Source organism: Taurulus bubalis, assembly GCF_910589615.1.
Source record: "Taurulus bubalis genome assembly, chromosome: 1".
Classification (NCBI taxonomy): Eukaryota; Metazoa; Chordata; class Actinopteri; order Perciformes; family Cottidae; genus Taurulus; species Taurulus bubalis.
In genome coordinates this window covers 14418646-14490734 of record NC_136589.1, presented here as the reverse complement: position 1 = coordinate 14490734, position 72089 = coordinate 14418646, and the positions used below count along the sequence as shown (strand labels likewise).

General features: G+C 42.7%; 3 protein-coding genes across 3 annotated transcripts in view; 1 reads left to right on the top strand and 2 right to left on the bottom strand.

Annotated features, from left to right (window-relative positions):
* Positions 1-31988: 31988 nt before the first annotated feature.
* On the bottom strand, positions 31989-45562 carry cdan1 (codanin 1; the record flags this gene model as incomplete). The annotated part of the gene is made up of 28 exons (XM_079225801.1): positions 31989-32971; positions 33097-33204; positions 33854-34065; positions 34543-34606; positions 34710-34817; positions 34993-35216; positions 37494-37572; positions 37705-37768; positions 37937-38086; positions 38181-38284; positions 38376-38512; positions 38738-38792; positions 38893-38982; positions 39125-39206; positions 40019-40185; positions 40473-40616; positions 40795-40927; positions 41159-41364; positions 41502-41577; positions 41680-41769; positions 41960-42069; positions 42619-42739; positions 42862-42940; positions 43054-43170; positions 43433-43623; positions 43954-44154; positions 44246-44970; positions 45485-45562. The coding sequence occupies 28 exons, from the start codon at positions 45560-45562 to the stop codon at positions 32849-32851; spliced, it is 4038 nt and encodes a 1345-aa protein (XP_079081927.1). The 3' UTR covers positions 31989-32848.
* A 5025-nt stretch (positions 45563-50587) lies between these two features.
* ttbk2a (tau tubulin kinase 2a) lies at positions 50588-61754 on the bottom strand (the record flags this gene model as incomplete). Its single annotated transcript, XM_079226999.1, has 15 exons — positions 50588-51035; positions 51451-52469; positions 53261-53602; positions 54417-54960; positions 55046-55263; positions 55374-55584; positions 55690-55847; positions 55977-56102; positions 56264-56356; positions 56526-56591; positions 57351-57455; positions 57780-57920; positions 59082-59155; positions 60395-60542; positions 61686-61754. The coding sequence occupies 15 exons, from the start codon at positions 61752-61754 to the stop codon at positions 50588-50590; spliced, it is 3762 nt and encodes a 1253-aa protein (XP_079083125.1).
* A 5699-nt stretch (positions 61755-67453) lies between these two features.
* tmem62 (transmembrane protein 62) overlaps positions 67454-72089 on the top strand; it is a gene marked incomplete at both ends in the record, with an annotated part of 7568 nt that continues 2932 nt past the window's right edge. Inside the window, 9 exons of the mRNA XM_079223232.1 lie at positions 67454-67654; positions 68011-68122; positions 68249-68386; positions 68825-68870; positions 69345-69486; positions 69868-69992; positions 70298-70420; positions 71092-71247; positions 71730-71889. Of these exons, the coding sequence (XP_079079358.1) occupies positions 67454-67654; positions 68011-68122; positions 68249-68386; positions 68825-68870; positions 69345-69486; positions 69868-69992; positions 70298-70420; positions 71092-71247; positions 71730-71889 (1203 nt within the window). The remainder of the gene's footprint in view (positions 67655-68010; positions 68123-68248; positions 68387-68824; positions 68871-69344; positions 69487-69867; positions 69993-70297; positions 70421-71091; positions 71248-71729; positions 71890-72089) is intronic.

Genomic DNA, 72089 nt, shown 5'->3' with positions numbered 1-72089 from the left:
CATATCTGCATCTGGACTTCTGACCTGTCTGACTTCTTGTTTGCCATTGCTTTGTGCGCCAAGCTTTACCCATTTCGATGAGAGGCGGCTGTGATGCACTCTGGTGGTTTTGTCATCCTCCTCACTCTCATCTGATGACTTAAGAGAGGACTCAGTGGAAGACATGGGATGAGTCTGGATCTTAGTCTTTCTCAATCTTTTTGATTTGGCCTTTTTAGATAGAAGAGCAGATCGATTCTGTTCGTCGCCAGATGTGTTAAGCTGAGCCTCTTTTGACATCACAGATCCTGAGCTTGTATGTTTGATGGCATTCCCCTGTGATAATGTGCGTTGTGGCTGAATGGAACCTGAAATACTTGCTTCATGTTTTGACTCTGCACAGATCTTCGGAGTCTCTTTGTCCTTTTTCACAATATAACCTTGTTGGCTGTCAGTTTGAGTATCCTTAACAAATTTGTGCATTGAATTTAATACGTGTTGGCATTTGTTGTGGTAATTCATATTTACCACACAAGTCTGAACCAAGTTATTTGAATAATTCTGTGAGCAACTGAACGCATCCTGTGCTGTGACACAAGGTTTACCTCCTCTTGTGTTGTCCGTTTCACCATTTCCATCTCGGCCACGAGAAACCGCCAACCCTTCCATAGAGGCACTATCATCAGTGGATGTGCTTTGGCTACTGTGGCGTCCGTGCGGTTTAAATTGAAGAGTTTCTCCATCAGATAATAGTTTTGTGGCACCATATGTGCAAGGACTATTTTGGAAATTCTGTTTGAGTGAACCATCTTTATCTTCAACATTGGATGTGGCTTCCACATCGACATCCTTTTCATGTTTCCAGCCACGGTTTTCTTTTGCGTCACACACGGTGGAAGGCGTTTCTCTGGGTATTTTGGGAAGTTCAGGATTCACAGCAGGGACATCCAAAGAGCTCTGTGTGTCCACTTCATTCAAGCGTGTATCGTTGATGACAGGATTAAGATGGGATTCTACTTTTTGTTTACATGAACCATTGGTTTCTTGACACAAAGCATCATTCTCCACAGCCTTTCCTTTAATGGAGGAACCAGTAGTCGGGGACAAACTAACTGGTTTCAAAGTGGGGTTGCCAGCGGAGTCCTCAGACTCTCTCTCGCCGTTGAGTGTTATATTTGATTGGACGTTGTTGTTTTTGGCAGAGGACATTTGGAAAGCACAATGATAGATTACTGATTCGTTTGATGTCACATCAGAGACGTTATGCACACCGTCCATATTCTGCGTTACTTCAGTAGATTTAAGCACGTTGCCCTCATGGCTAGTCCTTAATTCAGCTGACAGATCTAATGCCAGGTGTTCACTGTTGTCCACTGTGTTTTCAGGCATCATCCTTTCAAGTGCAAGGTGTCCTTCAAGGATTTTTCCTTTTTTCACCTGATCACTCGTTTTATCGTTCAGCTTTTTTTCTTTCCATCCCTTTTCATCACCCTTACAGCCAAAATGACATGAAGAGGATGACAAGGCAAACATGCGTTGACTCCTGTCATCCTTGCCGTCAATCAATGACAATGTCATGTGCTCTTTGACCACTTTTGAGATTCTCAGGTCAATGGCGCTACAAATAGCATCTGACTTGCATATGTGCTTTCTGGGTGTATCAATTGGTGATTCCCCCGCTTTTGTTTCTGCAGCTGCTTCCTTTATAGTTACATCTCTCTTTTCAACTACTTTCCTCTCTCCTGCAGAGGATCCACTCCGAGGACCATTGTCACCACATTCAGAGTCCTCAAAGATCTGTCCAAGTTGCCTTCTCATGGGATCAGAAACTGGCGCCACCTCTGAAGCCACTGTGTCTTGTCTAATGCTGCTATCAACACAAACAGAATCAAATCCGGAGCCGTCGGCTTCCACGGAAGATTGTTCCTCTTTTGAGTCACTGTTATTATTGTCATCAGGCCAAATATCTTCCTGATTGTCAACTGGTGCAGAGCAGAAAGTTACCAACTCACTGCTGTTGCTCCTTTTTGGAATTTTCAGGCTGCCCATGAAAGCATCCTGCTGGTCTTTGTTCCTCTTCCTGGTATTTTTAAAAGCTGATTTAACAAGCTCCTGCTGTAGTGCAATATACTGCTCAGTCAGAGCTCCTTTGGTTTCAGCCTCATCCAACATTTTGTCCCATGTAGAAGATAAACGTTTGGCGTTCCCAAGCTCATACTGATTAATATTTTTCAACTTTTCTGTTGCACCATCTAAACTGCTGACTACTTCCTCTTTGGTGGACAGTTTGAGGACACTGACAGGGTCAGATATCTGTTTTAATACTTCACCTGGGCTAGTAATAGATAGATGCATTACTGATTGACAACCTGACGTACATATTTCAGTGTCAGAGGACATTGTAGTGTCAACGGCCACCATGTCAGGTACATCTGTTAACACCTGAAGCAATTTTAGTTGTGACGCTTGTTGTTTAGTGCAGTGGATCTCAGTGGGTGACACACAAGCGGTTTGTGGGTCTATGGTCAGTATGAGCGCTGGACATTTGATGCTGCAGTCTAGAGTATACATAACTGTGTTCAATGTTTCTTCTGCTTGCTCCACACAACATCCTACTTGCTTCAGGTCTTCCTCTGGTGTTGTTAGAATCTGAGAATCTAATGTTTCGGATGTGCCCCTTAAACCGTGTTCCTGCACAGTTACATTTACACCCTCAGTGCTGGTGGATGTAGAGCTAAGTCCGCTCTGACAGTCTGAGAGATTCATACTGACTGGACTTGGACTGCTGCTGCTCTCTACACCTCTGAACATCATTTTTCTTTGGAAATGCAGAGAATCACTGGGAATCTTGGGACTGTCTGCTGCGTCAGTGGAGGACCAGGCATCGGTGAGTGCCAGCATGTTGTCTGGCTCCCTCACACTGCAGCTGCTCAGGGAGCGTGGGCTGATGGTCGAAGTGGTCTGCATTTTCCCAAAGTCCTCTATCAATTTGTCTCTTTGTTCGTCTCTGCCTCTGGAATCTGCTACTAAGGACTTGTGAGAAGGAGACGTCGTTGTGGCACCACCGTGTCTTGATTTTGGGGAACCTTGCTGACTCCTTGCTGGGACTACCTGAGGTTTCTGACTGCTGTCCCAGTCGAAACTGATCTCTGCTGTTCTATTGTGCCGCATGGATGAATGGGAGCATTCTGTCACCAATGAGTAAGTTGGCACCACGGTCTGGCTAAGTTTCTCCACTGTTGAGTATCTCCCACTGCTCTCAACAGCCAATGAATCTTTAGATATCTGACTGTCTTCGCTCTCTGCTTCACTCTGAGCTGCTTCCTCGTGTCTCAGCTGCTTTGCGAGGGCTGTCACATAAGCAGAGGACAGAGAGTCAACCGAGAAAAGGCTCTCACAGTCTGATGTTACTTCCTCTCCGTCCTCTTGCTCTTGCTCTTCCTCCCATCCCACCAATCCCGACTGTCTCTCGACCCATCTGCCGGTATTGCTCATCAGAGCCTCAATACTATGCCAGCGCTTCTGTTTAACGTCCTCAAACACAGTCCTTTGGTCAAGCTCCTCACATGAGACAGCCGCTTTAACAGCACATTTACGTCGGCTCATCTTGGTATCTTTAAGGCTCTGGTCTCTTCTTTGTCTCCAGTGAAATTTGTTTGTTATCCTCCCCAGAGGTTTGGGGTTTCGTCCTCCATTCACACTTGATGGTGGTTTCCTGAAAACTTTGGAAAGAGCTGTTTTTAACCTGGGCCCAACAGAACAAGAGAAAGTGTTCTTTATGGGTGCTAGTCCATTGTTACCTGCATGTGGTTGATTTATCTCAGTCATGCAAGGGACAATCTGAGAACTGGTTTTGCAAGTTGTGGGTCCTTGTATATTTTCTTTACAGACGGGCTGCAAAGTAGTTCCAAATGGTGACTTTAGAGTAACCGTTGAGTTCTGATCCGATCTGTTCTTAAAAGACAGTTCTCGGTTTGGCAGCAGAGGTTTTCTTTCTGGTCGTTCCCGGAAGGGCTGAGCTTGGGGCTGAGCTTGGGGCTCCTCTTTGGCAGTTGGTTTAAGGTTTTCAGAGGAGTATACTCTTTTCCGGCTGGATTGACTTTGTCCTGAGAAGAGCGAACCGGAACAACTCTGGGTTCTTTCCCGAGGAAGACACTCATCTGAAACCCACTTCCTGCTGCCAATGGAATCAGGAGTGAAGGAATTTGATGTCAGTTCTGTGGATCTGTTTCTCTTGAGGAAATGTCTACCGGAGAGAGAAAGAAAAAGACTTTAAGAAGAAAAAACAAATATATATATATATATATATATATATATATATATATATATATATATATATATATATATATAAATAAAATATAAATATATAAATATACAAATAAATAATATATAGGTGCAACCAAACACAAACCAGCCAGCTAAAAAAATAAAACAGTTGAAACTTATAGTACTATAGTAGTAGCCCCTGAAGTTTGCCTTCTGCGCTATTAACTCTACAGATGTAATGACTCCATGTGCTTACCTGAAAATAGGGGTGTTTTGTGGGTAGAGCCGGGAGAGAAGATCTGCCGAGAACGAGTGTCTGCGAAAAACAAGCGATCTTCCTCTGAGCTTTGTAGGGGAGCCCAGATCAGGAGACTCTGGGCTGTCTGGCCCTTGAGGCAGGGCCCTTTCCAGCTGCTGCAATTCTCTCTTAGCTTCCAAAAGATGCCGCTTGCGGGCGATTCTCTCCAGCTGGTAGTGCAACTTTTTCCGACTGATGCGGCTCTCGGAGCGGCATAGGGCGTGATGCTTTAGTAGCTCCTCCTGCACCGCCTTCTTCCTGGCCCGTATCACCTGGGATGGCTGATCCACTGTCCCACCTTCCTGATCCTCAGACGCGTGACTTGCCACTCGCTCCAGGAGGGTTGAGGGGAAAAGGTCTGTCTGAACTCCAGACTCTACAGCTGTTAGGCGCCGTTTCTCCTGCGTAATCCAATGCTGGACTGTTGGGTGAGGATTTACAGAAGGGAATCATTAGGTGTGGATATCTTACAAATGCACTACATTTTTCCATATGTCAACTCATTCTGGAGAGCTTATCCAATCTTATATAAAACCATCTAGAATTTTGGCTTGGATTATGAAAGTTGACAGTTCCGCAATAAAGTTTTTTGTGGAGGTGGAAAGACGACTTACTCTCAGTGTGCTGATGTCGGAGGTGGGACTGCTCCCTCTCCAGCTCTCTCTCAGCCCTCCTTTGTTCAGCCTGAATCTCCTGTCGCAAACTCTCCACGTAGCACTGCTGCTCCTCCATACGCTGCCTCGCAGTAGGCTGCTCACTGGGGGAGAGATAGGCACCCAGCTGGCCTTGGAGCTTCACATCTTCGACACTATAAAATAGACACATGGATACAGTGTAAAATACAAAAAGGGCAACTGTGATAGGGAAAAAAGCAAAGAGAAAACCAGAAAGTAAAATAAATCCTTTTATCTCACCTCGGTACAATTTAATTTCTAGAATTTAGCAGCTAGGTGGTGGCAGGTTTGAAGTAAATGCAACTGTTGTCGGTTTTCAATTCAGTGTATCAGCAGTAGCCGAGCAACGGCTGAGCCTGTCCTGTAAACAGCTAACTGGGGTTGTTCAGGAGGGTGGGAGCTACTAGAAACACATGTCATCTCCAAAAACTCAACAGAAAGACGTATGAAGCAGTGCCCTATTTCTGCAGCATGAATATGACAACACATGCACCTAATTATAAAATATGTATGCTGCATGTTGGCAGCATACAAAAGCTCTCTGTGCACAACACACGGTATACACAGAGGGATGAATATAGGGCAGGGCAATACATCTATAGAACGATATCAAATTCCTCAGAAAATCTGATTATTTTATACTAAAGTTCTTAATTAATTCAGAAAATACTTATTTAATTCATACAAAAGTACACAGAGCAAAGTAAACAAAACCAGGTGGCTATTTCATATAGACTGTGTATTTATTGAATTACCAGAAAACATGCTATATTGTGATGTATATATATATATAACGTTAGAGATTAATGACTGATATCGTGATAGAAGTTTTTGGCCTCATCGCTCAGCCCTGGGTGAATATTGTGTTGTTCTGTAAATTTATTTTTGGTGGCAGTTTACCTGTGGTTAGGGTTTGAGGGGCAAAGGTCGATGTAGGTGCAGGTCATGCCACCTTCACTGGCCTGAGAACATTTAAGAGAATAAACAACTTAAATATTTACCAGAAATAGTCAAATAAACAATCACAGCTATGCTCAGAACGAATAATCTGAAACAATAGTGTATCACTAGCTTCACAGTATGTCAATGACAGCATCTCATTTATCTGCTCATCATCAATATTATCAGCACTGCCATCATAACCAACAGCATCGTTTTCCTTTTCAGCTGCGCGGCACTCACCCGTCTGCGTTCCCGGAGGACGGCTGCCTCAGCTGGGTGGTTGAAGCGGAACTTGTGCACTCCTCCCAAGGTAATCACCGTCCCTGGAGACCGAGAGACATCTCCTTCATCACAAGCTGTCCTCATCCTGTGTGTTGTATGTGGTGCAGTGTAGGAGCAGGGCGGGTGTATACGAGTGTGTGTCTGTACGTTTACCCTTGGGAAAAATCTATCTTTGCATCTTTAAGTGTGTGTGCATATATGTAATTGTCAATAATAAAATATATTCTATTCTATTGTGGGTAATTAAATGTACATTAACCTATATATACATATATATGCATAGGGCAACAATCACATTAATTTTTTATTTTTTTTTCCCTGGCATTTATTCTACCATATCATAATTTTCTCTTTCTATTATTGTACCAAAACTAAACTTTTAAAAGCATGAAAGTGACAACAGTTGCCTCAGGATATAAGACAAAGAACTAACAGATACACGTTACCAGTCAAACAAAAGTTATATTCAAGTTGCATGCCTGCATATCTGCAACACTCAGATCAGATCTTTAAACCACACTAGAACTATAAAATGCAATGGGAACAAGATGGTGTGAACAAGCTGCTTGGTTGAGGACAGGAGCTGACCTTGAGCCAGTCTGCAGGGCTCAGTGACTTCTCGGTCGTTTAGCAGACAGACGCACCCCGGCAGCGGTCTGAGCGTTACCACACCTCCGTGGTTTTCAATCTCACAGCTGGCACTGCCCTGCAGAACTAGGAATAGAATGCAGAAGAAATACAATCCAACATACCGAGTTAGAAAGCTGTGCAGCTACTGTACGTCTAAATATATTCAGCAGGCAGCATTTAATTAAAAGCAAACAGTCCATTTTATGATATACAGTGTAATATTGTATTACGCATTGTCACACACACATACATATATTTCTATATATATATATACACATATATATATATATATATATATATATATATGTATATTTCTATATATATACACACACACACACACACACACACACACACACACACACACACACACACACACACACACACATACATATATATACTGGCTGTACGTATACATACATACATACATACATACATACATACATACATACATACATACATACATACATATATATATATACACACACACACACACACACACACATATACGTACAGCCAGTTTGCTGTACGTATGCTCTGGGATAAAGCATGGTTGTAAGAGGCTTTGAGAATTTCCACTCTTGTAATGTACAAACATTCAAGAAAAGATTTTATAATATTAAAAAGGAATATTTGCAGCTGGATGAGGAAACATGGAGAGCAATGAATAAATAATACCTATTTGTGGTTTTTCAAACTGCTCCTGAGGTCCTATGTGGGTAACTCCTTCCTGTAAAAGGAAAAAGAAAAAAAGGCATTGTGTAAACATGGCAGCTGTTTTTAAAATCTACATAAACATAAACATCAAAACAACTTTTGTGCATTCTGGATATTAGCTGGTTGTGCTCAAAAGCAATAGTGGCTATAATGACAATCATTTTACACAATGATCTTTAAAGAACTATTGTCCTTTCACTTCTAATCTCACTTAGCTGACAGAAAAAATATAATTTGTTTACTTTGAAGTCTTATCTAATGGGATTAAAGGCTTTCTTATATGGTGTCAGGACCACATGCGTTCCCAGGTGGCCTCGGTTCTTCACATGCAGGAAAGTGTAATTGTCAGGCCTAAGGGTATGCTTGTCATTGTCAGAATCAGGACAGCTTAAGCTCCCCTGAGTCCTAGCCTCAGAACTAAGAGCCTCTTATCCAACCCGAGCTTTATGCATTGCGGAAGACACATACACGCAGAGACGGGAGATCGACAGGACAGTTGGAGGGTAGAGAGAAAAGAAAAGACAGTAGAAACGCACCTTTCCTCAAGAGTTTTTCTAGCAGAACAAAGAGAAATAGGGGGAGGAGGAGGAGGAGGAAGAAGAATCTAGTAGAAAAACAGAGATTGGTTTAGTCAAGACAGCTGACAAATCAGTAACTTGAGAGTTGGAGAAAAGTAGAGCAAATGCAGAGAATATCAGTTTGTGGAAGTTTGCATCATGTTGTATAAATGAGTGATGTGTCGCTGGGGATGAAGAAATGTACAAAGAACGAGACAGAGTGAAAGCCTATACTAAACACCATCTAATACAACAAACATGAATAACACTATCATCATTATGATCGAGTGCGACACTTAATGGAAATGTCAATACTCAAGAAATGTGTATTCCAATATTTACTAAAAAAGCAGTGATAGACTAGAAAATGGACATTAAATGATACCAAAATACAACAAAACATTACGCTTTATGAACACAACACTTTCATCATCATCATCATCATACCCTGAGGTGATAGAAGACGACCCCGATGCTGAGAACATCTCCATCGAGAGTAACCAGGTGTGGTTGGAGGGAGTTGATGAGAAATCCGGCCCGGTCTCGGTTGATGTCCACACTGTACTGCTTCAGCAGCTCCTTCTTGTCTCTCCAGCTCTCCGACCAGTCCTTCGTCAGCTGCTCCACCTGAGGAGGAGACGTGGATGAAGACGATGAAGGAAAGTAATTAGGAGAGTGGGTCGACACCAGGGTGTTAAATATCTGTGGTCAGGGAGATAATTATTACTACTACTGCTGCTGCTGTTATTTCAACTACTACAACTTAAAAACAAGACAATTATTCACTACATGTACTTGTGTTACATGGTATGTTTGTACAGTGTGACAACTTTTCACAGATATGTACTTATTTCTACACACCGGTTTTATGATATCCTCTTCTGCCATCCCAATACAGCAGAGGTGAATGGAATCTTGTTTATGGAGCTCAACACATTGAAAAAAAGAATCCCCATTTTTAAATGGCAGGAAAGAGACCTTATGAGGGCGTATGTTCCTCAGCCTTCTGATTAATGTTGCCCTGTATTTCTTTACAGTGACATTAGTGTCAAACGTATGATCTGTGATGTGACATGTACCACTGTCTCTGTCAGGCAGATCTAACACCATGTGTGTGTGTGTGTGTGTGTGTGTGTGTGTGTGTGTGTGTGTATGTGTGTGTGTGTGTGTGTGTGTGTGTGTGTGTGTGTGTGTGTGTGTCCAGCCTGTGTTACCTTTAGTTCGTTCTGCAGCACGATGTCAGAAATATTTCCATCCCTCTCATCGCTCAGGGATGGACTGGGATTACGCTGCTGTCAATCAAGAGGGTGAAAATTGATCAGTCAACATACTGTGCAAAAGAAAAACGTGACATGCGTTACAATGCAATCATTCAATCTTTACCATCCAGGGGATTGCAAATGTCACAAATAACTGTATTAAGCCTTTGCTACAAAAACGTGTAATGTGGGGATCTCTTTAATTCAAAGCCTTACAGTACTAAGAGGGATTTTTCTTTGTTTGGGGGGGTACCCAGAGAGTTAGCTTTAATGATAAAAAGGTGCCCATACCATTTCAAAGCTGAGCAGCATGCTCTTCAGCCTGTCAATCTCCTCTCTCAGTTCCCGGATCAGCCGAACACTGGCATCCTGCACACAAATCAAGCTCACATCAACCTACTAAAATCATTTAGATCAAACATTAAGTCTTGACATCGGACTCCAAAAACAGCCACTGACCTCATTAACCCGAGGCTTGTTGACAATATTTTTGGCATGAGCGGCATAACGCAGGGTGCTAAGGGTCTCATTGTAACTGTTAGCGGAGGGCGAAACAGCTGCAACACAAACACACAATAAAAACAGAAACACACATCATCGAAAAGTTTCATGAGAGAGACATAAATGACCATTCCAGTGGTTTTACCAGTGTGGTCACATTACTGCAAATTATTTTTTCCAAAGAATAACCATCACTTTTTGATTACATTTACAACCTCCCTGCCAGCTATTAAATTACATTTCTTATTAAATAGAAAAATACCTTGCATTTATCACAGTTACATTATTTTGCTTCGACACTGCAGGAGCTACAAAAACTTTCATGCAAAACTTCAATATTAGTGAGTTCAAGTCCTTGCAAGAAACTCTGCAACAGAGAGATAGTTGACATTAAAAATAAAACGCCATTCTCATTTTTCTCTTTCAAATATATATTCCATGTTTGACTTTAGGGTTTGATATTGATTAAAACAGCTCATGATTGCAAACCATTCAACTTTAAACTTTCAGTTAAAGCCTAGATTAAAAAAAAAATTATAGTGCAATTTATAGTTAATGAAAACATGCAAAATCCCAGCCATTGTCTTTTCACAGTACTGCCATCTGTTCCACTGACTTGCAATCATGATGGTCTTGGAGTTGCCGCCCAGGCTGTCTTTCAGCAGCCAGGTCAGGACTGAGTCTCTGTAGGGGATGAAGCAGTGCCTCCTCCCTCCTCCTCCTCCTGCTCCTCCTCCTCCTCCTGCTCCTGCTCCTCCAGACAGGGAGCTGCTGTGGCTTCCCGCCATGCTGCCATCGCCCTCAGAGGCCATGCTGTTGATACTCTGACAGCTGCTGGACATCTGGGAGTTCTGGGCTGTGGAGGATGTGGGAAGAAGAAGTACAAAAGGTTGATGGATTTACAAACAGTGTTTCAGAAAAGAGGGGAATACTGCGAGGATCAGGGAAATGTGGAAGGTAAACAGGAATTGGTGATCATGCTAGATTTAATGCCTACTGTCTTCGTTTACCGAGAGCAGATATGACGATGCCCAATGTGACGAGCGACTTGTTAATGTTAGAGCCCTCTGTCAGTCTATCCCTGCAGTAGTGGGGGTCTGCTCGCTCACTGTCAGACACAACATAAAAACAACATGATGTCATTTGCAATGATTAAAAACACAGATTATCCAATTTAAAACAAAATTGTCCACTAGGGGGCAGTTTAGTCAATGACTTTGACTCAAAAGAAGTTGAGACAAAACACACACACAACAGAAGCAAATAACAGTTTCACCTCCCAGCCAAGTCCACCAGGTTAATCTTGCTGACAGTTTCTGAAGGAAGGTTATTTTCTAGGATTGCCTTTGAAGAAAAGACAAGAGTAATCAGGCAGGAATATGCACAAAATCATAAACATTGCACCTGCAAATATCCTCAATATTAACTATATAGGAGCAATAACTGGCAAAAGTAAGAAAGAGGATCATTAGCAGGTCGACTGATTAACAGATGAGTGTAGCTGTATATAAGCTGATTGGAGGGCTGAGAGAGATGATGACCTGTGTGTACTGGATGGTGAAGATGGCGTGGGATCTGCTGCTGGCATCGTGGTTGTGAGTTGCTGCGGTGATTCGGTTGACGATGCCTTCCTCCAAAAGGTCCATGGCCTGCTTGCAGTCTGAGACCACGTGCTGGGACAAGTCTGATTAGAGAGGAACAACATGTTGAGAAATCTAAAGCAAATAAAACAAGAGTAGTTCAGTTGTATATCAACCTCAAAATCTTTGTTAATTTACTGCCACATTGGGAAGTAATTTGTGTGAGACTTGGGTTGGAAAATAAGACCAGTACAGCTACTTTGTTATGCATCAAGATGCATAATATACAACAGTTGGGAATTATAAAAATATGTAATTTTACAGATTTTTTTTTAGTTAAGGTTATGCTTTTGTATCACTGCCAGAGGAACATGGTTCCTCAAAGCTATATCTCATATCATATCATTTATTTATTTGACTAATTCTACCAGTGTGGTAGAATTAGTCAAATAAATAAATGATTGACCATCTGACACTTTTTGTAAACATAGTGTAGAAAGATATAGCTCTGAGGAAAAAACAAAACAAATAAAATGACAATGGCCTGAGAATTATAAAAAATAAAAAAACTAGAAATGTGAGAAAATAAAACACAAACAGGAAATGGGTCTCATCAACGTTTGCTCATACTTGAACGTATGAATCATGTTCAAGAGGCTGTTAAACACATGCACACACAGATTACCACAGGAGGTGCATGGCGCTATAGCATGGGGTTACTTATTCTTGTTCTAATAGGAAAATGTAACATACATATTTATATTATTCCAGAAGAATAAGAGTAACAGTGAAACACTGTTTGATGGGCCAGAAATAAAAGCTGGAAGCCTTTAATGTGCTCTGTGTGAGTGGGGAAGTGTTCTCCTTGGAACCACAAGGAAATGACTTCACTTCCTTTGGTCAACTGGGATTTCTCCAGATACTGACAATGACTGGATGTTTAAACACAGAGACGCGGGCAGATGAGAGGGAGAGAAGGAACGAGGAGGGGGGGAGAGAAAGAGAGAGAGCGACACAAGCTAAAAGAGGAGTCGAGAGAGAAAGTAAGACAACCTAGTCCTAGCAAGTCCTCCCTGACCACATACCAGTGACTTATAAACTAAACTTACAAGACATTTGCATTACTTATTAAAATAATGCAGACCATGTACACGTCCAAGTCCCTAATTTGACAAAGGTACGCATTTGAGAGTGTAGAAAAAACAAGATTTAACCTTTGGTATCCACCCTCATCTTCACTCTCTTATTGTAAGACAGATTCTTCGAATAAATAATCCATTGCTGAGTTTTTGTAAACATTTTTAAAATGGCCATTGGACACATAACAATTGGTACATAGAAAACCCTTTAAACAATTAAGATCATGCAATTTAAATATCGTCACCTTCCTAAAATAATGGCCCAAGTCATTTTTCAGGTTTTTCAGAAAACACAAAAAACTTGACCAAATGTAATAGGGGTGCACAAGCTGCCTCTAGAGTCTAGACACTGCACAATAGGAATACTGTAATACCAGTCAAATTATGTTATGATTACTAATATTATGTTCGAGTGAGATTTTCATTGACAAAAATGCTAGCTTCAAAATGCCATCTTGAAAAGCTTGTAAAATTGCACAAAAGTCACATTGTCTTTTGAGTCACACTCTTGACATAGGCCGTTATACTATAGGGGTAGAATCGCATGATTTGTTCAACTGCGGATGTAGGCGATTTTACCAGAGGTGGTCAGTATCATGAGGAGATGATTTAGGCAAGAAAATCATTTTTGTCAAAAATTACTTATTTTAGGAAGGTGACGATATGCAAAGTCTCACTGTGTGTCTGAGACATACCGTCGCTGCAAGATCGTTTAAAAGAAAGTTCTTCCTCTGCACAGATGTTAACTTAAGCTCAGTCAAATTACATTAGCAGGATAATGAGAATGTGAAGCCTCTAGATCTCTACTTAATTATTTAAATTCAGCCAGACAGAAAGAAAAAGACAAAAATCAGAAATGATCTGTTGATTTATGAGCTCACCATTTTGTGCAATTATACCCGGGAATGCGGGGTCATGTTTGGATAATTCATTTAAATTATAATTCATTTAAATGTCTTTGTACATACCCTTAGCGCTCTACCTTTTGTACACAGGTGTGTTTTGTCTATGAGTATAGACTCATACGTAGGTATATGCATACATAGTAAACAAGTAAAGTTGATGAAAATAAAGAAAACATAACTTAGTTTTGGAGCCAAGAGTTGAGAATTGTCATCTTATGTATCCTATTCTCACTGAAATAGCAATGAAAGGATGCCTCTCGAGTTCAGCCCCGGGATGTACAGTATGTCTTTTCCCATCTTCCACTTTACAAAGAAAGTAGAAGGAAACTGAACAATAACCTTGTACATAGGGTCCTTTCTCAGGGTGTTCTCGAACTCTCAGAGAGGCTCTCTTCTTCTGCTCTCCTCCACTCAGCAGGTCTCGCACACGCTCATTATAGATCTCCAAGAAACTGCAGGGCCAGAGGGATGAGACAACAGACTGCTATTAGGACAAACACTTGATTGGCGGGGTGACATAACACAATGCAGCCTGGCTTTCTGTGAACCGGGTCATAGTCATGGTTACATGGTCTGGGTTTGTGCTGGTCCACCCAAACGACCCAGACACACAGTCTACTATGGTAATTATACAAAGCATAATATCTACGTTGTCAAATAAACATTGCCTTCAAGAAGTTGAGGATGGGTCCAACGGCGACAAGGACATTTTGTTTTTTGAGTTGTATTGTTTTGCCTGCAGCTTTGCAGCATAATTGTTCCGTAAGTACCCGTGTAGTTTGAATGTCAACATCAGAAACCCAATTAAAATTGCGGTGATTAAAAAAAGAACTGAAAGACAGTCGCACACAGTCAGGCATTTATAACAATACCTGATCTCCACTCTGCTTGAGTTTTGCTCATCAGGAAAAGTGTTTTCAGACCTAAAAAGACCCTGCAAGGAAAGGAAAATGCAAATTAATTCACACTTCAACAACCGATACTCAAGTACTTGAATCATCATTGTGCTCTCCACATTGAATTGTACAACCCAGGGACATACCTGACAGATCCGAGGGGTCAAGCCAATGGAGTCCTGATATCATACAGAAGAAAACAATGAATGTTGCTTATTGTACGTGCGGCATGATTAGGGTTTATACTTTGTGTAACAGTTGCATTGCCTAAAATCTGCCTGGTGAGTATGTATACAAGGCCATGCAGTGATTTCCTCCTCACCGGTGTCCCCATCATGGTGTACGTCTTTCCAGATCCTGTTTGTCCATATGCAAATAGACACACATTGTAGCCCTCTGAGGCCCCAGACAGCACGGACACACCCAGGTCCTGGAACACCTGAGGAACATTAACACACACACCCTGAATCACAAATACACAAAGAAAGACTGACTCACAGATGTCTATAAATAACTGGGTGGAGTGCCCAAAATGCCTAGATAATTAATAAGGATGCTGATTCAGGACTCCAAATATACATGTTAACGATAGAAGTATTTTCAGTAGGATTGTAAATGCCTGAAAACGCATACGGAGGCTTGTTTTACGAGAAAAGCTGATGGGGTGTATACAGTGTAAGCCGAAGACCTTGATCCTACTTGCATTGTGTTTTTACATGAGTGTAGATTTGAACCAAGGTTTCACGATAACAATGCTGTGGCAGCGGTCCAGTGCTGGGGAGGTAATGTTGCTTCCTGCTGAGGTGTTTGGGTAAGGAGCAGGGAGGTCAGCTAATACTCTGGCTAAACAACTTTGCAGAATGTGTATGTGAGAGAATTAAATGCGAGGGTAAAAAGACTTTGTGAAGTGACTGGGTCAGGAAAATAAACGTTGCCTAAAAGCACGGTGGTGAGATGAGGGATCAGGGAGAGTCCCACTAAAAACAATCAAGTAGGCCTCTTGTTTTCTCTCCGTCTGTATCCGAGAGCCGGAGTCTGGAGATTATAAGCACGAGGGCAGATCACAAACACTTATCTTTAACTAGGATGAAGCACAGCTGGATAGTGTATGAAATGCAACCAATAACAAACTATCATCAGCATCATCATAGCATAGCATACAGTAACTCATGATGCTCATCCCAGATTTACTGCTACTGCCACAGTCATGATGGCATATAAATCAAATTAGCTTTGTAGAAACCAAATGCTGAGAAGAGATTATGTTTTGAAACGGGTTGAATTATTAAAGTGCTGCATGTTGTACTGCCATATAGAGATAAAGATATTATTAAAGTCAGTTTTGTAGACAAGATAGTTTAATTATTTTGTTAAATTATGCATTCTTATAAATCAATATATACATTTACTGGAATATGTACTCAGTTGTCACCTTATTATTATTATTATTTGGTACTACTAATGTAGTCTAATACAACAGTCCTGCAGTATATGCCGACCTAAATGACAATTGTAATGTTCAGTTTTTGTTGAAACCGTCTCAGAAGAACATTGATTCAACTTTGGGATCATTTTGGAGGCTGCCGTTTGGGGTGCTGTTGACGGATGGTTTCAGCTCTATATTTGGCACCCGAGTCAAACAGTGTGCTACGTCTAGAAACCACTTACACGGGTGCCAGGTGAGAAATATGGACCTAATTCACTTTCAGAGTTTAACAAAACGCCAACCAGCATATTAAGTTCCCTGTGTAAAAGTGTCAGCAAACCTGTTTTTCCACAGTATCGTCACACAGGCACATATTTGCAGATACTTATCTTCATATGGGGGGCAGTCAAGTATCTTGTGATAAGAAACTGAATCGAGTATTAGATTCCTTGATTAATTGGTAGAATACTCTGATACAAAATACTTAAGGAGCAATAGTAAATATATAAGAGAGACAATTAGACAGAACTAATTGTTGTCTGCTTTAGAAAATAAATCTACATTGTATTACTTAAATTGCATGCAATAAAAATATCTGTCAAAACCAACCCAATGTAGTGCATTTAGGTGCCAAATTACATCCTGGTTTCCTGATAATTTATTTAAAATTAAGACTTTTTAAAGATAATTTGCTTCAATCATTTGTGTATTTACCAGGGGCCGTGCAAATTGATCAACATTCCAGTTTCCACCTCAATGTAAATGTGCCAGAGTTAACTAGAGAGCTGATCATCTGTAGTTTCTGTTATTCAGGTTATTCAAATTTAGTGGCCTTGTATTATAATATTTTAGTCATCGAGTTACTCGAGGAATCATGACAGACGTATGTGCATGTGTTGCTGGTTAGAAGTTGAGCGATGATCCATTGTTCAATACTGATAAACGACATGAAGCTTCATCAGAAGAGTTCCCGCGGACATGTGGCCCCACCGGCAGTCCAAAAAGCTCAGTCCAAAGGCAACACATGCAGCAACTTGATCTTGATCAGACTGAGACACAGCACATTCCCCCCAGAAGCATAACAAACCTTGGGGATCAGTGAGGGGTCCACTCCCCTGGCCCCCGGGCTCAGGCCTGGACCACAGATACCGGTGGGTAAGTACACAGCGAAGAGGGGAGGAATAATCTCAAAGCTACCACGACCACCACGGCTAAAACACAGGAATCATTTCAACAAACCTCCCATGTGTGTGACGACCAGCCACTGCTGGGAGAAGCAAGAACCTGGAGCTAAGCCTGTGTATACTATATATATTATACAGTATATGCTTACAAAATGGTGGGAATAGGTTTAGATGTGATGTGGCTGATAGCTCTTGTGAAAGGCCCTGGTCTTGTAAAAGCAATCTTAAAAAGGATTCAATGTTCATCTGGTCATTCTGAAGAGTGTGTGAATTTCTGTGTGTGTGCGTGTGCGTGTCCGTGAATATTCATCAGCCTTGAGATTTCTCTGAGTAAAGCAAAATATTAAACACTGACTCTGTGGAGTGAAGCTCACTCAGAGACCAATGTCCTATCTCACCACAGCTGATGAATCAAAAAGCAGAGAGAAAACCAACAGCCAAGGTTAGTACAGCGACTTGAAATCAGCGCTGTACAACCATTCAAGGGCTACTAACTATTATTATACTTATTAATTAAATCGGCAGATTATTTTTCTGATTAATCGATTTGTTTAGCCTATAAAACTTCCGGGAATGTCCATAACAATCCAACAGTCCAAGATGATGTCTTCAAATGTCTTGTTTTATCAAACGACAGTCCAAAAACTAAATATATTCAATCAATTTTCATAAAAGAATATCCAGCAAATGTACAAGCTGTAATTGTTGCTATTTCATTTTCTGTCAATCGCCTAATTTAATTATTATCTAATCATTTGTCTAATGCTTTTTATGCATTCAGATTATCATTTCACATTTCCCTAATTTCTTCACAAACATAATGTGAAATGTGTAAACATAGTGCTGAAAAGGAAAGCAGGTAATTAATTTGTAAGAAGCAAAAGCAAAAATGCTTTTTTCTGCGACTTCTCTCCATAATATATCATTGTAAATTGAGCGTCTTTGTCTTTTGGACTGCTGGGCAGAAAAAACAAGACATTTGAAGATGCAGTTATGGCTCTGGAAAAAAATGTCATCGCTCCCTGACAGTTTAAAGACTAAACTATTTACCAAAAGAGAACTATACAGATTAATCAATACAGAAAATAGCTGTTAGCTGCAGCCCAACAAACACATCTTTCATTTTAACGTATTGTTCTGTAGCCGAGCCAATCATGTGCAGACAACCGCCACGTATAACTAGTAAAAGTGCCGTCTCGCTCAATGACCTTATAAATCACCCAACAGGCGCTGTGGTAAAGACATCCAACACAACATTATTCCTCCGGATGGAATACCTTTTAAAACCTGTGAATTAAAGACTGTTTTTTTTTTTTTTTTTGTTTAGCCTAACTGGGACTGAAACTGAGTCTTGTCATTATTGATGAATCAGAAGAATGTTTTCTGGTTTAAATCGATTAATTGTTTTTTTTCTAAAAAGAAAATTCAGAAAATAGCGCAAACTGACCATTATAATTTCTCAGAGCCCAAACGGACTTCTTCAGATTGCTTACTTTATCAGAACAACAGTTTAAAAGCCCGAAGATAATACATTTACCATTATACATGAAGAAAAATATAAAATGCTCATATTTCAGGACTTGGACACAAAGATGGTTTGGTCTTTTTTTGCTGAAAGTGTGACTGAAGTGATAAAAACCAATGACAAATGTTGCTGAATGGTTTTCTATTAACTGACATAATAATAATTACTAACTAACTAACTGCTGTTACATTTATTTCCCCGGAGACCTTGCTGAGAAATAAGCTTTTTGTGACCAATATATTGTACATAAACCTGGACAGAGAAAAACCTGAATTGTAACCAACAAAGTTTAGCCAACAAACTGTGAGTTACTTATGGAACTTTTACCCAATAAATAGTAATGTGACAAAGTCCAGACCACCTAGATGCCCCCCTGCCTCTTGGCTGAATGGAGGCTTATATATGAAGACAAAAAGCAGCGCCAGTCCCATCTTGTGCTCATCCTACTATTCAAAAACAGACAGACAACCTCTCCTCCCTCAAAGAGAGAGAATCAATACAGCTCTTGTTAAAAGTGACCCTCTTAAATCCACTCTTTGGGTGCTACGTCAAGGCTGAGGGTCCCTCCAGGCTCAGCACAAAGACCAGGAACTTCCCTTCAACTGTGCGCTCCGTCTCTGTACTTGACTCCCTGTACACAAGCTCTTTTGTTTTCTCCGTTTCTACTTTGTTTTGGTTTTATCCACATAAAAATCTGCAAAATACTTAAAATAACCGCAGAAAAAAACCCCAAAATAATAAGCATAAACCTATTTCAACCTGTTGAGAAAATTCAAACTGTGTGTGCATGTTTGTCTAGACAGACCATGTCCGTCAACATAAAAACATTCCTGTTGTTTGTCATCACTGTCACACCAACGATAGCAGAAGTTTGTAATTTGTGCCATTGTGCGCCGAAGGCTTAAATGGACACGAAGGCCCTCTGCCACAACCTACTTTCACAGTTTCCCCTGCAGCATTGGGAGGTATTTTTGGACGAACAAAGCAGTTGAGTTAGGAGGCAGATTGCATTGTGGGAATGGAAATGTACTCCAGGATCAAATGAAGCAGGAGAAAAACAGCCTGGAGATAAAGAGACTGGGCCAGAGCCATAGTAAGCGTGCAGGCTGGTTGGTCGCCTGAAAACACCCAGGGGACAGACTAAACACCTCCATTAACAGGAAGGCAATTGTCATCAGCGCCGCTGCACATGCGTGTCTCTGTGTGAGTGTGTCTCTCTGCTCGGTTAGGCCACTTAGAGGAAACAGCATCCACAACAAGGACAAAAGCGTCAGAGTTTGCTTCCCTTTCTGAGGAAAAAAAAATTACAGAAAAATCTAACAATGAAAGCAGAATATAGATTTCATTCTTCTACAGGAAATGCAGGTCAGACTCATCCGGTCAAAACAGAGAGAAAGGAAAGAAGAATAAGAAACGCTTTAGGCTTAGAAGGGGCAGAACTAGGAGAAGTCAAACAAAATAAAGGTTGGCTTGATGTGTGTATATGAGGTGCAGGTTATAATTCAAACATGACCTTTTGCACAAGTCACCCACTTTCTCCCATCTTTGCCTCTTTCCAATACAAACCATATAATCAAGTAGAAAAGGTAGAAAAACAGCTTTCAGAGAAAAGAGAAGTTATTTTATAGCATGTCACAGTCACATGTCAAAATGTATTCTGCCACATTAAACATGGTGACAAACAAACAGATGCTGTTATCTTGTAAAATCCTACTTTGACAACAGATCTCAAAAGGAAAGTTAAAATGGCATGAACGTCAAACTAAGTTGGACCAGACCTCTCTGAGGAAAATGAGGTCTTCTAAAAACTGAGAAACCAGCTAGCCAGATGCAGAGATCGTAATAAATAAAAAAAAGTGATTTGAAACACTTTTTCCCCCAGAGTGGCCTAGTTGGTGGCCTGGTAAAACAGGAAAAAAAGGAGAGAAAAGCAGCGGCAATAGTGAAAGAGAAGGACGTAGGGCTGTGCAGTATACCGGTTTCAGATTACCGGTATATGAATTTTCCATATACCATCATACCGGTGATTACACGTAACAACTGTTGTTGCGCTACGGCGGTCAACTAGACGGCGGTCAACTAGACAGCGGTCAACTAGACAGCGGTGCCGTCAGCAACCAGCGCCGCTAACAAGCCGTGCATATCCATAAGAACACCAGGCGGCAACATTTATTTTTTAAAGTTTAATACCGGGAGCGCAGTGGAACTACTTAGCTGTCAGTGTAACTTGGTTCACTCATGGTTCAAAATTACACGGCCAAATTGAATGCTGGGAAGTTGGGCGGCGAACAGCTGTTTGTGTGGCGTGTCTTCCGGTCTGTCTCTTCCTGTTTTTTTTGTGCGCAAACTCTACCCACCATGCAATTCGGAGCTGTAATTTTATAACAAGTGGGAACCATGACTGAGTCCAGTTACACTGACAGGTAAGTAGCTCCACTGCGCTGCCAGTATTAAACTGTAAAAAGTCAATGTTGCTGCCTGCTGTTGTTGCAGCTATGGAGGCACGCTGACAGTACTGCTGTCTAGTTGACTGGTGCTGTTAATGGAATCAATGTGTTTACTTGTTTAATTAATATATACCGTGATATACCGTGAAACCGCCAGAATCTTACAAAATACCGTGATATGAATTTTTGCCCATACCGCACAGCCCTAAAGGGCAGCATGAAAAAGACAGGGTGACAAGAATAATGATGTAATGCCTCTGTAATGAGGCAAGTCCTGTAATCACTGGCTGTGGAAAATGCCAATTTCTGGTCTGGTTTTATGTGGCCACAGTATTTATGTGTAATGTGCATGTGTGCGTGCGTGAGAGAGAGAGAGAAAACGTGTGTAACATGACGTCAGGGGTTGATGGCAAAAGGCCAGACAAGCACAGTGAAGCACTTTGCCACATTTAAAAACTTTAGCGTCTCATTACTTTTGCCAGGTTTGATGCAACCTTGAGGACCAAGATTAATTTTCCCTCCACAACTGCTCTCACTGGGAGGACCTCTCTGAGCTCAATGCAAAAACAAAAGGAGATGCAACTTTCTCCCAAACACGGTATCCAACAAACTCCTCCATGTCAAGGACTGGACAGCTGCAGGCAAGAGTCGCTCGGTTCACGTCCCACGCTTTCCAACTGGGTTACACAAACAGCTGGGCAAAAGTTAAATGCTTTTGTTTAGACACAGGAAAAAAATATATATCACTGGAGATCCTTCTCACGACTTCCTGCTAAAAATCTGGGTTATGGAATCCGAGGTGAAAGAGGGAGAAATGTGTAGAGTGGACTACAGGGAGGGATACATAATCATGTGCAGAAGGAAGAGACTTAGAGGAAGTTGTTTGGCTGGAGTTCAACAATGCTCTCGCTTGTCACAGGACAGAATTTGTAGGTCAAATTAGTATGGGAGGGCAGAGAGGCTGCAAGAGAGGGAGGAGGGAGAGACAGAGATGAGCAGGCCAAACAGATAGGCTGGTCTTCATCATTCAGGCCTTCCTCCACACGGGAATGAAGGACAGAGGGGAAAAGAGAAACAGGGATCAGGAAAGTCTCCCTGGCAGAGCATTCCATTTATCAGTCTACACTCTTTTTGCGGCTGGGGCAAAGGCCAGATTTAAAACAAATACATAACACCGTATCTGGAGAGAGTTTGGGGATTTGCTGCTCCTCTCCCAATCCTGATTGAAAGGGGCCAAAGCTGTACAGTGGAGCTGCATGTCACGCTGGAAACGACTTCTTCAGCCTTCAGACTGATGGGAGCTGTGTGTGATATCCATAGGGTACAGTGGCACCATATAAGGGGGATATACACTGGAGCAGTGTTACTACAGATTAGCAAGAGCTCAACTACTATTCTCACAGTATTTGAGTGATAAGTGAGTGACTAATGGGTGTGGGCCACCCATTAGTCACTCCATAAATATCAAACCTATCAAAACATGTGATGTTTAATACACATTCCTTAGAAATCTGGTCAAGATAGTTTGAAGAAGAAGAAAAAAACAGGACATAAAACACAACCTCCTTCCTAAAAAAATATACACAAAAGCAAATTGGAGGTCATCGAAAGGTGGTTCCTTATCACTGATGGCAAAGACAAGGTGCAACCTGCTAAAATAAAGATCTGTCATCTCTGTCTTTATGAAACATGCAGTGGTCGGATAAAGCAAGTTATTTGAATGCAACAAAGTGGACTCTGGGACATTGAAATGGGCATATAATATTCATAATATTCATTCATGGGCATATACATTTCAAAATGAACGACACAGCGCTGCAACATGTGTCTTTCAGTTTAATTATGGGCATTCATTTTTGGGGATTTTGTTTGTATTGGTAATGAACAAAACACATATTTCAAAAGGTTTCGTGTGTTTCAAGCATGTTTGTGATCTCAGGAGACTAACAAAAGAAATCCCCAGTCCTGCCCTAATAATGTGCAGGCTGCACTCTTCTTTCTAAGAGGAGTTAACTGCACTTTTCTAATATACATCTATCTAACCACTTTCAGTCTCTTTTACAACTCCTCCTCTTGTCCCCTGTCTTCACTGATAGAAAGCAGTAAGTCCATGAATACATCACAGGTGCTTTTCCTGTATCCATATGGTGGAGCTCTCGTATTTCTTTCTTGACTGCATGTGTTATGTGGTGACCTGTTTGTGGTTAATTCAATCCAGGCCGAACTGTGTTGAGGGGGGAGCAAATGCACACGTGTGTCTGGAGAATCCTCCTCCTTCACAGAGAAGCTATTCTCTCCCCAGTCTGTCGCACCACTGACACACAGACCTAGAAACACTGTGAGCAGAATCAAATCTCACAAACACACACACAAGAGGAGGAAAAGAGAGAAAAACTCCAGCAAGCCGACTCCTTTTAGCAATAAAAAACAGCATTGTGCTCTGAGATTAATCCTCAGCAGTGACGTCTTTGCGCTGAGATTTAACTGTGAAAAATGACTTAGCGAGGCAGCTGTGAGTTTGGCAGGCGTGAGCTGGGGCCTGCAGAGGCTCCCCTGCCCATTTCCCCTCCTCCTGCTCCTCCTCTACCCGAGGAATTCACATTTGCACTCTCTCTCTCTCTCTCTTTGTGTCTCATCCGTTTCTCTTGCCATTCCCCGTCTCAATCCTTTGCTGCTTTTTCACTTTCCTCTGCCATGTTTCTTACTGTCAGAAACAATAAACAAGCTGAGGGGTTTGTGGTATTAAATAGTGGAACAAGTTATTTATTAGCTCGATATACAGCCCCAAAACAAAGGCAGCATTTAGTCCCAACAGCTGGCTCCCATTATGGATTATGTTTCTTTTCCAAAAATCATACTTCTTCTCACCTGACTGAGCCCTACTCCTTCCTCTCTGCTCAACTTTCTACGAGAAACATTTTTCAATCAAAAGATACAACTTAAAAACTGAGGATCCCATAAATTGTGTTCTTGTGGGGAGCCTCCAGCGACAAGAATGCAACCACGTCTGCACCCCAACATATAGTTAGATACCACATGTATGTGTATGTCGACAGGCAGGACTCAACACCGTGTACGAGGACGGAAAGCCTCACAAGTACCTGGTGTAAACTATCAGCGATACATGGACATGTACATGCATCACTGACGAAAGGGGCTGGGCGGCCGGTCTCTGAGGGGCGCTGGGTGTGTTGGGATAGCACTGGACTGGAAAAGCAAGAGTTAAGTTCCATGTTCCCCATGGCTCATTCCACCAATGGCTCAGATAGTCTCATGGGGACGACAATCGTCCCTGGTCTGAAAAAAGGAAAGCATGCCAAAAGATATTTTGAAAGTAGAAACCATGAGAAAATCCAGTGCTTGCACACAAAAAAAGCATCAACTCAAAATATATGTGTTTGGATCCCAGATAAGAGCAGAATAACTGAATCCCTCACTTGAGAACTACTGCCTAAACGTAATGCCATTGCATGGAATGAGGCGACTCAACAATTAACATCAAGTCCCAACATTGATGTACAATTTTGGTTATGGATAACAAATCTGCCTCCTCAACACGGCACTTAGACTTAGACAAATTGCTTTTTTAGAGTGGCTCTTGAATTATAGTATAAACCAGCCACTGTGATCCATTAATCTGACTCGTTGCCCTACAACACAAGCACAGTAGTTTCTGCTTTTTACATCAAGCACTGTGTCAAGTATGATGTGATCAGTTAACGGCTGACGTGGTCATCTACAATATTCTTTGTTAAAGAGGCAATTCTTTGCATTCTGGTGCAGGAAAGGAGGTCAGATTTAAATCCTCTGTCCTTCTGTTGTGTCCTTTCGCCCACCCTGGGACAACAAAGGAATGTCTTGTGGCAACCAGGCCACTGTGACTGGACACAATTCTGCTGAGGAAAGCGTCAGCCAAAGAGGAATAAAAAAGAAGAAAGTGCTGTGTTGTCTGTTGCTCTGAGCAGTGTGTAGGCCGTCCTCACAGCCGGGCCTTTCTCAAACACATACAAAGGCATCTCTGACAAGGATAACGACAGGCAGTGAGGGAGTGGCAGAGGAGAGGAAAAATGACTGTAAACACTCAGGGCGCAGATATTGTTGTTGAACAACGAAAACTCGATGGAAATACAAATTAATAACAAGAAGAACTCTATATGAATATGTTTTGGAGAGATTTCCTGTCCTGGACTTGGGGACCACTTCCTCTTGATCTGGAGCCTGTGTCAGGTTCCAGCAACACCCTCCAATCAAAGCAACACAAAGATATCTAATAGCTCAATCAAAGCCAGGACATGAAAAGCGAGCCAACTCAAGCCATGCCATGTCTGAGCCAAAGAGACTTCTGGGTAACAGATGGAGCTGATATCATATCCCACGAGTGGCCATTTGTGTAAAAACACGCACACACACACACACACACACACACACACACACACACACACACTCACACACACACACACACACACACACACACACACACTCACACACACACACACACACACACACACGTGTCAAACTAGTTGTTAGCAAATCACCAATCGCATGTATACTCATCCATTAGAAAGGACAAAGCGAAGAATAATCTCACTCACTATATTAATACTAACTGCAATATTCAAGAAAACAGTCAGTTTAAGAAAATGCAATGTAAACCCCAGGAGAACCCTATTGGTTCTGGTTCTCCTTTCACAATGCACTCATGTGTCTGTCTGGAAGAGAATCTGTCAAAGCACTATTTATTTTGCCATCTTTCCTCAAAGATAACCACAAGGAGGAACCACAGCAGCAACATCACAGAACAGTTGGGTTTGAGGCTGCATACTGAATGTAATCTCTGATGTTGTAATGTGCTGTGGAGGGGCCCCTTTGGTCATTATTAAGGCTATGCCCCATAGCGTGTAAATGTGAAAATGATGGGATTTTGTAATAGTTCATGGAGCAACCAATGTTAAAAATCTATCATTGTAACACTGTCATTTTAGAGTAAGGTCAAGTTTTAGGTCATTACCTCCTCCTGCGAGGCGTAGTGAGGCTCTGCTGGGTCTACCGACCAGTAGCAGTAGTCAAAACAAAACTCCAGAAGCTTCTCCCTCGAATCTACAGCACTATCGGTACGTCCATCCAGCTTCAGGGAGAAAAGCAGAAGAATAAAGCACACAGGGATTATTTGTTACACTTGTTCTTTCAAATGATCCAATAACATTGAGTCAACATTTTAGCATAACAAGGCAGGAAATGCAGCATAATTACCTAATTTGGCAAGTACAATAAATAAACAGGATACATTGCAGGCTGCAATTCCAAGTATAAAGACAGCACCTGATTTAGGGTTGTCCTCCAAAGACTAACACCTCTTCCTGACAGGTGTGGATGCAAACCTCAGATTGTTTCAGTTTTTCGATTTTTTTTTTCTTTTTTTTTTCTAGGAAATAAGTTATTAAGCATAAGCTTTTTTTTTAATGAATCATTGACGAGGTGGCAGCCCTAACCTGCTTACATTTAATAACAATAAATATGGCTTATTGAACTGCTCTGGGGTGGAATTGCAAGCAAGTTGTTTCCATTCATTAACAACGCAATCACTCCTCCTCCAGTTCTTTAGTCGCCTCACTGCATTAACAGTAAACACCTTTGTGCTTACTGCGTGTGAATCCTGAACTGAGGAAAGACATCACAGCAACATTTGGACAGCTGGAAAAACACAACTGCATCTAAACGTTTCTTCTAAATCACTGCAGTCGACCCGGAACCTGAAACATATTGTCCTTACTGAGCGCACCTGACTTTGAGGAAAACCATGAAGCCCTCTGATTGTTACGCTGTCACCTTCCATTTGTGACATTCAATGTATTTTGTTTTGTACACATAGTGTTATAAATCTCATCAGGTGTATCCACTTTATCTAAAACTTACCCCATCTATTTGCATATAGAGGAATTCATTCTAGGTAGACAACCAGTTTGTGAGCAGTGGGCCGTGCATGTGATCGTGACTTTACTGTAAACACAAGTGTATTGTAGCTGCAGTGAATCTTGGTCTATTGAGGTAAAACAGGTAAAAGGATGTCTTAGCTGAGCAATATACAAATGTATAATATCCGCATTATAAAAGGCAATATATCACCTTGGTTATATTCTAGTTGTCATCTTTTAATAAAACATAATTCCAGCACTAGAGTTTACAATATTATGTATCTATTTGGCTGGTGTAGTTTGGTTAAACAGCTTCCACTTAGTTAGGTTTTATGTGGATGCCATCACATTATCAAAGTCAAAGTATTCAATCACATAGCTCTTGTTTAACAGCACAAAGACTCTTTAGCCCCTTCTCCTTAATTCTGAGGACCTAACATTAACCATTCATTTTTAACATAAGAAATTATTGTGTTACTATCAGATTCCAGTGCAAATAAAAAGACATATTGAGATGCCATCAGGGTATCATGTTTACATATGCAGAGTGCACGTTCAGTTGCAAAAACAGCAATGTTGAAGCTAGGAAAGGTTAAACGTCTTGCTTAAGTACACTTCAGTGGCAGATTCATGCCAAGGAGAGGGCTGGGAAACGGGTTATTTAGTTATTGTAGTACTTCAAACAATGCAGTCAGTCAATTAACTAACTCATTATCCAAACGATGAATCCACCCAACCATCATGTAAATAGTCTTTTCTTTCTCTGACTGCGGTCATGAGGCAACACTAAACGCTGGGTATCAATTTTGTTCACAGCAATTGGTTTGCCTGAAAGCATGTGCTCAGTGTAAAGGATTAGCCAAGAGCAACATCGGCCACAGGCAACTCTCGTGGCTAACAGTGCTCCAACCACTGATAAGTACTTGTGTTTTATGACTAATCAAGTTAGAGGGGAGGGAACAAACTAAAGTCTATTTATTGTTTCACACTTTTTAATCAAGTTCAGTAGCTCTTTCTAGCTTGTATTACTTGCGGTTTGTTAGTTAGCTTTATGTTTATTGCCCTTTAAAATCCATCCTTTTTTATTTCTGTCTTAGATCTTCCAAAACTGTCCCACTCTCCATAAATAAGAATTCCCATGAGACTACGATGCGAGGGCCTTGATCCTTTTCCATGGCAGAGGGAGGCCATATGTGATTAGTCTTCTTCACATCATTTGTAACAGATTCTCTCCTCCCCCACCCAACTTCCCTCTATACATCTGAATGTAAAACAGAAGTAACTAATAATTTGATCAACAAAAGGTCTTTGTATATGTGTGACTAGGTTCTAACTAAATTCAAGTTTTCAGTAATGTGGTGTAACATCACCAGGTGTTCTGCAGGCAATGCAGCTCAACCAATCAGGCAAGCTGACTCATCAGCCATCTGACGCAGCAGGTTGGTAAGTTAGAGAAAGTATCATCTAACAAGAATGTGTAACTCACACAATAACTATTTCCAAATGTGTTCTTGACACTTAAACTAGTAACGAAAAGAAAAAGCAAACTAAAAACTAGCCTTTTCAGCCTAAATACATTAAAAAACAACTATTTTATAATATACTATCTTGCAAATAGAACTATTATTAATAAGGCCTGAGGCAAGAGTTCTGGTAAAAAAAAATATATAATAATAACATCAAAGCATTATACATTACATTTTATTTACTGTAGTTTATTCTTTGTGAGATTTAAATCTCCATCTAAAAATAATGAAAGATATTCAGTCCGCAGTATCTGAAGTCTGCTGTTGCTGTTTATTTTGGGGTGCAGCGTGTCAGAGTGCATGTGCTTGACAGAGAGGGTCTCTGAATCAGTGTGTATGTGTGAGCTCAACACATATAATAAACAATAGTAACATTAAGCAGGAAATGGCTGATTCCAGACTGTAAACATCCTGTTGCTGTGATAGATACCCTCTACTCTCAATTCACCCAGTCCTACTCACAAAAGATACACAAATAACATCAATATTGGAAATATAATGCAGCAGCTGGGACGTTTTCACACCCAAAATACTCACCTTTACATTTTTGACGCTTACAAGCTTGTCCTCCACCTGAACGGCTAGCCTTTCTTCATCCGCCCTCTCCCTGTGAGCAAGAAGAAGACAACAACCGCTTCAGTCAACTTTGTAAAAATCCAAATTTGGAAGCGTAAAGAAACGTGACAAATCTTTAGGAGAAGTGAGAGAGATCTGTTCGGAGAAAACATTAAGACTTCTAGGATCTAGGGGTACGCTATCAGTATTAATCAGTGTCTCCTGCTCCAAATGGGAGACTCCAAATGAACAGAGATTTAACAAAAGGTTTCACTCTGGATTCAACACCCTGCAGACAGATTCAAATAGGTTTAAAATATTTTTGCTGATGCAATTGAAAGGGTGTTCAGATACATTTAGACCACTTGACTTGAGGCTGTCACATGGCAGTTAACACAATGAATCTTTGTGCGAGTGTGAGCCATGAAATCGGTAACGACCAGTTTTCAGATTCAAATGAAAACCATCACATACTACGGAGAGTTGATGCTGATGACACGCTGGGCTGTTTCCACAAATTTGAGAGAATGCGCACACAGCTGTGTATATCTAATGTGCACACACTGGTCCCAATTATAATTGGGACCAGAGTGTGTGTGTGTGTGTGTGTGTGTGTGTGTGTGTGTTCTTGCATAATGTGTAAAACAAGGTCAAATCAGCTTTGCGTGCTTCAGCAGCTGGACCAAGCACATCTGATGCAACACACGCACAACTGGTGGCAATCACAACATGAGAGCTGAGAGAATTTTCGATCTCCAAGAGCGATAATGATGGCGATTGCTGCCTGTAGTGCAAACGCTCCTTCTCTGTGGTGGGTTAGGGGTAGACGAGGACACTGTCGTAATAGTGCTTCACCATGCGGGACTCATTTTGACAACCCCAGCAGTGGCCCAACCCAAAACCACCAACCTTCAATCGCAGGCCACGAGTAAGTAGCATGAAGGAGAGGAGGTCGGTGGTGGAAAATAGTAAACCTCATCAAAATGTGTGTTGATACAAACCCAGGACGAGCAATTTCCCAATCAGCCTGACTATTATTTTCAGCACATGCGAGTGGCAGTAAACCCAAAAACACACTTCTGTGCACGGCTGAATGAGAAACGTAGTTGACCAGTGGTGTTAATATGATCTGTCTCTCAGCAGGGCCCCATTCAAACATAAAAGTAAGGAAATGGATCCTTCAGAAAAGAGAAGAGGAAAGTGAGACTGACAGAATCAGGACGCAGAGATTTGCATGACAGCGAAGATTATTTATTAGAAATGCTTTTGTTATGTAAAATACCAGGAAGACTGGTTGAAAGGATCATTGTCCAACCCTTCATAGCCTGAATAATGCTTTGTTATGGTACTGTAGTAAGCGCCCCTACAGAACACCCTGGAGGAGTTCAATTAAATTCAATGTACTACTAAACTTTATATGTATTATATCCCCAGGTCCAGATGTAGCAATATACCAGTTAATGTTCAGGGGTGCTCGACTGGAGCCAAGTAACTTTACAACCCCCCTGTGTTACTCTGCTACTTAAACAGCAGATTTAACAGCACTGTAAAGTTTGTTTTCCATAATGCCTCTTACTTAACGAAGGGAATAGCTTAAAAGTATAATAAACAAATTAGAATGAAGTCTGTTTTGTATATCGAAGACGTGTGTAGAAGTATGACTACAGTACCTAATCAACAAAATACATTAGGAAGCACATAAGCCACATGGCTGAACAACATTAGTTGTTCAGCACCACACACGAGCTGCTTAGTCAGACAACAGTGCTGACAGTCACAGTTGTCATTTCGCTCCATGTGTTTTTAGCTAGTTAGCGGACGTTAACCAGCTAGTTTAATGTTTACCAGTTAACTGCATATACAAAAGGCGACACGAGAAGCTTATTATCATGTAAGTAACAGGCGTTAAGCGACAGCTAAAGTCTTATTACCGGCAACAACAACAGGTCTGCTATGAATTGAGATGCGGAGGCGACTAAAATACTTGAACGATGTCAATCCAAAATCAGTGTGTAGCGCTAATTGGCGAGAAGAAGCAATTCACGCCGGGCAACTTACCTTGCGTTGAGAGGGCGGACTCGAACGGCAACTTTAACGTTTGCCATGATTGCGACCACAACTTCTCAACAGTCGCCTAACTCGGAGCTGGCGCGAAACAGCAGCTACCGCGTGAACATTTTTTTTTTTAGTCTTCTTGCATATTAAATCCAATAAAAAAGCTTTAAAGAGCGGGAGGTAACCGTCCAGCCGTCCGCCGTTCACGTCATCTCTTAACGGCTGGTCGCGGGTTCAACCGCCCGCCGCGTCTCAACGGACGTTTAACTCTCAACCGGAGAAGTCCAACTTCCTGCTGGACAGAGAGGGCGGGGCGATGCCGCTAACCACGCCCCAACAAAGCCATATGCAAATCCATTAATTTTTTTTGCTTAATTATTTAATTCCACTATTTAAAATATTGCACTGGAGATTATACTTTGTTTTGGTGGTTGATAACGATTATAATCCGATTAGTGGATTGTTTCAGTGATACATTTCCACCAGCCATTATTAAATAATAAAATCAGTATGACACTTAACACTTCCACATTACACTCGTTTAAAGTACTGTCATCCGTTTGTCTGTGCACTTTATTAATTGTATATCCTATTGTAAATGTAATATGTACCCATTTCTTGCAGTGTGTTTATAGCCTAATGTTTTGCACCACCACTCATGACAAATTCTTTGTATGTGAAACATACCTGATAAATAAACGGTTCTGATTATGACAATGACAACAACACAAAGAGAAACATTTAAAGCAGAATAATTCTTTATTATAATTATTTTTGAGACAACATAAAAAAAATAGTTTTTAAAAAGCAGCAGGGAATACGGCGCTTGTTCAACATGAACTAAAAACAATCACAAACGCAGTCTCGCATTCATGGAACAAACATGCAATCACTAGTTGCGGCGGTCAAAGGCAGTGTGTGAAAGTGCTATATACTAAAATGAAGACTTTGTATTTTCTCCGGTAAGTCTAAAACCAGTCTAAAACCCCCCCACAAAAAAGATGTATTACTTTCTTTAAAATTCATGACTCGTCCTGTTGAATATTCTATGTAAAAATTGGTATTTGCATGTTTTGGTGATACACAGTCTTTAAGGTAACACTGCAGTTACTCAGTTTGAGTCCTTGGGAGTTTGATGCAGACCCGTCTTATGTCTTTGCCAACGGTCCCTACTGTTTGAAATGTTTCATCTACTGTACTAGTATTTCCCATCGGACACAATCATATTCCACGTTTGCTTGCAGGAAAGTTTAACAGATCTAAAAAATTAAAAAAAGGTGTGAAACTGTGTGGTCCCCGAGCTTCTTCTGACTGGCAGGGCTCTCTTGTTCTCACCGGCACCTTAGCAGAAGAGCAGAGGGATTCACGAAAGGCTGCTGACACTTCACATGTGGAGAATAAAAGTCTGGAGCTTGCAAAGCCTGAACAGAGGCTGACTAGTACAGCTTTGATGGGCTGTGCAGTGTCAATTCGACAAAAAAAAGGTCACCAACAAGAAGTCAACCAGATCTCTCTTTCTCTCCCGAATACCACACCGACAGATGTGACATAAAACAGTGTGGATAACAGAAAAGATGCTGAGTAGTATTGTTGTTGTCATGTAGCGCCCTCTACTGTCTGTTGTGAGACCTGCAGCAAATCCAAGTGGCCCTGCAACTCCACCAGAGGCAAGGGGGGTTTAATACTCCGTGACTGCAGCTGGAAATTCTCTATCAGCTCCTGAAATGACACGGAATTGAGAGAACAAAGTGAGCAAGGGGAAAGCGTTGAAAGGGGTCAAATCGCGAGCAGAAATAATAATTTTCCGAGGAATATAAGATGACAAGAATGCAGCGAACCCTCACCGCTGGCAAGGCCAAGTTTGTTAGCTTCTTCCAATGAGATATGACCTCTTCCTCGGTCAAGACTCGCCTGTCAACCAGCTTTCTCACCAGAAACAGGTAGTTCTTCCACTAAAAAGACAAAGAAATATGTTTCAAAAGGTTAACAGACAAAGAGAGTCAAACAACTTTCAAAGAAATTACCAGTCATGTTTTATAGGATTTAACCATTTTTTTAAAGTGGAGAAAAAAAGATGTGACATTTTGGAGCATGCTGGTGGCATAATAGTTATAATAAAGTCAGGTCAGGGAGCTTTTTTGCATGTCCTCTCTTTCGTCCCCTCTTTACTGTCTGTCTCTCTATCAGCTGTCCAAAAGTTTTTATTTTAAAGAAAGTAAAATACCCGCAATTGGAAATAATAACAATAACACAAATCAAAAACTGACCAAAAAGCTCATTTTGAGCTCAATATGTAAAGTACATCTAAGGCAAAACATGCCATAGCGATGATCACGTTTGTTAAAGATGCAAAAAAATATCTTTAAATCACTCAAGTTACATATATTATGCTTTGAACACAGACAATGGCATCAATGGCAAGTGTTGTGCACACCTGTTGCTTTAAATCCTTGCTGTGTAATGCTTACAGGTGTATAGATGGCCATGCACAAACGGTATGTAGTGAGGTATTTGAGAGTAATCTCCTATCAACATATAAAAAAAAAAAGGCAGAAGTGGTTGTAGTAGCATCATTAATACTTGTGCATCAGTCAGACAAACCTCGGTGTCGCTGGCCTTCAGCACAGCAGTGACAGTGAGTGGGGTGAAGAGCAGGTGGAGCGGGGCGGAGGAACAGCAGTCTCCTCGCCACAGCTCAGCAAGCTGCTCCAGCAGCGCTCTGACAGGAGGCTCTGATCCTGAACCAGGACCCACAACAACCCCTTCACCCCCGCTGTACCTTGACGGAGGCAGTACGGGCAGCTCTGCAGACACTGAACAGAAACACACAACAGGCACGCAGGTCTGTTACACAGCACATTAACTAGACTTTACACTAAGGACCACTTTATAGTTAAACAGTGAATTCATTGCATCGCTCTCCCTGGTATTAACCCTAGAACACTAACGTCGGGTGATTTTTACCCGTGTTGCTTTTGTCTGGAGTTGCGTGGGTCCTTGTGTAGCTTCATCTGTTCATTAACGTTCGGGTGAGTTTCACCTGACGTTGACAGTGGGTGAAAAAGTTTCGTATGGGTTTTACCCTGAAGGGAGACTTGTCCTTCACAGGACAAAGCTCACATGTCCCAGGAACGGGTGGACCAAAGAACAAGTTCATAGCTCCATTGTTTATATTTTTGATCATGTTTCATTGACGATTCCCTAATTTTTCACCCGATTTTGAGCCTTTTTCTAGGGTGCCCCTATGATACTTGTTTTTCGTTTTATGAGAAGTTCTAACATTCTCTTACCCAGTTTGCAGGCCAGCAGGACAGTAGAGTTCAGCAGCATCTGCTCTGACACCACAGTGGAGAACTACGTGAAGAGAAAAGAACAACAGTGTGACGACTACTGGCAAAAAAATAATAATCATTAAATCCAACACATTGCTTTGTTTGCACCTCTGTGCTTCGTGTACCTTTCTGCAGGCCAGTGTGTCTACAACTCTCTGCAGCAGCGTTTTCATCTGAGAGCTGGTAAGCAGTTCCTCATCAGTCCGGGGGCCGACTGCAATGCTCAGCAACTCCTATAGTAGACATAAACCACTTTTACTCCAGCTAATTCTCTGAAGATGCAAGCTATTCCTGTATTTCCTGAGTAAACATCAAGGAAAACTCAACCCCCAAAACAGAACATTTTTGCGAGTGAAGTTCAGTGCAACTCCCCAACATGCGTCTGTATTTCCTCTCATGCATGAATACCTTCATCTCAATGATGATGTCAGAGGGCAGTGAAGCGCTGTGGTTGCAACACGGAGGGCAGGATGTTGCTCTCTCGCTTCCTTGTTTCCTCTTGGGAGTCGTCGACTGCTCCTCCTTAGTGACCAGCTCGAGCCCAGCCACATCCCTCGAGTCTGGAGCCAGCGGGCCACCCACAGCCTTCAACACACGATCACACCTGCTCTTCCATTCCCGCCTTATCAGGGCTGAAAAGAAAAACAGAGAAAATCTTAGATGGGTGTCCTGAGAACCTCAAATCGCAGTACAGGTTTCGTTTTTCCCTTTCATCTACAATGGCATTGATGTTCTCCAACAAGATCTCAGCAACGCCCAGAGCTTTAAGGTTCTGGATCATTCCAGAGTTTTTTGCATGTTCACTTCATACAGTATCATGTATTCTTGCATAGTTTTAGTGAACAATCAACAAAACAAAACTCCTTTGAGGATTTATTCAGTCCAGTGCAATACGCTTGCGAAAATAAAAAAGGGAATATTTTGAGTTTTACATTGGAACCAAGGCACGCAACAGTGTTTTACTTTGAATAACTAAATGCTTTCTCCCATCTTTATGGAAGCCAGCAGCTATTATTCAGTGTGGCATGAAAATCAATTTGCAGCGACATCAAAATATGGATTCACTGACCCGATACGCAGATAATGTTTGCCCCCTACACGACCTTGTTAAGTAGATCGGGTATGAATACATTTTTGTCAATGTTGTGGTTTCAGCTCTCAGTTACATTTACTTGGTCACGGTGGGCCACCAACTCAGTTTCACAACGACCCCTGAACTCCTGCTGCCTTAAATATTAATGACTTCAAATTAAATTTGGGAAAAAAAATTGGATCAGCAAAAAGTGTCCTGGTGTCAGAATCCAGAGAAAAAAGTTGGATTGGTACCTCCCTACAGTCATTTTGCTGAACATGCAAATCAATTAATCATAATTAACCTTATTACATATACCTGGTTTCAAGTTGTAGACTACTTTTTTAAATATTTGGAATACAGAGAACAAGCAACAACTCCAATGTCTCATTGGTTGCAGATCGAGCTGCAACTAACGATTATTTTAATAATCGATTAATCAGTTGATTATTTTTTCGATTAATCGATGAATCGGATAAAAAAATGTTTTTATCAAAAAAGCGTTCATTTCCAACCCTTTATTCAAAAACAGAAGTGACAGTGCAAAACATCTTCAGAAAGTGCACAAACAGGTTGCTCCTTGAACATCCCTGAGCTGTTAATTAAAACAACAAAATGGACTAACACTAAAAACATACACATCTATGCTTTACATCTGCCAAATGTGAGCCATTTTTACTGTAATTGATCCCTCCAGAGGCTGCATTTACATACCCTGCGTTATCAATATGTATGAAATACTGGGACAGAGGGAAGCTGTACTGCTCCATATAGAGTCCTCTTCCTTAAACTCTTTCATTCTGGGTCTCTTATGACCACGACGTCACGCTGTTGGCTAAGCCCAACGACGTGATTTGCTTCATTCTACTTTGAGTAAAAATAAAAAAAAAACCTGCAGCCAGATCCGCCGGTGAGCCGGTTTAACGTTAACGAGTGACAGCGTGAACTGAACCAGACCGGGGGGTGACGGCATGTTTAATCACGTTACGTTTTTTTACAAGCAAGACTGAACTGTAACGGAACGTAACTTTAGCGACAATACAGGGCTCTCAAGTTTTTAAGACAGGTGGAGGCGCGGCCGGGATTACATTTCACCCAGATACAACAGATACGTTTTTCTGATTGGCTATTCGTGTAGCCCATTTCTTTTTATTGATTGGCAGGGGATTCGGGGAAGACGTGCTTGATTCCTCCATGGTGAGGGCAGCGCGACCAGGTCATGTTTGCGCGCTGCGGCACATTAAATAGCCTAGAGTTTTTTTTCAGCGTGAGAAATACAATGTGTGGCGGGAGGGCGTGACTTAAGACCGAAATGCGTGACAGTCACGCTCAATGCGTGACACTTGAGAGCCTTGACAATACACAACCCAAAACACGTTAGCTAACACGATAGCAAGCTGACTAGCAAGCTGACTAGCTTCCATTAAAAACAAGTTTGAGGAACATGAAGACGCTGATTGGCCAAGACTCGACTTGTCAAAGATCTTCTATTTTTGAGAACATCACAACCTCAGCTTTTCTCGTGTCTCACTCCAATCTCAGAAACGCTGGCCGGCCAGTTGCTTTGTTCCACTCTTTTTTTTCTTCTCCGCGACTTATTGCCCGGCCTAATAATCGCGCGACACAACGAATCGATAATGAAATTCGTTGCCAACACTTTTGATAATCGATTTTTATCGATTCGTTGTTGCAGCCCTAGTTGCAGATCTCAAGCAACAAAAACATAAATAAATCTAAAAGATCGACTCCTGCATTGGAAAATGTAAAAGAAATCTATTTAGAGTGTATATGTCTTGTATTTAACGCAGTGAAAACATGTACAAACACAAGCAGCTACCTGTGATGTTGGCTGAGAGCCAGCTGCAGGCCTTTTCTGTTGCAAGACGCTTGGTGATGTTTTCAGATGTGGTCAGGACCTGCAGAGCGAGTCAAAAACATGGAAACACAAGTTTATTTTGTGTTTTTTCTTAAATGTTAAAAAAAACGAAAAACATTGTTGGATGCGTGTGTGTGAATTATTTTTGCATGATGATTTAAACAGGACATACAGCAGAGGACGTCTCATCGGGGAGCAGAATCCTTATGGCCTCGGGACTCTTCTCACAGCAAAATCTGCAAAACCGCATTGAGATATATATATATATATATATATATATAGAGAGAGAGATATATAGATATATATATGCTGTTAAAACTGGGACCAGGTGCTAAAATCCTATTAAATCTATGGACCTGAAAGAAGACGGTTTTGCTGGTGGCTTTTAAAAGAAGCCCTCCTACCTGGTGGCTTTTGCCAGGGCCTCCAATCCTGCGACACACAGCTGAGCACAGATGGAGTCATTCAGCTTCGAATGATTTGAGTTTGGCGACTTCAAACCATCTCGTAGCATCTTCTCCCCTTGCGCCACCAACTCACTCACTAATGTGGACCTGAAGAAAAATAAAAGGAAAGTTAGACATTCATTTCGAAATGTGCTTCTTTGCACTTTCCAGACTCAACACCCCCCGGCTCCGTGACACTAACTTCATGTGCTTGACTGCGTTGGATCCAACTCTCTCAGCCACAAACTCCACGGTGCGACGCAACGACGGAGGCTGGTTGTGAAAGAAGGCTTGCTCGAGATCCACCTGTCACATTTAAGTGGTTTTAATACTCGGGCAAAGACAACGCAGAGATGTCATTCCATATATCACTTCACTGCCTCTCCTGTTGACTCACCTGTAGCTTCTGCTGCGACCGGTTGCCAGTTACTGTGTCCTTGAGCTCAGCAGAAGTGGGAGTGATCTTGCGGATAATTCCTCCACTTTTGGCAGCGCTTCCGGACACAAAGGCAGCCAAGAGTTTACGGAACTCACCTGGACCGATGAAAACGAGGCATAACATTAAAAAAAAACAGTGTTAATAAGTGCATGTAGCTTTACGGCCCAATTGTAGTGAACATGCCAAATGTGATCGAAGCTATCCGGCTCCTGATTAATAGGCTTTTACCTCTTCTAGAGCGAACATTGTAACTTTACAACAAAAAAATGTAAACATGCCCTTAATCCCTAAGAGGACATAAAAGACGTTTTTCCACTCACCAAGAAATGGACAACACGTGTAGAGAAGCTGTTGATCCACTAGGAGAATGCAGTCCTACAAAAATATCAAGAGATGCCTCAGTGTAAATGAAAAAAAACTAAAAACAGCAGTGGTCATTTTATGGACAAACTACTTAAATGAACATTTGACTTACGAGGCCCGCAGCACTCGTGGTACTGTCGTCGAGCTTGGCCACCTCAGTGAACTCATTGGTGAAGAAAATGTCCACAGGAATCACTGGGATCTACACAAGTTACACAATTACAGTTTACTATTTTGAAAACATGAATATCAGACAAACACAAAAATGCACTCTGCCGGTTTCCCTCTCGGCAGCCATGGTTTACGACTCAATCTACAAATATGATCCATAAGCCGTGTCTCACCTGGAAAAGCCAACCCAACACAGACACCATTAGGAGCTTGTTCAGGTAACACATTTCTCCACATCTGCCCAGCAGCATTCTCCTACAAGCACACAAGAAATAACCAAGAAGAAAATAAGAGATCAAACAACAAAAAAGAAAAAGGAACACAAATTATTGTTTTACGGCCAATCTCCACTGAAAGGATTTTTGACATCCGTCAGATTTGCTCCTATTTTATTAAACGCATCAATCCCCACCGTTGCTGTGAGATGTTTTTTAACACTTTGAGTTTAATTTGGTCACGTCTATTGAAGCGTAATCTGAATAGGCAGCTGTTTAAAACCACATAAATATCCTGCTGCATATGAAAGTATTATCTGAATCTGTATTGATTGATCAGGGCTGCTTGTTAAATTACAGGCGGATTCCCCTCACTCGCTATAATAGGGGGGAATAAAATCCATGAATCAACACATAGGCCTACAAACACTGAGTTTTCGGCCGTGGAGCTGAAATTAAAACCTTTCTGGCTCAGTAAATGTCTGCCGTCAGTCAGCATGGGGAAGGCAGGCTAGCGAGCCGCTGTTCACTCGGTTCCACAGGAGCTGCTGCTGACGGACGACAAGAGACATTTACTGAAGAGTCGGTGTGGATTAGTTGACACGCTGCTCATGTCCCGCCTCCAGTGGACACTCCCAGTTAGCTTCTTATGACACGTTTCTGATTTTCATCAGTTTTAGAAATGTTTTCAGGTGGGTGAAGTCTACTGTAGCTACAATTTAAGCAAATAAATATGCCAAGAAAAGTATGAATACAGTGTCAGTGAAGTGTTTCTTGAGGTGCATTAATTGTTATACCACCAAATGTGTATTTATTTGACATTTTACAATGGCTGGAGAAATGGAGGCAGACCTGTACAGGAGAAGCAGTTTGCCCAATGCCGTTCTGTAGCAGAGCAGGAGGGGACCAATGAAGTCCATCATGGAGAGGAACTCCACCAGCCAGGGCACAGTCAGGACGGTGCGCCTCCTCTTCATACTGTTACTCAGCACGGCACACACATCCAGCACCGGAGCACTCTGAGGGATTGAAGAGATTGTTTTTATGACATTAATATACACATTTATCTTAACAGGAGCATTTTAGAGTTCCCTTAATGAGATACAACACACCCACTTAGAGAAACATGATCTATTTGTTTTATTGTGTTTTTTTACTGCTCCATCTTTTAATGTTTTTTTTAAACTGTACAGCACTTTGTGAGCTCTTTGTCTGTGAAATGTGCTTTATAAATAAAATTATTATTATATTTAGTTTGGCATTTACCTGCTCTATTTTAACTGGCCATAACTCTTTTTTTTCTCACCTTGCTCCGCAGGGCGATAGCAGTGTCCTGTATCTCCCTGGACGGTCTCTCAGATGTTTGGTACGGCAGAAAGGAAATGAATCCCAGAAACTTAGCCAGAAGACGTGCGAGGAGCAGCACTGAGGTGAACCGCTGCTTCTCATCCTGATGAGGTGGATGGAATGGACAGACAAAGTCTTTTATAATGATTAACAGCATGTTGGTCAGATTGGTCTTTTCTGATTCTGGCGTGTTTGCAATTGTATGGACAAAACCGTTTTAGCTTGATCCAAACTGACAGGGCACACAATAACGTCTCGTTGTCTGGCTCTAAAGGGTATACCTGCTGCTCCATGTCCCCGTCTCCCTCCTCCTCTACCGCCGCGATGGAAGCTGGAGGACTCAGGATGGACACCTCGTCCAGCTGGAGGAGCTGCTGACACAAGCTGTCCTGCAAGTGCTGGTTCAGCTGGCAGCTGGGAAACAATATGGTGTGTGAAAAAAACTGCCGTTATGAAACCCAATGAGATATTATCTCTGCAAATTTTGGATAGTTAATTAAAAACATCTTACAACAAAGCCACACCTATCATTAAACGTGAGCTTGGATCCTAACTGGCTTGTCGGGTTAAGTAGCTCTAAATTAAAAGACTAGGTGTCAATTCTATATTTATGATATTATATAGTGTAATTATGTGTGTGCTTACCAACTGGCTGTCTGCAGGAAATCCCTGAAGAACTCCTGGTGACCAGGAAAGGACGGCGGAGGGCAGGGCCCAACGACTCCCTGAGGCTGAATGAGACGCTCCTCGAGACGCTTCAGACGCCCCAGGCTGTCGGCTCCCAGCATGCCGAGCAGGTCCGCATCAGGAGTATCTCCAGGAGAGCTGTTTACACGGGGGCCTTTACACATCTACAAAAAACACAGATGGATTTAGTGTACCAACAATGTGCAATGTGTCACTCTTCTGTTTAAAGGATACATGTTATTGCTGTAGATGAAAGCCCATTTGAGATCATTTGTTAAGAACTACAGTTTGTCCAGTCTACCTGAACAAGCTGCTTCAGGAACAGACGAGCAAAATGTGAATGGTTTCCTGCAGAGGTCAGTTGACTCATCATTCCTCTAAAAGAAGAATAAAGCAACAAAATACACAAATATATCAGATGGATGCATTAGACATTAAAATAACACCTAAATAACATAAGTCAAGTCAATCAGACTTGCCTTATCCTGCTGCCGAGAGCAGCGTCAAAGTTCCACCGCTGCTCTTTGTGAAAGTCCTCCCATTCTCGTAACACCTCGTAAAAAATATCTCTGATAAAAAAGCAAAAAAAATAAAAAGCAACAGTGATGATAAAGTCTAATTCAGCGGTTTCTTGTAGTGCTGAGTCTGTAGCCAGGTTGTAAAAATTAATCCTCCAAGTCTCGAAGTTTTACCCGATCTTTTTACTGAACATGTACTGAGGGGGCAGCTGTGCAAAAGAAGAAATACATTGTGATGTACCTCTGTTTTTTAAAGGTGTGGAAGGCCTTGTCACTAATGAAGTTGGACCGGTTGTCAGTAGCAGGCTGGAATGAGACTGAGTGGATGAAAGTGGAGACTGAAGGAGAGAGCTGGAACACATGGAGGAATAAAAACATATCAAATTAAACAAGAAGTAATTTCATATACACACATTGTGTTAGTAGTTACTTTATTCGAATATGTAAACTGAGTGGCATGTACAAAATATTTATGAAACAAGTATGCAGCTAACTACTATTAAGCGTTTTACCATTTAAGCATCTTTGAGAATTTTGAAAAGCACTATATGAATTAAAGTAAGTATGATTTATATTATCAAAATGGCCACAAAAAAATCTTGTTTTGTCCTCACAACATACCAAAACCAAAAGATATTCAACTTAATAAGATGTAACTCAAGGAAAGATTGACATTTATCCCTTTTGAGAAGCCGATACAGTAAAAATATTTTCTATTTTTGCTTCAAAAACGACTCAAAAGATTAATAAATTAACAAAATAGCTGCAGATTAATGTAATATAGATCGACAAATCAGTTAATAAACCAGCACTAATCTAAACACTAATAACACAATCTCATAAAAATGTAAATATCTGAAAACTGGTGTCTTCTTAGTACAATACAGTGCAGTGTGTTACCTTGTCTGTGCTTCCCGCCTGGGCCTGAGTCAGACGGTCCCTGAGATCCGGAGAGAAAGACGCGACCCGTTCGTTCTCTGCCAGTAGACGCAAGGTACACTTGTCCAAATGAGCTACCAACCTGACAAGAACACATATTTAGGAATCAACTCCGGGAGACTGGATGAGCAGTATCATTATTAGGGAGCAATATGCTTTTATATTCCTGCTAGTGAAATGGGGAACATTCAGGAAGTTCCTCACTGAAACTGATTCTCCAGAACCTTCACGGCAAAATACACACAGTTGTGTATTTGTCTCAGGTAACATCTCTCCAAAATTTCTGAAAATGTGAAAAAAAGGGGCTCAATATCTATTTTAGTTCAAACAAACGTTTAAAAATCCTAATATTTTTGATGATATAGGGGAAAAGTAAGAAAAATACTAGTTACCCACCTAAATTCACTGCAGACAAACTTCCCTGTTCATCGTCATCATGAGTCTGAGGCGATTGAGATGTTAGCAACTGCACCACAAAGAAAAGCTCCAGGAAAATGTTTGGCACCAGGTTTCCTGTAAGACATCACAACACAAACAAATATCTTAAATACTTCTTCCACTTTGGATCTAAAGAATCACTTCTTACATCGTACATACATTTGTCTCCAAAAGCATATATTTTAGGTCAGACTTTTTAATAATATAATTTGTGCAATTTATTTTTGCTATACACCTTCTAAACATCTTAATTATCTTAAGTGTTATATATCTAAAAAATTTAATTTAAACAGTTTTTCTCCAAGCAGCACATTAACACCACCTTGTGGTCACTAACCAGAAATGCAGGTACAGTAGAGCTCTGCAAGGAGATCCAGTTCCAAAGAGAAGGTGACTTTGGATGGTTCAGGACTGTGTGTCTGCAGATCTGGTGTAACTTTAGATCCCGTCCGAAGCCCTAACTTGGTGGGTGTGCAAGGGTCCAGAGAGGACAGTAGAGGAGAGCCAACCTGCTGAGCACGCTTTGTCCTAAAAACCAGAAGTTTCTGATTATGAAACGACTGAAGCAATGCTGTGGTGGAGCCCAAAACAGCAGAGGCTCTCATCAATAATGATGAGAAAAGTATATATTGTGACATATACGTAGAAAACTGTACAAGAATACCAGCCTCATAATGTGAAGAGATTAGAAAGTCTAGTTTACAGCTCTACAAATCCCTAAGGCACTATCCAACTATAATGTAGCACTGGCAAGGTCCAAAGTATAAACAAATGCATGTGTGTCACCTTTTCCTCCACTCATCAAATAATGTCAACTTCCATTCAGTATAAGTAGAATAATTCTGCATGTGTACTTACTTTTCTCTCTTTAGTAGCTCCCTCTCTTCCTGCAGGCCCAGTGGAGTGCCTACTGTCGTTGACCCCTCAAGGCCCTCACCACTTAACGAGGGACTCGAAGATTCACTGAATGGGGTGGAGGTGAAGCAGGTCTTTGGTTTAGAGTGAGGCCGTTCTGCACCGACTGGCGTTGGGTTTATTCTTCTCGACGGTTTAGATACCCTGAAGGATGAAGGAAACCCTTAGACAAATCTAAAAATCAATGATGGAGTCAGTGTTGACTTTTGTTTAACCAAGAGTTGTTTGGACTTACACAGGGGAAATGGGTGATGACCCAACAGGAGGGAAGTCCTCCAAGTTGTTGAAGTTGAGCTGCCCCACAGATGGAGGTGAAGCCTGCTCACTTATCCTACTGTTCCCCCCTCCTCCTCCTCCTCCTCTAGCTGACCTTTTCCCCCCGCTTTCCCATCGTCCAATCTCATCACTGTGATGTCCTCCCCTCCATCCTCCATGTTTGCCTTGTCCCCCCACTGCCGTGGTGCCACCACTTTTCCTGCGACCCTTCTGTGACTGGATGCTGGGGCTTTTCTGGAGGTCAGGAGGAGAAACCATGTAGTCCCCCAGACTGATCCTCTGGCCAGACCGGCGTTCGGCACCTGAAGGCCTGGAGGCAGGGCTCCATCCTGTAGCAAAGGAGGGGCTGCTGAAGGCGTCGACTCCACTCAGCGAGTGGGATCCTGACTGCCCAGCAGCGTCCCACTCAGACCCAGTGGACATTGAGGGGGAAGGAGAAAACAGCTGGACCCGGCTGGCACTCCGAGAACCAGCTGCACCACCAGCGGACCTGCAACCCCTCCTGTCAGTGACGGACTGAGTCTGTGCACCAGGTCTGGGGCAGCTGGGGGTCTTGGCCGGAGTGGCAGGCCCATGAGTAAGGGCTCGACTGCTCTGCTCCCTCAGGAAGTTCAGAAGAAATGGGACAAATTCTTGTTTGTGAACTGTCTCCTCAGGTTCTCTGAATGCCAGCCTCTCACCTTCCTGTTGAAAAGAGAGACATGTGTTGCAAAACAATGAACTGTGACAGATATATCATTCATAAAGCTAAAATAACTGAAACGATCAACACCCTTTAGTGCATGATGAACCCAAAGTAGAGCGTAACGAGGCAAGGCAATACGTGCTTTGCTGGTCAGATACAGGACATTTCTGCAGAAAGTAGCCTGTTGACCCAACATTAGCTAACAATGCACTGACTAACATCCGATAAACTGCGCAGCCCTCTTCATGTAGTAACAATAACTACAACGGGAGCACATATATGTGGTAATGGTAATATATGTTTTAACACTACATTTTCTGAAAAGACAGTCGACAACGTAGCGTCTCGTCTGAAGTTCCATTCGGGCTAGAGCTAGCCTAGCTCGCTAGCTCTCCGGCTAAAAGTTTTGTTTACAATCAGTTGTGCGCTATGTCATCTCTTAAAACACATTACACAAGGGCGCGCGCGTATAACATGGCTCACGCATGAGGCACGTGATCGTTTCGGACATACCTCATCGTTCCTTAGCCAGTCCAAGACCGTTTTAATATTCACTTTCTTCCACAGAAGAGATTCCAAAAGAGCCGCCATTCTGCGCGGCTGAAGGACTGAGGGGAGGGGGGCGGGGTTAGCGCGTACGCATGCGCGTAATGCGTAAGACATAATATTATATTAAACAAACTGGCAGATGACACAACTCTATTCTTGAAAAATGATTTACAGGTGAAACCAGCGATTCAAATTATTGATGTATTTAAAAAAAAATTCACGTCTCTGAATTTAAACAGATGTTAACTTATTTGCCTTGAAGATAAGTGATATAACTTATATTAATGTCAAAAAATGACAACTATTCAGGCATACTTGTAACTAGAACAAGACAGATGTCTTAATAATTTTAGATTGTTAAAAAAGTAGAAAATAAATGTCACTTTGGATACAAAGAGGTCTCTCTCTTGTCTAAAGCTGAAGGTATCAGTTTGTTTATGGAGATGTTTGTTTAGTGGAGTAACTTTGCCAAGAATATTCTTTGGATAAAAGGTTTGTTCATTCCCCACATATTAGTAATACGATTAGGTTTCCTTTAAGATTATACAAACGTACCCTTAAGAAATGTAAAATTAATTTAGATATATTTGACTTTTTGGGTCATAGTCTGTTTGCATGTCTGTCATTGGGTGCTCCTCCTTAGTTTTCTTCCATTTTCCCTGTTAAAAGGGAGTTTTTACTTTCCCTTGAGGCAAATTTATGTAATTTGGCTTTATAAGTAAAATTGACATGAATCAAATGGTTTTAATCTTCCCTAAATTGTAAACTTTTTTGTTGTTGAAATTCTGCCATGTTTTGAGGTATTTTGCTTGAATCTTTTTTATTAATTTTGCATCTTAATCTGATATTTAATTCCCCTATCTTTTGTTCAATCAGTGAGGTCGACAGATAATAAATAAAACAGTGGAGTAAATTATTAAAATAAACTATACAACTGACTATTATAACCTTTCTGTACTGGTCCAGCGGCCAACATTTCTGGAATAAAAACAGAAACCTTTCACAAGATTCTGTCTGCATGCGGAATGAGTATTTTATTTATAACCAGTTTATAAAAATAAAATACAAAATAATTTTAAAACTAAAACAAAAAAAACACTGTACAAGGCATTGATATGATACAAATGATATAATAAACATAAATAATTACAGTTATATACAATGCAAAACTCCCACTTGTTACATTCTTTCCTTGAGACTGTACAGTTACATTTCAAAAACCATGACAAACAGTACAACACAAAATATCAACCATTAAAAAATCCTGACAATTTAAGTCAAAATGATGTATGGTCAAATTAGCATATGTCACAATAAATCATTTTTGTCAAGTATTTTAAAAGTTACTAACAAGTAATGTTGTGATGTTACGCCATGAGAACCAAAGCTTTCATTAGTTTCCTTCTCACCTTTCAAAATAAAATAAAACAGCTGGGTTTGTTCTGTTGGCCTCTGGGTATCTGTTCACACAAATACCCGGCAAGCTACTATAAATATGACACTTTTCTATGAGCAGGCCGCTTTAAAAAGTGACAAAGAAAATCTCATCTGGAGGGTAACACTAGTACTACAACTTCACACCACTTATGTGCAATAATGATTAAAAAAACCTGAAAATCTGATTATCTTTTAGAACCAGCAGCACCGTTTAGTGTCTGCTCCTCCCTTTTCACTGAAGCCTGTTAAGAGTATATAAGTTATGGTTTTACAATAATTATTGTATTTAAATAATTACTTCATATTTTACAGGTATATATTAAAAGTCTGCACAACAGTGCTCTGAACTTTGAAAGCTTGAAATATCTTGAAATAGTGAGTTAAAAGAGGGAGGATTCAAAGATCGATTGCTGGCGAAACACATGTAGAAATTGCAGGCCCCTGTTTGAGTGCAGACAATTATCACACTAACAAAACACACCTTGAATGCTGCACTCTGACATTTTCCCCGTTTCCACCTGTTGCTCTTAATGGCCTCCACTCGCTCTCGCAGAAAAACAGGGAGCTCAAGCACAGCTTTGTACGCACAAGAGCCGGACAGCACTGGCTTCAGTGGTGATGCTATAGTGACCACGCGAAGACGAGACAAGAGAGAAGTGACAGGAAGTCTTGGCTTGGCCCAATAGTGGAAATGATGTCCAACACAGACAAGGCTCAGTCATCCCTCGCTATGCACAGAGGGGCAGAGAGGAGACATTAAGGCGACTGACTGACTGAACGCTGTCTGCCTTCAGGATGAGTCATCATAGCTGCTCTGCGAGGCTATAGCGTACAGGTATCTGCATGAAACAGCACACTTTATACATTTACAAATGTGCCCATTCAATCACTATACGCTCCCTATATTTATCACATCTCAATTCAAATCACATCTGCAAAATCTTATTAAAATATTTGGCAATGTGCAGCCATGTCTTGTTGGAGGCTATAACTGCGATTATCAACTGGTGTGTTTTCCTACTATACAAGTGCTTAAAACACAGCAAAGTCTTTTCTCCTTTATTATTTTTTTCTGGTTAATTATTTTTTGTGCATCACGTCAGTTAGTTGCACTGATAAAAAATACAGTCTGTCATATTCCAGCAACACAATAAATACCGGGTCAGTGCAGGAAGCGCAGAAAACTAGTCATACATGAGGCGAGAAGACGAATATTAAGCTGGGAAAGATAAATTATGTAGATTTTAAAAGTAATGAAGTCACTGCTGGGTTAAAATCTTCATAAGATAAGACGACGTGTGGCGGGAAGTGCTATGCAGCTTTTTACTCACTAGCTGAATCTGTGTTTTCTCTGTTGTGCATGCAAAGAGTAGCATTGGAAGGAAGCTGGAGTTATTACGCAGTATCTTACAAGCAGAGGAGTGGGAGGAGGTCGTGGAGGAGAGTCTCAGCGAGGAATCCTAACTAAATCAAACACAAACAATACTCTGATTCCATTTTCCCTTGTGCACAAACATACCGCATGTCATCATTATAAAAGACATTCTGCGGCGCAGGAGGAACAAAACAAAAAAAACATACTTGCTCATGGAAGCATGGAACATCATTTTAGTGTGAGAAAGAAATATATATGTAAATATGGCCTCCGTTTTCAATAGCGTTAGACAAAATGTTGTTTGAGGTCTGACATTCACATTTCTTTCCAGGTTTTATCTCCAACACTGACCTGGTGTGTACACACAGGACAGCAAACACATGGTTGTACTTGAAATATTTCCTTTTTTGTGTGTGTGATTACAAATAGTAGCTACTCAAGTACTGTTGCTCAAATTGCAGTTGATTTACAAACATTTTTGTTGCTACCTTTTCTACATTGAAAGAATACTGGTGAAAAGGGTCGTTGTTTAACCACTGGCACAAGTCTGTTTTTGGCTCCTTTTTTTATAATTTTTTTGTCTCATTAAAATCAAAGTAAATCTAAAGCTGCTCAAGTGCCAAGGCACACGCTGAGACAAACATCTGTGTCTGAACATTACTCATCAGTAATGTACCTTGTGTTGCTTAAGCTTACTTCTGCTACTACCGAACATCTACCACACTTCTAACCTGTAAAGCCTTCAGCCAGTGTTCATTCCCTCTCAGCAACACAGTAGGCACAAAAAGGTGTGCGTCCTCACGCACTTGACATGATTGATTGTTTAAAAGGGTCACTTTTGGAGTAATCCCTTTCAATTTTAAACATTTAAAACTAATGCGAGTGACACAAAAAACACACATCCACTATCACACAGAGGAGGGTAGGAGTCGAAAGCGTCGCGAAGCATCAAAATAAATATCTCAATAAATACAACTGTATACAAATTCTGGCTTTATGCATTCACATATCGCATAAAGTAAATATCATACCCTGCCTGCAATCTCCGAATACAGAGGAGACAACTTAGTCAACCTCAGGCCAATATTGAATTTAGTTGTGATCAGCTTTACTGATGTTCCATCAGCATCATCCAAGTGCATCAATACTGGGGATAAATAAGTAATAGTATATCGTGGTGCAGGATGCATGAAGATAAACAGGGAACGGATTCATTTATGTGCCCTCTGGTCCTGTAAACTATTGATTTACAGATTGTAGTACTGTCTGCATTGGGTTTAATTTAGCAGCTGTACTTTTCAACTCTACAACATGATTATATAAAGAAAACGGAGGATGGTCTAATAAGTTACCTTAAAGGGGCACTCCACTTACACATGAGGTTCAGCTGACTCATCACAAAGAGTAGTATTCAGCCAGAGAATGTCAGACTGGGTGTGACGCTTTTTAACAGAAAGCTTTCATTGCAATCTGGAAGGGGTTTGAAAGAAGTTGGCATTTATGTTATTGAGTTGCATTCTGGGAAATGTAGGAACCAACATTGTTGGAGCTCAACAAACTAAAAGTGGGGATATCTCAGTTTCCGCTGCACAGATTTTGATCGACCTTTTTCAAATCTGTCTCTCGGTCCAACAACTTCATGGAAGTGCAGAACTACATTGCCGGAGTGCCCCTTTAAAGCTGGGCACATAAATGAATGAACCTGTGTGCAAAGAGGAGGAGTGACAGGAACAGTGGGAAACCACGAGACAAGTGCAGGGCTCTCAAGTTTTTAAGACAGGTAAGCGTAACATCTATCTCTCTCCCCCCGGACGGAGGCGCGGCCGGGGGGGGGTAAGGGGGGCGGAGGTGCGGCCGGGATTACATTTCACCCAGATACAACAAATACGTTTTTCTGATTGGCTATTCGTGTCGCCCATCTCTTTTTATTGATTGGCAGGGGATTCGGGGAAGACGTGCTTGATTCCTCCATGGTGAGGGCAGCGCGACCAGGTCATGTTTGCGCGCTGCAGCACATTAAATAGCCTAGAGTTTTTTTTCAGCGTGAGAAATACGATGTGTGGCGGGAGGGCGTGACTTAAGACCGAAATGCGTGACAGTCACGCTCAATGCGTGACACTTGAGAGCCCTGCAAGTGTAAGGTTCAGACTGACAGCGGGAAAAAGGGAAACCTATACAGGAAGGACACTGCGGTCTACCCTATCATAAGAAGAGTCTTCCCATCCTCTGCCGTGGCAGCGCCACATGGAGGGCAACTATCTGCTCAGCTTGCTGGAGCACTTGCCCTCTCGGCTGCAGCTTTTCCCCCTGGACAGGTGGAAGGGGCCGGTGCGAGCCTGGCGGCTGCAGCACGTGTCCTGGTGGTAAGTGTGGAAGCGGCGGGGAGGCGGCGAGCCCGAGAAGCTGGGAGGCGAGCGGCTGCGGCCGAGGCAGCCTCCTCCCCCGCTGCCGCGGTGGTCGTGGCGGGAGGGCGAGGAGCTGACGGAGCGCTGCAGGGAGGAGGAGCTTCGCGGAGAGGCGCTGGAGCTGCGGTGGTGGTGCGGAGAGCTCGTCAGGCTGCAGATGCCCATCCTGGAGCCTCCGTGCTGGGCCGAGGAGCGATGGTGAAGCGGGGAGCCACGGGAACCGTGCATCAGCTGAGCAAGGCACGTCAGCAGGTCGGAGTCGCTGTTGCTGCCAGCTCGGATGCGGAAACGCCGAAGCCTAAGTGGGCACAAAATGCAGGGCAGGTTATGAATAACAGCCAGGTCATGTATTTCAAAGCAAACCAAGAAACAGGGGGATAAATCAAATTGAGAGTTAGATGAGAGGGCCATTAGCATAAAGACTGGAAACCAGTGTCTTTACATTTTACCAGCTGCTTTCCCCTACAGTCTTTATGCTAAACTAGGCTAATCCCATGCAGGCTCTTGTTTCATATTTAGCGTATAGACTGCAAAAAAGCAAATAAGTGAAAAATGTTGAACAATTTCTTTAATCGAATCAATTAACGAAGTGGATTACGGTGTAATTAGTCATCTTGTTTTCATAAATGTTTGAGAACAATAATGGTTTGGTGAATTTTTTAAATGTTGATACTCAAAAAGCAAAAGAGAAAATGTGAAATTTAACAAACTACCTGCCCTCCGCTGTGGAGCGGCATGGTGGCTTCCCAGGCGGCGGGCGTGGCAGGAATTGGGCAGCCAGCTGCTCGGCCGAAGACGCTGAATGAACGGGACGAGGGATCCTGCTCTTGCGGGACAGAGGGCTGGAGGAGGAGGAGAGGGAAGGAGCATCGTCTGCCTGGCGGTCAGAACGGGAGCCCATAAGAGAGTCCTCGTCCTGAGAGCGGTCAGAGGTGGAGGACAGCGGGTCCCGAGCAAGGGAGGCCACCATGGGGCCGCGCCTATCGGAGAGCGATGGGGAGGCAGTGGGAGAGGGGGCCGGGCCCTGGTGGTTAGCTTTCTTCTGCAGGAGTTTCTCCTTAGCGGACACTGCAGGAGGGAGCTCCAGCAGGCTGGAGGGCTCCAGGACTGGGATGCGACTATGCCTCCGGCTGGGGTCCTTACGGAGGGCAACTGGGGAGGAGGAGACTGGTCCATTGGTCTGATCTGGGGCATGGTTCACTTCTCTACTAACCTCCCCTCTTAGCTGAGGCTCTGTGGTACAGAGAGTCGGGACAGAATCCTTCTCAGGGTCTTTCAGCCTGGGGAACGCTCCATTACTTAAATCCCTTTGGCTGTTAACAGGAGGGGAGAAGTGGCCATTGGCAAACACAGGGCTGCGAGGAGAGCAAGGAGAGTGAGGAGAGCAAGGAGAGTGTGGAGAGCGTGGAGAGCGTGGAGAGGATGGCGAGCGCAGGGGAACCGAGTGAGGAGAGCGAGGGGAGCGGGGGGAGCGGGGGGAAGACACACGGTTCGGAGCAGGGCTTTGAGCTTTGGTGTGGATGTCTCCATTGACCAGCATCTCAGCCAGGGGGTCTTTGGGTGTCCCTGGATGGGTGAGCACATGGTCCTGGGGAGAGCTGATGTCTGCTGTGCGCTCCTGGACCAGCTGAGCCTCAGCGTCAGCCTCACTACGCCTCTCCAGCAGGAGGCACTGTGGCACACTGTCTGATCCTGACTGGGAGGACAGCCCAGAGGGACGCTGAGCTGTCAACTGGAGGGGAGGGGGGAGTTGGAGAGACGGGAGGGAAGAGAAAGACACACGGGTGTTATTTAAAAAGATCAACCATACTAAGAGTGGGAATAATATTCTCATTGTCAAGGGCCTGTTGCTGATAGACTACAACATGTCGAGTTGTGCTGTAGTTCTGTAGCAAGAGCCTGATGCAGATGTGTGAAAAGAGAAGTATTTTATAATGTGGGGTAATAAATAGTGATTAGTTTGGCAACAGCATGCAATACCATAGCTACCATTATCAGACCGAAACACACAAGTGCTATGGCAGTGTCAGTCAAGCTGTGAGTACTAAACCAGCAAGTAGGACAGGAAACGTTCACGCAACTTCGCAGGGGGCTTCAGCGAAGAGAGGGTGAGGAACAAATACAGGGAGAGAGAGAGAAAGAGAAAGATAGAGAGCACAAAGACGATCTGAAACAAAAGAGACCATGCAACCTGTAGTCATGACTCGACATTCCAAACACACATGCCACAATCAGACAAACACACACCCCTATTCAGATCACAAGGACACAAGTCCAGACACAAGGACACATCTGACCCATGCTCTGTCTGGCCTGCACAACGCCCCTCATGGTTTCTGGAGAGAGCTGCCTGACAACAACACAATAAGCAAGCCAATGGAACAAATAAGCCAAAATGAGCAACTTAAACAAAACAAAAAAAGAAAAGAAAGAAAGAACAAAAAATGTCAACAGCCGGAGTGTCGCTACTGACGTGGAGGAAGCTGAATGGAGGCTTTTAGGAGGTCGTGATGGGCTCATCACCTGCTGAAGCTGGGCGCGAGTGATGCGTATGACAGAGGGAAACTTGGCGTTGGCGGCACCCGCCGGGATGGCCGGCAGTTTCCTGCGAGTGGGTGAGCGGGTGCCGGGGGCGGGGTTTGGTGGTAGTGGTAGGGAGGCGTGGCAGCAGGAGGAGGAAGAGGAGGGGTGCCCCTGCCGCTGCGGGTCGACGGACTGACTGCGCCTGATGCCCGGCGGATGGCGCAGGTGCAACGGGTCCGACAAGGTGGTCAGGAGTGTGTGAGGGCTGGGAGAGCGCAGAGGGATGGGGCTGGCGGTCCGGATCGCGACCTCCTCAGGCAGGGATGGAGGAGAGGTGGGGAGCTAAGAGAGGGGGAGGAGAGAAGCGGGAGGTGGAGAGAGGAGGGGTTGTGAGACTGGTGAGGGAGTGAGAAGATGGAGAAGGTATGGCGGATGTGCTTTGAGGCAGGACAAGCAGGTGGGGAGCACGATGTTGAGTTGTTTCGAACGGGTAAAGCGACTTTGGGTGGGGAGGATTATAAATATAAGGGGATGATTTTAGGCCAGACAAGGAAGTTGGGTAGATTTTGAGAAGGCCGTAAACATTATCAACTTGGAGGCAGTTGTAGGAGAGAATGAGGGTTATTCTTCCTGTGGTGTAAACAAGCTGTTCAAAAACTTTGTCAGGCAGGATTTCGGAGGGCTGGTTGAAGGTTATAAAAAAATAAAAGGAGCAAAAAAGTAATTTAAACGAAGGAAACCAAACCATATTTTGCAATCAAATTATTGAATTTATGAAGTAAATAAAACCAACCAAACATAGCAAATGTCTGCAAATAAGATAAAATTCTGCATGATATTTAACGCAAATCAATGTGCATTTCAAAGCCAAAAGCTCTCTTTCCCCCCCCCCCATGCTGTGATCTGATAAAAAGCTCTGCAGTTGTGACACAAATATATTTTTACTAATGATAAACACAAGCGAATAAGCCAGAAAACATCAAGCAGTAACATTTAGCTTTAAACAAGATGCAGCTGGTGGAAGTACTGTATAAGCATTGAGGTCCTAAAGCTAGAACTCTGACTCTGTACAGCTTTTTAACTTAGTAAAAACGCTGACTACAGTCAGTATCATGTATGCCATGTTGTGAGATGGCCTTCAGATGAAAGGGCTTACCTGGGTGAGGAGTCCCTCAGCCAGAGCTTCAGCTGGGCTGGTTGGAGTGACGGGGGGCAGATCCCCGACAGGGCCCATGCTAAGCTCCAACTTGTCAACTTTTGCACTTCCCTTGGAGGAAGCCATGCTTTCTTGTTTAGCTTTGCCAGGGTTAGCGCTGGCGTAGCCCCGCTCCCATCCAGGAGACCCTGGCTGGAGCACCTCTGGCTCCTCCTCCTCCGAGGGGCTGGTCGTAACCTTGTTTCCTGGAGAGCCACTGGGCCGCTCCACCATTACCCACTCCCTTGAGTCAATGTCCTGCCTCCCAGAGCTCAGATTGAGGGCCACAAAGCCCCCACTGCTGGCTGCCCCCTCCCCGTGCTCCTGAGATCCACAGGAGGCTGGCTTAGGAGAACCACCACCAGACAAGAACTCCTCATCATAGTGCCAGACCCTATCGGGACGCTCCCCGGCAGGTTCGTCTTGACTGTGCATTACTGGGACGACTGCGGCACCGTCAGCCTCCTTCTCCTGGTGCTGGGTGCTAAGCGGCTGCTTTCCGGAGCTGAACAGACACAAGACACATGCAAACACTCAGGAACTTTTAGAGAAACTGGTGTTAACGCAGATTGGTGACTTGAGAGACATACCAGGCCTCCAGGAAGCGCTCTGGACTGGGCTTGGCCTCGAGGGCAACCCTCCTCTCCTGCTCAAAACTGTGAATGTTGCGGAGCTTCCTCAGCAAGGGGCCCTCGCGGTCTGAAGCCACCACCTCAGATTGCACTTTGACTGGGGAACCCAGGCTCGGCCCAGCGTAGGGACTCTGCTGTCCATGGTTGCCCTGGTTGTTGCTGTGTTCCTCCTCTGCCTTTGGAAAGCAGTTAGAGTTGTTAGTGAGTTACTAAAATACAAAATAAACTGCTATATTTCAATTAAGGTATCAATTTTCCGAGAGCACTTGAGGTGATAGAACCATACTACCTTCCAGATTGCCGACCGGATGCGGTTGCGGTTGCGGTCCAGCTCCTCCCAGACATCAGCCTCCTGGTTGCGGTGCGGGTGGAGTGGAGAGCCCGGCAGGCGCTCCGGAGCGGGGTTGTTCTCCACGTCGCTGAGCTGCTCATCCTGCAGAACCTCTTCTGTGTTTTCCCTCGCTAGGTCGCCAGGGATCAGGGAGGCATTTGCCATACTAGGGAAACAAAAAGTGTGGAATTTCAACCACAGCTGGAGTCTATACGTTCCATACCTGTGTATATAAGCTTAAGAATATTTGCGGCGTTTCAATCAAACATACCCCAAGTGTGCCGGAGTGAGGCGCGTGTGATGTTGCGGCGTTGTGGCAATGGCAATGATTGTCAGAGTGCCATCGGTGCCGGTCCGCTCCCAGTCATAGGGGTCATTCTCCACAACATTGTAGGTTTTCATGCTGTTGTCAAACACCGACATCAGCAGCTGTAACAACACAAAATAAACACATTTTAAAATGGGTCTTGAATGCATATCGACTTGTGAAGACCTTTCTAGATCATGTACTGCACAATTCGTTATTCCTCAAAAATCAAAATTAGACCCGTGTGTCACCTGGTAGTCCGGCTTAGTGAAGTAGTCGAGGCTGGCGATGTGCTCCAAGAACACGCCAAACTCTGCCGGCAGGTGTTTGAGCATCAGACGATGGTCGTAAGTATCCTTCAGCTTCCCCACATGTTCCTGGGAGCGAGCACACACACACACACACACACACACACACACACACACACACACACACACACACACACACACACACACGCACGTCACACCTCATCATCTACAGCTACGTGGACAAGGCTGTTTAGTTTCCGTGAAGGAGAGGGATTATTGATCGTCCTTACTTTGTCCTTGATCTTCCTCCACGGTAACTGGCCGACCAGAAACTCCACCAGCATGTAGAAGAGAGACCACAGGTCATCGTGGCGGCCCATCTCCTGCAGAGTTACATCAGGGGTCGAGTTAACATTAAATCAATCATATTCAAATGGGCAAATCCTGACTAAAAAAAGAAAAGTGCGGTTATGTAACGCACTTAAATGGGCACGTGTGGGACAGCATCACTGATTACACAAGAGCTGTAGCGCATGATGGAGGGACACTGACCTTATTCTTGTGTGCATTGACCGATGCATAGCGGACCGTTCCCCTGAACCCCGCCACCGGCCGGGGCTGACAAACAAAGACAGAAACAAGCATTAAATGCTGATGTAGATGTATTTGAACTATAGATTTTCAGCCAAAAATAATACAAAAATTAAAAGAAACTGGTTGTATTTTCACCGGTCTTTCGCCAAACCTCTCACCCTTAACATGCGATCGTTTCTTGGCACTTATGGGCAGCGCAACATGACATTCTATCACGTTACATTACACTCACTTTTTTGGTAATTCAATAAATAAATAAAACCCATGATAAAGCCTATTTTTGTGAGAATTAAATACTTGACAAATAAACAAATAACTAATATGTTCTATTTTTCTTTAGAATTTTAGTGCAAAGTGTTCCAAACAGTTTCAAGTGAAATAGTGAAAGTAAATTAATAAATATGTATAAGTATACACTGACTACGCTTACATGCATGCCCATATTGTCTTCAATGTCTTTTTTATATTTATCTTGTTTATTGTATATTTATATAAGTACGAAGAGCTACGTGAAACCGGAGTCAAATTCCATGTATGTGTCAACACACATGGACTCTGATTCTGACAAATACATAGTAATCAGATGAAGGAAATAGTTTGATTTAAGTGATATTGATCAAATGTTCTGAGAAATTGTGTATCTGGATGTCTCGCTATGTTTTCATCACGATAAAATTCCACAGAAAGCAGATAAATTATCATACTGAATCATATTAATTCATCGGCATTGATAAGTGCGGTTTTAAGTTCAGTATATACTCAGTAGCGGAGGAGGACACTTACAGGTCGGACCTCCTGGCAGGAGTTGGTGAACTGACGAGCCAAACCAAAGTCCAGCATGTAGCAGGTCCGACAGGTGCTCGGGAAGCGGCCCATTGCGAAATTGGACTGAGGAGGTAAAACAGGAGGCGATGGTTAGAGGAATAATACAAATACATGAGTTCCTGTGCTAGAATATAATTTTATACAGCTTCTCAGAAGATAGAGGACATTTACATTAAGCTACATAATGTGGCAGGCTTACTGTAAGTGCAACAAAAATATTGAATCAGCAAAACAATGCGAGCAGCTAGTAATAAAAACAAGTGCAAAAGTCATAAACACTGCCCAGGCAGCAGAAATAAAAATATTCTCATATGTCGGGAATACAGTTGAAGCAATAAGAACCAGGCAGTGCATATCCTCTGCTGCCTACAGCTAAGCATGGCTCACCGGTTTGATGTCGCGATGCAGGAAGCCCACCGAGTGGATGCTCTCGATGGCCTCCAGGATCTGTCGCCCCAGACGCAGGGTGGTGCTGATGCTGAAGGTTCCCCGGGTCATGCTCCTCCTCAGGTCCGCCAGGTTACGGCCCTGAGAGAGCAAATGTACGACATCAGTTAGTCTGGTAAATCCCCCGTTCAGGAAACACAGCGGGACCTCTGCATGTCTTAAACATGTCACAAAAAAAAAAAACACATATTTATCTGGTTCTCTTTGGAAGCAAGACACAGTAACAGGAATAATAATATAAATATAATCACTATTACAAGTTTTACTGGTTGAAATGTTTGAAAGAACAGACAGAAATAATATATAAATTCAGCTGGACCGCTCATCTATAATTAAAACACGTGGTGCGGTCAGGGGTTGGTGCAGTACACCAAAATTGAGCATTCCTTGGTAGAGATAAAAAAACAAAACAGAACACCATCAAAGCCCAGATAAAGGATTTGTGAATTTGAGATCATGGTATTACGACCTTGTGTGTAGATCACAGCAGAAGATACAGTCTGTAAACCCTCTGCAATAGTGCTGCCTGAAGCTCTACATGGAGTATTGTTGCTATAAATATACATATTTAAACATGGAAGCAGGATGGGATGGCAACCTCACTTTGGTCCACACTAAATTTCTTGTTTTGTACGACCAAAATATTCCATTTACAATTGTACAAAACAGAGAAAAGCTGTAATTCTATAAAGGTATATTAGTAAAGAAACAAATATACCTTCATAGTTTTGAGATTAAAGGTTGTTTTTTTTGCAGCCAAAAATTCTAGTTTCATAAGCAAAACTAACAAATAATTTATTCTCAGTTTTACTTAGAAATTTGATTTTCTTTTTTTAAGTAATAAAGAAAGAAATATACCTTTGTATAATTCCTAGTTTTAGAAACAAGCGAATTAGGGTTGCAACTAATGACTATTTTCATTATCCATTTATCTCGATTAATTGTTTCCTCTATAAATTGTCAGAAAATAGTGTCCAACTTTCTCAAAGCAAGACATTTTCATTTTCTGCAATTTCTGCATGAGAAATTAATCAATTATCAAAACATTTTAGGCAATTTTACATACTAATCAATCCGTGGACTTGTTGCTGCAGCTCCAAAGTAATTGTTTGGCATTTTTGCTTCACAAATAACTTGAACAATTCATCAATTATCACAATTGTTTTTCAATGATTCATAAGGCCGGGTAAACCAGTTAAAAGTTAGTGCTTATGAGGCTAAGTCTTCTGCATTTAGACCGACCTGAAGCTCCATCACCACGTAGTTGAAGCGGTCGTTGCGGCCGCATCCCACAAAGCGGCACACGTGGTCTTTACCTGAGGAATAAAAGAGGAGAAGGAGGAGATGAGATCACTCCCCAGTCTGCTGTGTGAATCATGATGACGTGCGTGTTAATTTTTCCCTGCCCTCTACAGCATCAATGGCCTCCCATCACCAGCGTCCCCATGGGACTAGCCTGCTGATTTATAGGCTACAGCACCCAACACCAGGTCTAAACATGTGCATGAATTTCCCATGTGTGCATGTGTGTGTGTGTGTGTGCGTGTGTGTGTGTGAACAAATGTGCGTGTGCTCTGAAAGGACATTGCTGCACTGGCAGCTGGACTGCGACCACACCCCAAACCCTTCAGCACGCAGTGAATGCAAATTGATTCTATCAGAACCTCCATGTTAAAAACGCTACTTTTTACATGGCCTTCTTTTACCAAATTCCGACACAACATCCCGAAATGATCCAATTAAAAGAAACAAATCGAAACACAAAGAAGCTATTATTAGCTTGATATGACCCGCTAGACTTCTTATAAGGCCCTTGGCTGATGTTTACTCTTTACAGCTGGGCGGGGTAGCAATGTTTGGGGGGGCTGGAGTTCAGTCCGTCTCAAGTTACATGCTGGTTCCCTCAGGAAGCAACAAACCCGCGGTGCCCGAGGCCGCAGCCATTAGACGGCAAACATGATCCCGGCACATTGATTTTCTTCTCAGGAGGTTGAGCGAGAGAGAGAAAGAGAGAGAGAGAAATAAAGGCGTAGTGGTCAAAAGGCAGGAAGGGAGAGGGGAGGGAAAAAGATACGGTTAAAAAAGATAGAGAGATAGCAGTAAAACTACACAATCCCCCTGGAGGAGCTCTTGTGTTGATCATGTGTCTTTGCTGTGAGACATTGGACACAAACATGTACTTCCTGTCGCACTCTGTCACTGCTGTTACTGCCATCTGAAACTTTTACATTGAAACTCGCCACATTATACTTTCAGATAAGTCAGATAATCTTATTATAGAGAGGATATTATACCCTGCTATCAATACACAAACATCATCCCTGTATGTTCTACAAGCATGATATGTCCTGGATTGGTCAGCTTCTTTTACAATTTCTTTACTTCCTGTCGTTTGATCAATCCAGGAAAGTAATTGACAGAAAGTGTCTTCTACGCATTTGTTTCTCTGCCAAGAATGATCCAGTGGGAGTCCTGTTTTCAATAGGTCAATGGGCCAGGGAGGGTCAATCAATTCCAGAAACGTAACCAAATCCACTGATTCCATTTCGACTCACCCTGGAGCTTCTTGAGCACGGCGACCTCCATCTTGAGCACCTGTTTGGGCTGCTGGGCCGACTCCACCTTCAGCGCCACGCTGACCCGCGTCAGCAGGTCCACCGCCTCGTAGATCTCCCCAAACCCGCCGCCCCCGATCTTCTTCACCTAGAGGAAGATGACGAAACGCCGCGTTAGAATAAATCCCCCGTTTACAACCTGTGAGTCACGTGCATGGACAGTGAGAAGGACGTTAACAATGAACATGTTGAAATATTATAAGAGGCTCCTGAAAAATGACGTCAGCACTGTTTATACAGAGAGTTTGAATGAGAATATCCAGATTGTAATTTCAGAAAACTACCATGCTGTTTTTGTTTTGACTAACCACTAATTATAAAACTTCCTTTTCAGGTTAATAGTAGGGCTGCAACAAATACTGTATCTATATTTCAGATTTTCTTTGTTATTATGAATGGTTTGATTAATTGGTTCTGTTAATTGCCAGAAAATTGAATAGTTCAGAATAGTTGCGGATTATTTTTCCGTCTGATCAATAAATTGACTTATCGCTTCAGTTCTACCTGAGCTTCCACCTATAAACACTTCCTGTACTTGGTGCCGATAGCATTTGCACTAACGAAGGCCTGAAGCAGGCCACAACGCGTTCTTCATCATTTCACTCCTTCAAATTCCCCCCAAACCGTTCTATCTTTTCACTATAAAGATACTAGCGGAGCTTTAATTTCTCCCACGTGTCCTTCACTGTCCTCCATGCTCACACACTCTCTCTCTCACACACACACACACACACACACACACACACACACACACACACACACACACACACACACACACAGTCTTGTGTCGCACTTGGGGCTAAAATCGTGGGATTAGCTGCAGCGTTCTTATGTAACTCCGCTCCTCAGAAGGCAGGAAGTGTTGCCAGGTTGCCAGGAAGGAATAACGGCCTCACATGGCACCCGGGCTGGCACAGCAGTGAGAGACATTGATCCCTCGGGGAGCAATGCTGCTGCTGCTGCTGCTGCTGCTCCTGCAGCCTATAGCACAATGCACCGACACAAATAGCTATACAGGCTATTTTTGGATCTCCTGTTCTGCAGCAGCCCTACCTGGGCAGAGAGGCATACACCCCCTGAACTGTCCGCACCACAGGTTAGACAGAGGGAAGGCATTGTTGGGATGAACAATTGGATGTTGTTTGTGCCACAGAGGCTGAGCCTGGGGCGGCCAGCAACGGGGCTGGACAAACACACACCGCCTATTGTCGCCGAATGTGACGTCACTCACCACTTTCCATCGTTCCTTGACCAGGGAGAGCACGCTTAGGATGTCAACTTGCTCCGCTCCCCCGCTCATCCCGTCTGTGGACCAGGGACGCTGTCCTCACTGCTCCCCCCCCCCCCCCCCCCCCCAGCAGCCTTAGACTGGGCCGGGCATTTGGGCCTTGATGGAGAACCCTACGGAAGATCAAAGACACACAAAAGTGTCAGAAATACAACTTTCAAGGAAATCAGTTAATTTACTTAGGCTCATCTGCATTACACTTCAGCATCTTGAGATTTTGTTTATTGCGTGTTGAACAAGGAGGTTTCATAAAGTTGAACATACAAAAGGCCTGTTAGTTTTTTTGGACACCATGTGAAAGTTTGAAAGTGTCCCCATGCAGTTGAGAGACAAAGTTAAACCCCCCCGGCTTAATGGCTGGAGCGTTCTGATACTCGACTATCGCTGCAGCTGCCACACCTGCTGCCAGCAGCTGCCTCTCCAGACAAACTCGCCCCACCAAATCGCAAGCGAAAGTCTTAAATTACAAAAAGGCTTCATCTTGGTATCATCTTTCAAAGCCATTTATCTTCTGTGTCAACAACCAAGGAGCAGGTCTTATAAAGAAAGTGGTCTTGTCAGATATAATGAGATTGTTTAATTTTGCAATAGCTCTAGTTGTGGGAGATAATTTATATGTATCAAATCAAATATCTTATCACATACTGTACCATACGTTTTGTATAAATACATTGATGTTCATCATATTTAACTGAATTAAGTTTCAGTAATTTGCGTCAAATAGAATTTTGCAGCATTCAGTTTTAGTTGTATTCTTAATTCAAGGCCACAGAAACGTGAGGTTACAATACAATACCAGATTTTTGTGAAAGAAATATTGGTACCACTTTTTGAAAATTCTCCTGTTACGAAAGGTTTGTAAGTTGGCTAATTATTGCTATCTTTTGTTAATGATTAAAACATAATTTACTAACACTTTATAGATCTGTTATAAACTATAAACTATATTTAGTCATAGATTGTTATCACATTAATAAATAATTGTGGGTTACTTGCTCTCCAAGACACCATCAAGTCCGCAGTTAAATATGTTAATAAATTGGTAATAACGTAACCTTGGTCAAGATTCTCTGCAGGTTGTTTTTTTCCAGAAGGAATTGTTCATAATAACACCAATGCCATTAGCTATTATTGTCAGACTTGTCACTGCCATGTGGTTCAAGCTGTCTGTACAGCGAGCATCAAATGAAGTTTCCCCTGCAGAAGTTGTGTATGCTCCTGTATTACACAACATCCATGTCACAGATGAGCGTTCCTCTGAGAGCGCACGCCGCGAACTTCCTTCAGTCTGGCTTCAAGCGCTCAAAGCAAACCCAGCAAACCCGACTTCGACTCATCATTCTGCACACGGCGCGCTGGCATCCACGGTTATGCAACCGGCCTTCAAAAACACTATTTGGTTATGGGGCATGAGCCCGACATCAAGGAGGCAATCAATCTCATCATGCACCGTGGCGAGGTTTGGGAGATGGAAGAGGGCAAAGCGTGGTTAGACTAGATAACAGTGAATTGACAAGCGTGAAGTTTGACCCAGGGTGCAGACATATTGTTAATAGTCTCTGAACTGTCTCAATGTCTAGATGTGTGTGACTACGAACAAAGATCAAGATATTTCTATGTAATTTAATGTATCTGTATATCTGCATAACAAACAACCTATATTTATATTTTCATCAATAATATAATATTCCCTTCTTTGGGCGACAATATGGTTGTTATTATGTTATAGTGGAGTTTCAGATGAGACCTTGAGAACAGAGAGCATTTTATTAACCAGTAACACATGAGTTACACACAAAAAAGCACAACATTTGTAAAAACTGATGAAGATTGTGTGCTTAAAATACCGGCTATGCTAGCGACCATGCTACTTAAGGACACTGGTGCTTTGAGCTAAATGCTAACGTTAGCATGATGCTCAAAATAACAATAACATGCTAATGTTCAGCATGTTTACCATGGACAATGTTTAGCATGTTAGCATACTATCATTTGCTAATTATCATTAACGGAACAGTTGGGGCTGAATGGGATGTCATTGGTTTTGCAAATAAACCACAGCACAATTATGACCTGACAACTTGATAAAAAGATCAGGAGGAGCCACCAAAGTGCATATAGTTCATGCTATGGTAGAACATGGAGGCGTGCACCAAATGTCATCCAATATATGTCCAAATATTTCACTTAAATTCACACAGTGGTGCTGGAGGAAATATCAGGAGATCAATAGGATTCATCCTCTGGAGATCATTAGTAGAAGGACTTTGGACCAGACATTCCCAGAGGAGACGCGAGGAACACGAGGATTAAATCAAGCTGAGTTTTTTGGGCCAAAACTGAACCAAACTTCTATAAAAGTCTCTACCATTTGTGTCAGTGTCGAGCACCAAAACCTTTTTCTCCTTGTGTGCTAATCTTTTTTCAGACACAGAGAAACCAAGTGAGAGGTGTCTTCTGGGATTCTTGATATTATATTATCAGTGAAACCACAGACACATGGCGCACGCCATCGAAACCACAGAAGACACATGCCGTATACAAAACCCTTTTAACCACAGAGGGAGGAGGGAGACTCACTGTAAACACTGATTCCAGTGTTTTCCTTCTTCTAGGGGGACACAAAATATGAGTTCTGTCACATCTGAGCTATCAGGAGACATTTTCTTCTTCTTCTTTTATTTTTTTTTAAAGGATGAGTGAGTCTTTTGGGAGAGACGGCTGACATTCAACCTCAACGGCGAGGTGATAATGTGAGCAACAAAAGCTCTTGACAGGAAAAGTGGAAGATGGAGAAGAAAGGTCTCTGCTTCCTTCTTTTAGGTCAAAAGTCGGGATGAGCCTAAGCAGTCTCATAGCTCTTTTTGTTTTTTTAGCACAAAAAAAAAAGCTCATGTGTGTCCGAACAGCCGGAGATACAACCTGTCAATCAGGCCCATACAGACTGCACATTAAAAGCCACTTCTCCGGCATACATGCACTCAAACACAAGCTTGAACACGCATTGCATGGCTGCACACACGCTGTGACTAATCTCACACCTCACAGAGAGCCTGTTCTTCTTCTTCTTCTTCCTCCTCCTCCTCCTCCTCCTCCTCCTCCTCCTCCTCCATACGAACCACCATCAATGAATAAATAAGAAATAAAAAAACAGCTCAGGAGGAGCAGACTTGGGACCAGAAATGAAACCCATCTATGACAACCGGCTGCCCGTCTCATCAGGATGAATCACACTTCCTGACCCCCCCGCATCTCCACGGCGACGATGCTGCAGTGCCTTTTTCCATTTGCTGACTGCAGCTTGTCGTCGCCTCTTGCCCTTTTTGGTCTGCTGGAAGTATTTTTTACGGCTTCATAAAAGCATCATCATGAAATGTCAGTGAGTGATCCCCCACCCAACCCAACACACAGCGTTCCTCCTGCTCCTAGAGATGTGTTGTCTGTAAATATTGACACCCTAAAAGCAATCTTGTGCACGCATGTGCAACTTCAGGTCCAGTGAGAATATACCTTGACTGTAAAATCAAACGTGTGCCTAATTTTCTGGCTGATCCCCAGTGAGGTTTGGCTCAGTGGAGCGACAGGGAGACTTTGTTGGGCTGCTGCCGGATGAAATGAGTGTCTGGTCTGACGACTCTGTTTGCAGGACAAGCCTTGGAGAGGAGCCAGCGTGGGGAGGCCCTCCACACTCGAGTCACAGCTTGGATGAAACTGATCCCGTCTGAAGAATCTGTGAAGGACCAGTGTGAGTGCATCTGGCATAAAGGCTAGGATGAACTCAACGTATGGCAACTTTAAATTTGCAGAACCTCAAATCCTTTCAATTTAGAAGCCATTTGTGCAAAATAGATACAAGTAAAAAAAAAATCTGATATGTTGTTTCCAATGGGATGTGACAGGTACACAAGCTGCAGCGTCCAGATACTTCTGTGAAGCCAGCTGTCACGCTGGTCCCACGTGAACCCGCCTGGCCTCCCTGCAGTGGACGGGCCGGTGGAGAGTTGTTGCATTAGCACAGCAGATTTACTCAGGCGCGTCCACGCAGGCCACGCGACCTCATCTCGCCTGCCCGTGGAGAGGAGGTTATTAACGCTGTAAAGCCCTGACAGCGTGCAGGGTAACGAACGCAACGCACATATGCAGCCAGCCGCACGCGAGCATGCGAGTCGGGTGTTTAGGTGCGTGGGAAAGGAGAGGGAGGGGGTACGGCACGGGTCGGCCTCCGGATTTCTGAATCCTTACCTCGGGTCTTTGCTGCCGATCCTTGATCCAAAGGAGAGCCGGGTGTGGTTACAAAAAAGCCTGCACGTTGGAGGGCAGCGGGGACGACGTCGAGCGGAATCCCATCGCGAGCGAACCAGCCATGAAGAAGAGTTTTATTGTCGTTTAGAAATAAATAAATAAAGAGCGGAGGGCGAAACACGTCCGAGGTCGATCGGCCGTCCCTTTTTCCTCTCCTTCTGCCTGTCACCTCAGCATCTCTCTCGGTCGCTGCGGATCCGTGACGTGACGCCTATGTGTGATGATCATCAGCCTTCCTGCGCGCGCGGGCCCGATTCGATCGCCCCTCGCAACAAGCCTCGGGAGCGCGCACCGGGGTCTTTAAAAAAAAAGAAAAGAAAAGAAACGCTCGTTCACAGGCGACGCGCACGCGCTGTTCACGGTCACAGATCGGTTGTTGTTTTTTTAAAAGCTTTAAACATTTTGGCGAATATTATAGTAAATAGACGAAGCAGCGTGTTCCCTAAAGGTCCCCTGAAGGTTTTTGATTTTTGATTGTTTCATCTTTTAATTTTTGTTTAGAGCATTATACTTTGTTTGGAATGCGGCCACAGAGAAAAATATTACACTTTTCACAAAGACCACTAGGAGGCGACATTAAGTTAAAGATGGCGTATGTAACTGATGGCGTAGTCTTCACAGGGATAAAACATAAAAAATAAACAAGAATCTACTTTTCAGTGTGTTCATTTTCTATCCATCAGTCCATTTAAACTATATATACTACATGTGTACACTGCATGTAGGACAATAAGGTAATGGTGCGAGCTCAAAGGGTCCTGGAATAAATAAAGATATGTTGTGCATTTTAATATTGCTTTGCTTTAATGTATAACTGCTGATGTAGTGAAAAGATTTCCCCTTGCGGGATTAATAAAGTAACTATCTATCTATATTGCATTTGATTGCAATATTAATGAATTCATGATTAACAATATACATATATTACTTATTTCAAATATATATTTACTCTCACAACAACTAATACCTTATAAACCTACCACTCAGAAAAACCTGTCAGAGTGAGAGCTCTTCCACTAAACAAACGCTCTTTTTCCTGTCAGAGTGAGACCTCTTCCACCACACACACTCTTTCTCTCTTCCTGGTGACGTCCCACAATCCAACCGGTCAGTATGCCGTGTCGGTAGCTGGTAGCTAGCTCGCTGCTAGCTAACCTGCCGAGCTCCCTCCTCCGCCTTCAGAAGGGCAGCTGAGTGAACCTCCCTCCCTCCCCGCGCGCCTCAATGCATCTCCCGCGGCCGCGATGGCAGCGACATAAACGGTCTGAGACGGTTCACAATATCTGTAGTTAATGTCCGTGTGATTCGTGCCCGTGGCGGATTCCACCAGTTAGTTAGCTAGCTGTTTCTTCTTCTGCGCGGGACAGACGGCGGCAGCTAGCCCCCTCTCTCGTCGCTACAGGGGGAGGATGCTGAAGCTGTTCGGGGCGCTGGTTCTCCTCGGACTGGCCCTGGCGTGCATCACCTCCTGGGTGCTGGACAGCTATGACACGGCGTGGCACCCGAAACGGAGCGTCCGGCACCCAACTGTCGGTGATGGAGGCGAATCCAGAGGGAGGTCTCTTCCATTCCCCGGCGGCGAGTTGGGCAATATATTCTGGTTTATACAGGTGGGCAAGATTTTTTTTTTGATGGTGATGATGATGCGGTCTGAATTTTTATTTATGTTGTCTTACATTTTACATAAATGTAGAAATACCTATCTTTTACCTTTTTGGTTGTGCAAAGCCAGCTGTGGTAATTCACCCGCTGAACTCCCTGTGAATGATTGACAGAGAGGGGTCAGTGACACCAGAAGTGTCATTGTCAGGTTAAAAAAAAAAAAAAAAGGTGCTTCAGCAACACTGTAAGACTTTGTACCATTCGGTTTTACAACTCTAATTACTAATGCGTTTAAAAGGGCTATGTAAAATCCAGATTTAATATATTTATTTATCTCTGATTCTGTTTATTTGTCTGCTTCAAGGTCTCTGACATTCACATTAGCCGCTTTCATGACCCGAGACGCATTCCAGATTTTGAAAAGTTCTGCACTGACACAATCGAAGTGATCAAGCCAGATCTAGTGCTCGCAACAGGTACGGTACACCTGTCCCTCCCATCAGCCCCCCATCTTTAACCAAGGTCACTTGGAGAGTCCTGTAAGGAGGCTATGGGTGTGGCCATGTTTTCTTTTCTCAGATGAATCTTTTCCCACTCCACAGGGGATCTGACGGATGCTAAAACCGAGAGTAAGGTGGGTTCCCTCCAGCACGAGGTGGAGTGGCAGGCCTACCACAACATCCTGAAGAGGTCGCGCGTGATGGAGCGCACCAGGTGGATAGACATCCGTGGAAATCATGGTGATTAACTTTGTTATCGTAATGGCCTCTCCGATAGAAACGTCCCAGAGAACAATTCATATTTTCTGGAGAAGCCATTAACTGTGGCGCTCGTCCCCACCCTTCCTCTTCACAGCCGCGTCCACCTCGGTTATTGGATCGCGAGCTCTTCGATTAGATCAGATGTGAAAGGAGATATCTTTACTTTGTAACCGGCGGAAAAAAAAGAGAGCTAGTTATTGGGTCTGGAGTTTTTCTCTGCTCATTGATTGCAGTTAACTGTTTGTGGGTTTTATTGTAAACAACAGATTTTGTTCTATGTCTTCCTGTAACATGAGGAAAGATGATTCCTGGAATAAATGTGTATCGTTCCACTGGGAATTTCTTCATAAGACATTCAGTAACCTGTTTTATTGTTTATATTCTGCTCAATCTCACCTTTTTTATTTCTACTGACAGATGCCTTCAATATCATGTCTCTGGACAGCATCAACAATTACTACCGGTCAGTATGAATTGGTCAACATTCATGTTCATTGGTCAACGGACTGCCTGGTTTACACCCAGTCCCAGTCCACTCCTGCGTGTCTTCCAGCAAGCCCAGTGTGAAGTCGGAATGGGAGCACATAGTAACTTCAATGCCTCTGAAACATGAGTAGTTGCAGACCTATTTATTGACAATAATCCAAGCTGTCTGAGCTTCCTGAGGACTAAAATAGAAGCAGAATCCGCATGAACAGAGGCCGACTCGCTTTTCTTCTTGACACAAATTGTGTTTTATGCGGCATTGCTGCTTCTGTTAATGCCGATTGATCTTTTATCTCCTTAATATTCTTAATGTTGTGGTCGTCCTCTGCCAGACGAAATCTGATTTATTTCTTTGCATGGAAGTATCTCAGGGCTCTATTGGAGCTGCTGGCTCCATCCCAAAAACATTGTACCTTGTTGCTCAGGTTGCCTTTTTTAAAATTTTATCCAGGAAATACTCGGCTAATCAGAAAATAGGCTCCTTCCACTACGTTCACGAAAAACCTTTTGGCAACTACTCCTTCGTCTGTGCGGATGCCACTCTGACTCCAGGACCCAAGAGGCCGTACAACTTCTTTGGTATTCTCAACCAGGTACAACTGTCGAGTACCTTCTCGTGACAGAACATAAACATTCACTGAATTTGTGTCAAAATTCACAAAGCAGCTGATAAACTTTGAGGACTCACTCGTTCTTTTATTACTTGCAGGTGAGAGGAGAATTAAATGATTTAAGGTTATATTCCTCGATAAGGACATTTTAAATTATATTATTTTAAATTATTATTTCGACACAAATAGAAGGTTGTACTAACATGTATAACATCACAAAATGTACAGTATCATGTTTTAAAATGATAAACTGCTGTAAATGAGTCTTCAAATGAATAATTAAAGCACTCACACAAAGTAGAAAAGAAATGTAGTGGACAGGTCCTTACTATCATGTTTTTTTTTTTACTCAATATGTGACAGACTCAAATGGACTTGCTGGACACGTTCAGAGTTGAGAGTCAGAAAAGCAACCAGTCGATCTGGTTCGGCCATTACACCACGTCCACCGTCGTCTCCCCGTCTCCGGGAGTTCGGGACGTAATGAGGTAAGAAAATGCTGGATGTTGTAAGCTGTTTGTTTAATAAAGAGGGTGTGTGAATACAATCAATGGTGCTGCTCTTTCGACACGCAAACCAGATTTATATCACACAATCTTTGAAACAAGGAAACCAAAGGATAGACGTGTTTGACTGGCAGCTGGTTTTAATTTACATCCTGTTAAAGCCAAGTGATGGGACATTTTAGATTCCTTTTATTTTGCATTTTCAGGAACACTGAATGTATTTTTGAGCAGTTGTTGGGATATTACAGCGGTGTCATCACACTGACATTTGGACCTCCTGTGTTTAGATCTGCAGTTGCATATCTGTGTGGCCACCTGCACACGCTGGGCGGCCTGATGCCCGTCCTCCACAGCCGACATCCGCAAGGCACCCTGGAGCTGGAGCTGGGCGACTGGATGGACAACCGCAGGTACGGAAACAACAGGATCGCTAAATCACACACACACACACACACACACACACACACACACACACACACACACACACACACACACACACACACACACACACACACACACAGCTGTTCAGTAATATCACAGGGCATCTGCAGAACTTGAAAAGTCTTAAAAAGCATTGAATTCAGTTTTCCCTAAAAAGGACCTTAGAAGGTAAGGTGGTAGTATTTCATTTAATTTACAAAATATTTTCGTCGGCGAGTGTATACATTTCTTGGTATTACACTATTATAATAATAATAATAATAATAATTACAACAACAATTATTAGAATGAGACTTAAACAATGGGGTATTTATTTATAAATATAATACATACATGTTTGTAAACATATCATTGAAGGGCCTAAAATCCTACTGTTAGCTACAGTAGCTTGGAAGCTCATTTAGTGGCACATTTAGAAAGATTTGGATTTGCTTAAAATATTTTTTTTATTTGACCATTTATCCAAATCCAGGTGACCCATTAATTGTATCAGTAGGCATTATTGTTATAAACAGTTTGGAACTACTGTCCCTTGTTTACTATTGCATTTTCATACTGTGGAAAGGGTATTAAATTGCATTTTATGTGGTATTAAAGGCCTTAAACACCTGCAGAAACCCTGTGTCACATCCGTCTCCAGGTACAGGGTTCTAGCCTTAGACCACGACCTGCTGAGCTTCGCTGACCTGAGGTTTGAGCAGTGGCCCGCGGTGCTCATCACCAACCCCAAGGACGCACAGTACCTGCACCCTGGAGTGGAGCCGCTGGGTCGCATTCAGAGATCCACACACATAAGGTGTGTGCTCAGCGTGTGTTGACTGCTTGTTGAACCATGAACGTATCTACTGCACGTGATACCACAACACTTATTTATACAGAGCACCTGCCCCTGATATGTATTATACCCAGCTTGCAATGTTTATTATTACATCACTGTTGAATAAACAACAGTTACTTTGGCCTAGGAGGTTATGTTTCTGGGTTTAGTTGTATGTTTGATTGCTACTAGTACACACTAGTGTGTGTGTGTGTGTGTGTGTGTGTGTGTGTGTGTGTGTGTGTGTCAGGAACAATTGAGTACATTATTAGTTATTTTTGGGGGCTATTCATCACAAGCTAGTACACTTATTTGAATTAAAATATCTTAGAGTCTTGATTAAATGTGTTCCACGTCTGGATGCAGATCTTTTTAAGCCTCCATGGCAGATGTTCAGCACAATAACACTGCCTTCATCTCATTTTCAATATGAAAACATTCATTTCCGCGGCTCTCAACAGGATCTTGGCCTTCTCCGAGGCTCCGATCACAGTGGTGCATGTGAGCGTAGACGGGGAACCTCTGGGGAACGGCCGCTCTGCCGGAGGTCCTCTCTATGTTCTGCTGTGGGATCCGTCTCTCTACCTCACTGGGCTGCACACCATCAGAGTTAAAGTGGAGGTCAGTACAGCATTCATTCATCTTCCCATCAAAGTGTTCTGAGACTCTTAACGACATTTGGTGTGTTTGTTTACTCAAGGTTAATTACGACTCGGTTGACAGATCTGCTGTCTGCGCACTCACTGATGCTTTTAATGTGCTCTTACTTACACTTATGGTATTACAAATTCTTACCGCCTCCTGTGCTTGTGTGCGAATCA